At 35.8% G+C, this 72,089-nt stretch overlaps 3 protein-coding genes and 1 long non-coding RNA gene across 4 annotated transcripts in view; 3 read left to right on the forward strand and 1 right to left on the reverse strand.

The window, feature by feature from the left end:
* The first annotated feature begins 15,839 nt into the window (after positions 1 to 15,839).
* Positions 15,840 to 17,840, forward strand: LOC136812637 (uncharacterized). Its single transcript, XR_010847374.1, has 2 exons — positions 15,840 to 15,982; positions 17,424 to 17,840. It is a non-coding gene; the product is annotated as an uncharacterized lncRNA (long non-coding RNA).
* A 1,914-nt stretch (positions 17,841 to 19,754) lies between these two features.
* Positions 19,755 to 24,893, reverse strand: LOC136812836 (uncharacterized). Its single transcript, XM_067069364.1, has 6 exons — positions 24,827 to 24,893; positions 23,686 to 23,743; positions 22,710 to 22,913; positions 21,984 to 22,121; positions 20,942 to 21,417; positions 19,755 to 20,046 (listed from the first exon to the last, which is right to left on the reverse strand). Exons 1-6 carry the CDS (start codon positions 24,827 to 24,829, stop codon positions 19,816 to 19,818), a joined length of 1,110 nt encoding a protein of 369 aa, XP_066925465.1. The 5' UTR covers positions 24,830 to 24,893; the 3' UTR covers positions 19,755 to 19,815.
* An 8,937-nt stretch (positions 24,894 to 33,830) lies between these two features.
* On the forward strand, positions 33,831 to 36,864 carry LOC136813051 (uncharacterized). Its single transcript, XM_067069570.1, has 4 exons — positions 33,831 to 33,837; positions 33,976 to 34,336; positions 34,537 to 34,670; positions 36,823 to 36,864. The coding sequence occupies exons 2-4, from the start codon at positions 34,051 to 34,053 to the stop codon at positions 36,862 to 36,864; spliced, it is 462 nt and encodes a 153-aa protein (XP_066925671.1). The 5' UTR covers positions 33,831 to 33,837; positions 33,976 to 34,050.
* A 32,862-nt stretch (positions 36,865 to 69,726) lies between these two features.
* The window catches only part of LOC136812845 (bcl-2-like protein 1), a 4,546-nt gene continuing 2,183 nt past the window's right edge, over positions 69,727 to 72,089 (forward strand). The window contains exon 1 of the mRNA XM_067069374.1: positions 69,727 to 70,297. Within this exon, the coding sequence (XP_066925475.1) occupies positions 69,851 to 70,297 (447 nt within the window). The 5' untranslated portion in view covers positions 69,727 to 69,850. The remainder of the gene's footprint in view (positions 70,298 to 72,089) is intronic.

A 72,089-nucleotide genomic window follows, 5' to 3' on the forward strand; every position in this document is an offset into this window, starting at 1 on the left:
GCAAAAACAAAATAAATTAGGCTTGATTAGATTTCCCCTAATAAACTATAATTTCAATCCTATATTTTTTGATTTCTTATTTTGCGCCATAGTTTACTACTTTTTAGACCTGACCTCCTAAAACGCTGTGATTTTTTGTAAATAAAAAGAAAATCTCATATTGACGAAGATAAATTTGTTGGATGATGAGAAAGAATAATTGCACTGTTCAGTTCTGAAACTTTGCATTCACGTCTTTTTTATAAGAACAAACTGTGTAAGAACATAAGGCTTTAATTGGCAAAATATTAAGAACATGTTAAGAACATAAAGGTTTAATGGACCCAATTTCTTAAGGAAGTTGTACAAAAACGCTGACAAAAAGTTGAAATTAGGAACATTTTAAGAATATTTTTAGGCTTAAAACTCAAAAATATAAATTGCATGTATTAGAGCCGACTATACCTTGAAAAATTGAGAAAGTTGATTTTTTATATTTTCCTGTATAACTTTTGAACTTGAAGAGATTTTTAAATGAAATTTTCTACAGAGGTAACTTAACAATAGATGATTTCAAAAATGTAAAAAAAAATCCAAAAATAGCCAAGACGGGGGTAAAATCAGCCAGGGGGTAATGTACTGTGAAAATATTGTGTCAACGTTTTAGAAAAATCTACAAAACCTATCACAAAAATGGATAAGGAGTGTTATGAGTGGAATTTTTTTTTGAAATTTCATTCCAGGGGGTCTGGAAACTAAAAAATGCATTTTTTGAATTTAGAAATCAAAAAAGTATTTTTTCAAAAATGTAATCCATTCATAACACTCTATACCATAAATTGAATTTCTCCTGAAAATTTCAAGTTCATAGCACTTGTCAATCCTGAGAAAACGTTGCCAAGGTGTGCGAAAACCCCCTGAAACCTATTTTGAGAAAACGGACCGCAAAGTCAGAAGTAGATATATATCTCTATTTCTCTGTAATAAATCGACCGTTTTACAAAATTCTTTCGCTGTTTGACTAAAATGGACTATAGTTCTACTTTGTATACTTTAAAAAAGGCTTTGAAATATCAAAATAGTCCAGAAATTCCAAATTATCACTTTCACGTGATGTGCGCCAATCCTTAAAATTTTGCGCCAAATTCCACGTCAACATTGATTTAAGTCAATTTAAATGTGTTTTCACAACAAAAACCATATTTTCAATGTAATAGATCATCCTAGTATATTTTCCTCACTGATTCTGCCAGTTATAGGTTAATCTAAAGTTGATCTGTTGTGATAAAAGAATCCACTTGGACATCTAGCCGTGCACGATTTCTTCGTCGTGAATGTAAATAATCCAGCCAGAGGGCGGAGGGAGCGCCCCAGACCTTCAATAATTCATCACACACAATTGTTAAACCAGCCTCCAGGTTTTCAATTCCTTTAACACTTGGATCTTTAAATAGATACATCATTGAATATGCCTTTGGTCTTCGTCCTTCAATAAGTTTTTTTCGGTGTCGTCAAACTAAGTTCATATCGAAAACGTTGAGTTTGAGAATCAAGTCTTTGGTTTCACCTAGCTCAAGCTTTCTTAGTTGAGAAGAATGACATTAAAGAGCTAAAAATGTCATCAGTCAATCCAACATTTCCAAATTAAAGCAGTTTTCATAGTCAAAATCACTGCTGACTGGCTGACAGCCTCCAAAATTTGTATGTTTTTAAAAATATCATTTCTTTGGTTACCATCTTTGATTACGTCATATTAGGAAATCCCGCGAAAAAAAGGCGGTATTGATTTAGACGCCCGAAAAGGGCGTAAAAAGATCTTTCGTTTGGTATGTCATGATCCTATGTTTAGATCAGCCATAAAGAAATCGGGCCCTAGCAACGGGTATGATTTTTTGTTGCTAAGGAAAATACTTTAGATCAGAGTCTAGAAAAAACCTTATATCTCAGGAAATATAAATGCTACGAACTTAAAATTTTCAGAGTGTGTTCAGAAAGGGTATAGGGTCATAAAACGCGCAAAATCTCGAAATCGATAATTTTTTCACCAAATCTCAAAACTTCATGTGACTCCCACCTTAAAGCATGTCTGAGAGGAACATAAAATTTTGATATCAAAATATATTTGAAAATTTGAAGTTCAAGAGGGATGGTATTTTATGGGTTAAATAAATATTCAATTCTACTTTAATTCAAAATATACATACCCTAACACAAGACATCAATTTGGGTGATTCATTTTTTATTTCAACCTAGAAACGCACCTCTTTTGCGCTGACAAATGTAAAATTAATAATGAAATTTCTCAAAATTTGTAATCGCGTGGTTAGGGATTTGTACTTTCTTTTATTATAAAAAATAGCAAATAGTGGCACGTTAAATGATGTCTTTCATGCTAGACATTTTCAATCGAAGTAATCAAAGCAAATTGAACGCGACCGAAACTCAATCAATTTGCTCCGTTCATTTTAGATCACGCCGCGTCAAAAAAAGCTCTCTGAATATTTTCTAGTATGCCTGAGTCACCATAGTGACCAGCCTGCCTCATCACCCAATGATTTTTAAATACTTGCCCTACCTTGAACAATCCTAGTCTGTAAATTAAGCATGTCAGAGGGTAGAAATTATAGGGCGTTGGGCGTTTGCTGAAATAGGAGCTGCTTAGAGCGAGGAAAAGTTGCCGGCAGGGTACTGGTTAACAACTCAACCTTTCCCGCTGACCATTTTTTCCCCAGAGCTTACCTAACCTAACTGGCGTGCCAAAACAACTCCTTATGAAAATTTTGAGTAGGTTCTTAAACAGAAATATACCCTATTTCGTCATTTTTTTCTATCTGAAGTAACGGATCTTCTTTATCACACTAAGCTAAGTATATCATATTATTAGAACGTTATCTTGAAAGTTTAGATTAGAGTTCCCCTTCCCAAAAACTTTTCGAAATGTTCTTGAATTTTCCATTTTTCATAATGTCTTCTGCATTACATCACAAACTCAACATCTGACTGGTTACAAGTGACGTAAAATCAACCCGGAGGGGGGGGGGCAGCTGGGCAAAAGGACCGACGGGTATGTGCGGGTCCTAAGGGTATCTTATCGGGGAAAAAGTCGTCGGGGAAAATTTTCGTCAGTGAAAATTTTCGTCGGGGAAAAATTCGTCACTTCCTGGTAGTTGGTAAACACATTAAGGCCGGGGAAAATTTTCGTCGGGGAAAATATTCGTCACTTGTCCGAAAATTCGTCACTTTTCCCCGACGAAGTTTTCCCCGATAAGGTACCTTTTGCAATATGTTTAAAATGCACTGTAAGGTTCGGAAAAACTAGAGATGCACTGTAAGGGTCGGAAAAACTAGAGATGCACTGTAAGGGTAGAAATTTCAGAAAATTCTTTAAAAATCTAGATATTTTGACCAAAAATGCTATAATTTGACCATTTTTTGCACAAAAGGGATCGAAAATTTAGGGGAAAATGCACTCTAAGGGTATGATTTTCACTGATTTTTGCTGCACTGTAAGGGTGCAAATTTTAAAAGCCAATTTTTGGCCCGCACATACCGTCATCCGCAAACCCAGTGCCCCCCCCCGAAAAAATCACATGCAACCAATCAGCTGTTGGGTCCGTGATGTAATGTTAGAACGCATTGCAATGGCGCATCATATCATCATGAATCATTTAGTTTTGCTGAATCAGCTATTTGTATAAATTAAGTTACACTTTTCTTTCGCGAAATAGAATACCCAAATCAGTAATTGACGATATTCGCAGATGTAAAGAGATCTGGCTATCGCTTTGAAAATCTTACCAAGGTCACACGATTAGAATCATCAACCGTGTTACAATGCAGCCTGCAAACTTAAGGCCTCTAAGAAATGAGATGGTATCATTGCAAGTTTTGGTAAGATAATGACACATATTTTTCAATCGTTATTTATGGCATGGATTCGCAATGCAACGTTGCCAAATTTAGTAGCTTTACTATTCCTAAACTTTCCGAGCATTTCTTTTCTGCCAAAACCCGCAGAACAACAAAAAGGGTATTAAGACCCTTTGCTTTTTGTATAATAAAATAATGGTAGATTTACGAGTTTTACGAGTTTTACGAGTTTTACGAGATTTACGAGCTTTTTTGTTAACCGCGAGATTTTGGGTGATTCTAAAGTCTGTTCACGATAAGTGTACACTCTTTTTTCATTTACCTATAACTTTTGAAGGAATTCTTCAATCTTTATAAATTTGGTATCGTTGGAGAGATATTTGTGAGTGAAACAATTTGAAATAAAAAAGTCTTTAAAAAAATTCTAACAACGAAGATGAAATTGAAGAAGAAAAAATGATAGTTAGAGCACTTTTCTACAAGATCTTCATTTTTTTTCTTCATTTTTATCTTCATTTTTAGAATTTTTTTAAAGATTTTTTTATTTCAAATTTTTCCACTCACTAATATCTTTCCAATGATACCAAATTTATAAAGATTGAAGAATTCCTTCAAAAGTTATAGGTAAATGAAAAAAGAGTGCACACTTATCGTGAATAGACTTTACGTATATTTTCGAGAAAGAAAATTGGTTTAGCGTTGATTACCGCACACCACACACTACATTTGCAGACTGTTCTCCTCAAAGCGTTCCGAAAACTTGTGGCTTAACCCATAACTCGAAACTCTATAACTCTAATGTCTCTTTAACTCGAACAAGTTTTCTGGTCCCTTCAGTTAACAATGCCTTACTCCATATCTCGAAATCTCTTTATGTCGAACAAATTTGTGTTCCCTTTGCCTGTTCGAGTTATGGAGACTCCACTGCACTATTATGAAGAGTTTTCCAAACTGAAATAACATTTTGCTCTGGATTTAAAATGTAATCTCCAAAGCTACAACAACTTTATGTATGTCATTATTGTAACCAGCAAGCATGAAAATTAAAACTAACTTTCAAGTCTTCCTCTAAAAACATTTTATACATATCATCTATCCAGCATACATTTTTTCTGCAAACCAACCAACCATTTTTATTGACTATTTTTCTCTGTCAAATTCAAGATTTTTTTGTCGTTTTTTTTGTTTACTCATTGAGAAAGAATCCTCTCTTTCTTTCGTCCATACAAGCCGAACTAAATTTCCCCTAAAAAACACTCTTCCTCTTATGCATTGAAGGAAAAATGGTTATTCTGTATCACCACTGTAGCTTTCATTATTTAGAAGTTCATCGCTCTGGGGTGGAGGGATAAATTTTTAAAGCAAACAGTCTATAGAGGGTTTCCTTCAACAAAACCACATCGGTCGAAAAGTTACAATCAATTATTAAAATCGTCTTCATTTTGTTCTCTTTTCGTGGCTTTCTTTCTTTCTTTCTTTTTCGATCTTCCACATTTTTTTATTCCATACTTTCCACGACTTGAAAAACGCGATTTTTTTTAATACAGTATCTAAATTTCTTGAGAATGTCATATAAATTCATATGATTTCTAAGGTCTGTTACACAAGGTACTCCATTTTCTTGACGGATGATATTTTTTTGAGTTATAATACACCAGTTCGACCGTAGCCACCAATTGCCGCGCGGACGTTTTTTTATCCGCTTTATCCCACTAAAACCGTCCCAGTTCTTTTTTCGCACCAATAGACAATAGAAAAATGCGTCAAAAAATGATTGGGATGGTTTTAGGGGGGGGGGGTAGTACTTTTACGGTGTGACGGGATTGGCTCTTTTTTAGTACGGTATTACGGGATTTGACGAAAAGAAAGACGGGAAAACAGTATTTAAAAATTAGACGGTGACGGTATTTGGTCTTATTTTTTGTCATTATGCCGGTATTTGAACCTGTACAAACCGGTGTGACGGTGTTATTATTTTTTTCAATTTTCGGGATTCCGGGATTCAGCAAAAATTTTGACGGGAAAACGGTATTTCGAACCCCTACAAACCCCCACCCCTTTTAGTGGGATAAAGCGGACAAAAGAAAATGCCCGCGCGACTACGGTCGAAAAGGTGTATTCCTTAGGTTTGCCTTTCTTGAGTGAAAATTGATTCTCTCTGGTTTATTGTAACCTTCACTGCCCACTCTGCACTTAAATATTCTTCTTTTTTATTATGCCCACTATTTTCACGTTGTTTTGATCACTAAGTTAAAAACATTAACTCACATGTGTGTAAAAAGAGTATTCAAAAGTAACAGTTCGTCAAAATGCTGGAGAAAATTCACGTTATTTATTTATAAGAACATCCAACAAACTTTTGAAGCCTTTGGATGTTCTTAACTTTTTGAGTTATAAGCCTTAAAACGTTCTTAACATGTTCTTATTTTTCACCATTTTGTAAGTAAGGCCATTTGCCTAAAAACCGGGTGTTTTAAAGTCAGTAAAGTCTTAAATGATTCTAAACTTATTCTTGATATGTTTGACATCGAAGTCTTATGTTCTTACGTAGTTCTTACAAACAAAACGTGTATTGTTATTGAGCACTATTTCAATTTTTAGTGATTTGAATTCTTTATCTGGAAATGGTAAAAGGCGAACAACACAGCACAATGACGTCACAAAATCTTAGACACCCATGTCTTGATTCGCTCAATCATTAATTCTCTCACCAGTGCGCAGTGGGAAATAATCAAAAACTCAATGGGGGAAAATATTTTTACATCAATAAATAACCATCATAGGGACTTTTGATTGACATATCTAAAGTTGGAAAACATTTCTTCTGGTACCTTGGAATTTTACTTGCAATTCTTAAGTTTCATCAAAGTCCGATCGCTTTAAAGGTTTTGTTTTTAAATAAGAGTGATATCGTTTGCTTACTCATCAATTTTAATTCACAAGCTTTTCACATTGGATTGACACGGATGTGGAGCAAGAAAAATATTTTTTTGTTATATCAGCATAATGTAACAATAGGCAGACACTGTCCTGATATGAAATATGTGTCTGATATGAAACGGGAACACTTATGTAAAAATAAAACCTTTAAGTACATTCATTATGAGTCTGCTAAATTGTGTGGGTTGCGTGGGTGCGTGGGTGCGTGGGTCGATATTTTTGCGTGGGTCATTTTTTTGCGTGGGTGCATGGGTCAAAATATTTTTTGCGTGGGTCAAAAATTTTGCGTGGGTCAAATTTTTTGCGTGGGTCAAAATTTTTGCGTGGGTCATTATTTTTTTGCGTGGGTCATATTTTGTGCGTGGGTCATATTTTTTGCGTGGGTCAAAATTTTTGCGTGGGTCAAAATTCTCTCTGTAATTCGAAAAAATGCCTTCCCTTGAAATTCGAACTGGTCACATCCAAAATGTTGGATGTGTTTTACATAACACGTTTTGGTTTATTTTGTTTATTTTGCATAGCTGTAGCTGTCTTTTTATAAGAGGAAGCTTTATAGAATATTTTTAGAAGCTTTAAAGCTTCTTATAGCACGCTTTAATCTTTTGGGTTTCCTTTGAGTGTTAAAGAACAAAGCAAATGGCGACAAAATCTGAAAATTTTTCTACAAAAGTTGTATTCATTAGGCGACCGATTACTAAACAATTTAATCGTTGTCAATTATTTCGTCCACCCCACTTGTAATTTCTTTGATTTAAGTACATTAAAGGCCAATTTAAAAAATTGGACGAAATTAAGACGCTGTACTTTTTTTCAAAGCAATAGAAAAGGGAGGAAAAAATTAAAGTTATAGTGTTTATTTCCATGACACTGGAATCCTGAAATATAGCATGCTAAAATTCAAAAGTGTGATCCTGAAGTGTGTCTACAAAAATTAGACGGGTGTGTGTTGATTCTGTATAATGTTATAGTAAATAAGTGCAGCTATGTAAAAGGTGTTACTACATAAAAACTGTGTGCTTTTGTTTAGTTTTCGTAGATATATACACAACACATTTTTGTATAAGATAACTTGAAAATTTTAATTTGACAAAAAAAACGTCTTAGCTAACTCGAAAGTTTTAATTTGGTAAAAAAATCGAGTTAGCTAAAAAATCACCAAAAAAATAGTGACCCACTCAAAAACTTTGACCCACGCAAAAAATAATGACCCACGCAAAAAATATGACCCACGCACAAAATATGACCCACGCAAAAAATAATGACCCACGCAAAAATTTTGACCCACGCAAAAAATTTGACCCACGCAAAAAAAATTGACCCACGCAAAAAAATAATGACCCACGCAAAAAATTTGACCCACGCAAAAAATTTGACCCACGCAAAAAATATTTTGACCCACGCACCCACGCAAAAAAATGACCCACGCAAAAATATTAACCCACGCAAAAATATTGACCCACGCACCCACGCAACCCACGCAATTTAGCAGACTCATTCATTATATACCGTTGAAAAGATCACTTTAATTTCTGAAAAAGTAATTAAAAAAAATAAAAATGGAGATAAAAAAAGGAAGAAGTAAAAAATGAACTTTTACCTTAAGTCCAAGAACTTCATTTTTGGTAAAAAGGTACTTTGAAGCTTCCTTTGGTTAAATTCTCGATTTTTATGGTCCCTATACGGGTTGTACCAATTACAAATTGAATTTGAGCCTTGACCTAATATTACCTAAATTCAAGCCTCTTTTTGGGTCTTGTGAGGATCAAAGTAACCGCTACCACCGGATCTGACAAAACTTTTTTTATAAAAATATCCAAAATCTTTGAAGCCTTCTATTGAGTTTGAAGCCTAAAAATGTTCTTAACATGTTCTTATTTTCGCCATTTTTAGAGATTTTTGTCCATTTTTCCAAGAAATCAGATGTTTTAGATTCCACGAAGCCTTAAAATGTTCTTAACTTGTTCTTAACATTTTGGCCATCGAAGCCTTATGTTCTTATATAGTTTCTTCTTATAAAAAACGTGTAGATTTGAAATTCCTGCTGCATGTGCCTAACTGGATTGAGGAAATGGCGGCGGTAATCTTCAAATTGATTCACTATAACTGAACGGATGTGTTGTTAAAAGATGTAAATATGGCGGAGAAAATTCAGGAAAATCTACGAAAACAACCGAATTCAGCATCAATTTACGACCTTTGCAGCACATCTGAATGTGTTACAAGTGAAGAAGGAAGATCCAAAGACACACTTGAATGTAAGCAGTGCAATCGAATCGTACACTATATTTGTTCAAAGCTTCCCGTCTATCAAATCCAGTTATGTCCAACATACAAATCGAGAGCTTTTATTTGTCAAAATTGTGTCGTGATCACTCCTGTTCTATTGGAACGGGTCAATTCATATGAAACATCAACAGTTTCAGGATTCCAAAAGGAGATAAAAGCTTGTGAGAACATAAAGCCCAGGATGTAGAAATCACTCAATTAAAGTCCAAAGACGTTAATACAATGATCAGTGAAATAAAGGATAGCTTTGAGACCAGAATGGCAACAATAGAAAAGAAGATGGAAGACATCATTGAGAAGAAAGGAGAAAATAGATCACAAAGCTACGCAGAAGTCACGTCGAGGCAAATCGAGAAGAACATAGAAAACGTACTTCGAAGGGAAAAACAGGAGGAACGACAGATTCAATCCACGGCATGCAATCTAATTCTTCATGGTGTTGACGAATCCACTGAAGATTCAGAGGAGTCAACCAAAATCTACGACAAAGAATATCTTCATGAAAAAGTCTTACCTATGATGCTACGCTTAAGAAATATAAAAATCGAAGAAACTCAAAGAATCAGAAAATTTTCGAAGAAAAGAGAAGATGAGAAACGCTATCGACCAATAAAAGTCCAATTTGCAAACGAAGAAGACAAAAATACAGTGTTAAAGGCAATCACCAAAGGAGGATTACCCTTAAGATTACCCTTCCGGGTGACAGAAGATCTAACGAAAAGTGAAAGGAAAGGCAATCAAAGAGTGGTGTATCAAAGCCCAAGAAATGAATACTTCAATAAAGGACGCAAACTTCAAATTCAAAGTCAGGGGGAGCCCTAGGAAAAAACTCTATCTTAAGAAAATTGTAAACCGAACAAAGAGCGGTTCATAGAGGCCCATGTGCTCGCAAGGTTGCCCGCGAACTTGTATAACATTATTATTATAAGGAGAATCTAGTAAAACAGAACCAAATTTTGAGGATTTAGACTGACCAATTGAATTTTTATCTATTTTTCTATTTTTTTCTAATTTTGACTCATAACTTCACTCACAAAAGAAAATTTCAAACTTTTTTCTGCCAAACAAAAATCACGAAATATCATTCTTCGAATTTGACCAAAAAAGGAAGTCATTGATTCGAAATTTTCGCGTTATTATAGGGCTTCGCCTACCTTAACGCCCCTTGTTGGATATATCCGCCATCGGTCTTTAAATGGTTAACCAGGTTTTAGTGACTGACACTCTTCTAATCAAATATCTTCCAGTAGTTCAAATGGATATACTGCATCCAAAACTTTCTTTTGCGTGAGAAAGACAGGATTTGGGGAGGTGAATGGTGAATTAGACAAATGTTCCTCCCTTTTTCATTCAAAAGTTCTTTAGAAGAAACCACTTATTTTAAAACATTTGTTTTTTTGTTTCAATAATACTTATATGTTTTACAAATTTAAAATTTTATTAGGTATTAAAAATTTACTCTTGAGTAGACAATTCAGTCTGCGTGAAAAATATTTCCTTTTTTCTTACTTGAAAACTCAAAATAAAACGAAAATTCTCAAATTTTAGTGAGTAAAACTTGGATTTTTCATTTTCGTTGTTTAAAGTCATTAAATCGAAAACCCGTGCTCCAAACATTCAAAAAAGTCGCAAAGTAGAATAGACGTATAAAAAAAGCCTTGACATAAAGTATAGGCTAGTTGTGAACTTATTCAATAAATTTTTTTTGGCTTTTTTAGCATTACTTTCAGGAATAAAGGAAGAATCTACTAAAAATTTTTAGAAAATTCCATCAACAAACTGAATCGAGAGCAAGCTAAGACATAGTCCAGGAGCTGAAAAACGTTTTGTTTTTCCAATTTTTCTTTGTCTTTTGATTTTGTAGAACTTTAGCTTTGGGAATTCTGCTTTCCACATATCATAGTAATTTCACAAGTAATTATCCAAGTCTTGAAATGTAAACCATAAGGTCTAAGAAAATATTAAGAAAATGTTGAAATTCAGCCTGATTTGAGGTTTTTTGGTAAAGAAAACAAGGGCACGAACTTTTATCGCGCATTTGACAATATTTGAGCACCTGAAGATCCAAGAAAAGTAAAAATGAGCTCTTCCAGAAAATGTTCGTACATGGGGGCAGAGGATATAGTGTCCTGGGGGTTGTGAAAAATTTACCTTGTCCGTGGGCAAAACTTGCTCTGTTAGGGGGTAGTTTTGCTCTGTTTGAACGTAATTTTGATTGTCCATGGGGCTAACTAATGCTTGTCCGGGGGGGTTAAACCTGCTGTCTGGGGGGTCAAAAGTCGCAATGTTCGGGGGTAAATTGCCAAAAAATGTTATATCCTCCACCCCCCCATTTGAATTTTTTTTTCTGGAAAAGCCCAATGATCGAGAAACTGCGATTAAAAGGAGGGGGTCCGGTATTGAAAAGTGAACTTCAACCCCCTCAATAATGCTAAAAACAGGTTATTTAGAGTAATTCAGCTTGTGATAGCTGAAAGTATTTTCAAAAATAAATAAACGGGATGGGGCTCTCATAAGAAGGGGGGGGTCCGAAAATTTTTTGAAAATTAATAACCGGGTGGAGATGTTTATTTGGGACCTTACAGTAGGTACTATTTTGTATGTCTCCTCATCAGTGTTGCATTTACCAAGAAACGTGCCAAGTTCATCCAAGCTCTCTCAATCGATCAACATAGTAAAACTAGCAAAAAATTCAAAGTACCCCTTTTTCCCTCCTCAAGACGTCTTTTCTTATCTTTTTCCCCATATCTATAATATTCTTAATCTTTCAAAAACTTTTTTCATGTATTTATCTTTTCTTCTTTATTTTTTTCACCTTTTTATCTAGTTTTTATCTTTCACTCCATTTTTCGTGAAAGCTTTTCGTCGGATGGCTTATCTTTTGGTGTCTTAATCGTGTTCTGTCCATTGCTTCTCACCTTGAGGGCGTCTCACCTGGAGGGCGTCAGCGCCCGTAGTGCAAAAGTAGATCATTCGGTTGTGGTGCGCAAGGTTGTGGGTTCAATCCCCCGCCTGGTCATACCAAAGATTTCGTACTTTGTGTACTTGGTACAAAAACTCGTTTACCAAGCAAATTATCGGCCACTCTAACTGATAAGTTAGTGCAAAGGTAGAGTGCGCAAGGTTGTTGGTTCAATCATTAATTGGGTTGTACTAGAAATTCTCAAAATAGTACTTAATATTGCTCTGCTTGATGTTCAGCAATGAAAGAAAATGATCAATGGAAAATGGATTTATCCAAAGAGAAAGAGAAGAGCCCTCTCCTACCTTCGGGTGGATAGTAATATAGAAAGCAGAGCTTTAGGTTCGCCCCCGCCTGCGGTCACTGACTAACTTACTCACTTACTTCTAGACAAATGAAGGTTCGTGTATGTGCCGCGAACAAGACTAGCTCTGCCTTTAACAGTGCCTTGCTTACTCCTTAAAAAGTATGCAGAGGGTCATAAAAACCACTACATTTAATATCGGTCCTCTCTACTACCTGAGTTTCACAAAAATGGGAAAATCACCGAAAAATTTGAAACCTAAAAGGCTTATCTTGTCATGTTTTGCTCCAATCCCTCTCAAGGAGGGCGTCGTCAAGATAAAGGGAGGGTGGGGGCATGTGCCGCTCATTATGGATTGTTAAAACCAAAAGAAACGTAATTTCAGTCTCCCCATGAGCGTTACAACAGTCTCCCCGTTAAAAAACGTTACAAAATGTTAAAAAAGTCCCCCTCCCTTAAAAATGTTGCAAATAAAACCTCGCCAAAATGGAATGAAGATTTATGGCTAAATTTTGGACCCGATAAGGATTCAGAAAATTCTTAAACTGCTGTATTTTCCTTCGATTTTTGACAAAAACCGTCATCCGATGAATAATAGCAAGTTTATGTATTTGCACTTTTGAGGACGGTAGAGTGACTTCAGTAATTCGGAACAACCCACAGATCTAACCTGCAAAACCGAGGAAGGTAAAAGGGCTGATTTGCCGTCGTCCTCAGTTGATCAGGATCTAGTTTAATTAGAACCGTCCGTCTCCGTCGCAGAAAAAAACACACATACATAAACTATTATACCTACTGGCTCTCGTCTCGGTCCGCGTCTCCGTACGATTCTCCATGCTCTTCTGAACTTCAGTGCAGTTATTGTTTCAGGGTTGCCCGCTCAAAAAAGGTGGCAGCTTTTTTTTTAACATCATTTGCCTGCATATAGTCTGAATCGCAGACCTCTACAAAACTACAGGTAGTATAGAAGAAGCATTCTATAAGAAGCACGAATTCGCTAGAGGATACAAGCAGCCTAACCTGCATCTTCTTCATCGGGAGGGTTTCACGGATGAAAAGAATCGGCTCTCCTGTCGAACAGAGTGGTGAAATTTGACGAAGGTTTTGACATATTTTCAGAAATTGGGTATATATTTGGGGACATGGCGAAAGTTGGGTTACTTTGGTACGGAGAAACGGAATTTAACGAAAAATCGACCGAAATTTTGGCACGATAGTTATTCATTCCCGTTTTTACGCTGATGGGATGGGAATCGAGGATAGAAGTGAAATGCTTCTGTTATTCAGAGCCCCGAAATTCAGCTACTCTACATCTGCCTCTCTCGAATTCCATTTTCAAGGGATCTATACATTCCTTCGAATCGGAGAAAATTCGAATTATAGACAGCATTAAAACCACTTTCCAGCTGGTTTGACTAATTTTTTAGTTCGAATTACAGAAATATTCGAATTAGAGAGTATTTACTGGATATGCAACATTGCTTGATTAAGTTTTGTTGCCATGCACTAGCATCACACATCCATCTTCAAAATGTTGATAATATTATTGTATCTCACGTTAAACTAAAAGTGTTAACTCCTCACAACTTCCCCCTACTGCTTTTTTCCTAATGAACCTTTTTTTCACTTGACTCGTGATGCTATGCAAGTTTGTATTGTGCCACCAACAAGAGAGATTCGATAAATGTTTCTCAGCTCTTTTCATAATATGCTAAGTAGATATACCAGATAAACCAGATGATAATTTGTGAACCTAATAAAAACCTGAACAGCTCACCTACTGAAAATGCAATACAAAACCATTCCATATATTAGAAAATAGACTAAATTTTTCTATGATTTTTATCTTAAAAAATACCGGACTGTATTACATTTGTTATCCTTGCTCTAATCTGTTAAATTATTATCTTGGCAGTCCTCAGGCAAATATACCCTACCCTATAACAGGCCCGGTGGAAGCGGGGAGACTGGAGAGACTTCAGCCTCCCCACATTTGAGCAAAGTAGATTTTGAAAAACTCAAACTCCTAGCGAATTTAATCTCATTTTGAGCCTTCAGCCTCCCCACTTTTAGCGTTGTTCCATCGGGGCCGTATAAGCGAGCGACAAGGATATTTTTTCAGACCTTGAAGATCTTTTTAACCTTTTCGCTCCTAAGGACGTACATATACGTCTTTGATACGTTCCTAAGGACGTATATATACGTTTTTAAGGTGACCTTAATATTTGATCGGATTACGCCCCAACCGTCAGAGGTACGGTAAAACCGATTAAAAAATCGGAATCAGCGTGAAATTTCCGATAAGAAACAATCGGGGTTTGTTTTGGTATGACGCAACATTTTTCAAAAATAGAAATGGTAGACCAAGCTGTGTTGCGTGATTTTGTGAAACTGGAGGAGGCAGAAAGTTAGCTATGAAAGTAAGGGTTTATAAAAGTGTTTTAGAGTTTTATTTGGCTTTTCAAAAAAGTATGGAATTGTATTACCTAACTATAAAGAAACCTTCTAAAGAAAAAAGTAAGTGTTTTTATCAATTTTTCAGTTCTCTATAATTTTTTGAAGTTTTGCACCAAAAAATGACTTTTTCGCGACATTGTTTTTTCATATACCTTTTGTCTGGCTTCATAATTTCTGTCCAAAATTTTTTGAAGTACTCAGTTAAACATATTTAGAAAGGGGAAAGGCAGGGCTTTCCAAAAATATAAGGGTTTTTTTCTGAAGTTAATTTTTCAAAAAGTTATAACGGTTATCGTGAAAATTGCATTTTCATCAAAAAATGTTGCGCGCAGACCGCGTAAAAATATAAAAAACAGCGGAGGGGAAAGGTTAAGGGATACTAAGGGATAGAGAAAACTATCCTTATAAAAATCCAATTTTTTCTAGGATTTGCGTTGAAATAAAATCTACAATACAATACATTGCCTGGACTTACGCCCACCTGAAAATCCGTGTAGCAATTATAAGTTAGTTCTTTATATATATCTTGATATTACGCACAGAACTTCGGTTCTTTGAGCAATCTATAGACTCTGTGGAGGAGCAAGCTCTGCTTCACCACAAGTGATTATGCGAAGCTCAACACTTAGTGTTTTGAGCACTCTGGTGACAACAGCAGTCTATGCTCGCTTATCCGAGCCGCACTGATGAGCCCTGGGAAGGACGAAACACGTGTCTGCGGATAGATGTATCTTGATATATGATAATAAATTTTTTTTCCAAATTGGGTCAAGCTTTAGAAGACTGTTTGTTGACCTTGGTTGCTGCACAGGCGACTGAGGCTCGATTCCCACTCGCAGCGGTTCACTTGGCAAGTGAATGAACCGTCGCCTGGGTCAACCCATGTGAGGGGAATTGGGTAGTCAGTCCAAGGTGCTGACGGGGCGCTCATTGAAAGCGTTTATACTTGCGAAAATAGGCCTCAAAGCCTCTTGCAACTCAACCAACTAGAAAGTATAGAAAAATTATATTGAGATAGTTCACACTTTCCTATTGAAGAAAGAATAAGCAATGAAAATGTGTGAAGTTCGAAACAAAAGAGCATGGTAGAAGAACTGGTGTTGTGTATTTTTGACGATTGTAGTTTTAATGCTTGTTGACAAGTGCCAGGAAGAAGAAGGGTGAAAGAATCAGTGGATATTTCGGTAAGGTCATGAAAATTTTTATTGCAAGTAATATTAGATGGGGGGGGGGTTTGTACTTTTACGGTGGGACGGGATTGGCCCTTTTTAGTACAGGGAAAAAAAGACGGAAAAATGGTATTTTAGAATCAGAGGTGACGGTATTTGGCCTTATTTTTTGTGATTATGCCGGTATTTGAACCTGTACAAACCGGTGTGACGGTGTTATTATTTTTTTCAATTTTCGGGATTCCGGGATTCAGTAAAAATTTTGACGGGAAAACTGTATTTCGAACCCCTACAAACCCCTCCCCATATTACAGTGGAGTCTACGTTATTCGAATACGCGGTCCCAGCTGACCCACGACATTGTTTCAACGTTCATCTAACGTTATATGGACGTTGTGAGTGTTAGATAAACGTTGAAACAACGTCGTGTGCCAGTCGGGCGGGGAACGTAAACTTAACCAGTTAGGAAGTGAGGTTTATAACATATTGTTAACTGGAGGCACAAGAAAACTTGTTCGAGTTAAGGAGGAGACATTCGAGTTATAGAAGTTCGACTTGAAAAGACCTCACTGTATTCGGAAGATGCCTTGTAGTTTTTATAAGATACTTCACTAATTGGTCATTTAAAGTGATAGAGATGACGTGTTCTTTAGAAAAAGTAATAAGATTCTTTTATTACATCTTAACGACCAACCAAATCAAATAAGAGCTTGTAAAAACTCCAGCTTGTCCCGTATTCGGACTATTATTTTTAGCTTTAAATCTTAAAAGGTTAATTAAATTAGTATTTTATATCCATTATACAATTTACTATATGGCATGACATATTTTTGAAGCCCATCTCCTAGCAGCTAAAGGTCATGCATACCATTCAGGGATGAAATGAATGTACCGCACAAAGGCATTATAGAAAAATATTTTTTCAAAAATTCTTTTGCGAAATCGATATAGATTGATAAGGAAAGGTCACAAAGGTACTTTTTCTAGAGTCGTTATTTCAAATCTTGCACGGATCGAAATTTGTATAATTGGTAGAAATTCAAAATTGAAATTACCTTAAGTGAAGACATTTTCGCGGGGAAAAGAATTTGGCCGGTTCGGCGAATTTTACTAAAATTCTCCAAATTGGGTTTCCTTCGAAAGTATTTTTTTTCTGTCATCAACAAAACAAAATTCCCACTAAATTTATTTTATTTTTATGCGTAGCCCGAAATTCATACTATTTCAAGCTTTAGACAGGTTTTTTTTTCGCTTAGAAACCGCCAAAATTGTTTCCCGCCAAATTTATTCTCTTCCAGCTATCCGCCAAATTTAATTTCCTCCAAAATTTCTTCCTTTGAGGTAGTTGAACTTAGAAAGTTAGTTAGTTAACAAGAAATGTGTATTTCTCAACAAGAAAAATGTATCTTATTTCCAAAAAATGAAATTCAACTTTTGACATCTCTTTACATTTTAGCAAGCAAACGAGATATAAAATCCACTAAAGTGATCAACATGAAATACTATCAAGTTCTCACAATATGTGCCGTGTTGGTTTGTTTATTGTCGATATCAGAATCGCGAAGTATCGCCAAGCGTACGAACAACTATATCACTTACGAGACGTGCATCAAACATGCGGATGACAATAACGAAACGTGTTACGCTGATATTCCTTGGTTTTCGAACGAATTTACCAATGATGACAAACTTGCCATGAATGACGCATGCGTGAAAAAACACCAAGACGAACATCATTTATGTCTGATGGAACGCCAAGAAGCTCAAAAACATGAACATGCATCATCATCATGAATATTTTCCAACTTTTATGTATTAGTATAATGTCTTTTACACAGTAGACAAAAAAATATGAACACACATCATGAACTTATTTTAACACTTTTCTATTGGTGATGTCTTTTTCGCATTAGGGGCCGTCCACATAGTACTTACGCACTAAGGGGGAAGGGGGGTCTTCTCAAAAGCGGGGAGGGGAGGGGTCAAAAGAAAATATACGTACGCAGAAAAAAAAATTTCATAGCCCTTTTTTGCTTGTTTTCCTGTCGACTTTTACGCTTTTTATACGCATCAAGGAAAAGAAATAAATTCTTAATAAACATTGAGTTTCATGTATGAAATAAAGGTCCAAACCAAACGATTTGAATTCGAAATTTTCTTCAACCAAGGAGGGGGGGGGGGTTTAAATGAAAAAGTACGTACTTACCAGGGGGTATGGCCATTTGCGTACGCTTGCGTACAGGGGGGAGGGGGTACTCGATTTTCGACATTTTAGTGCGTACGTACTATGTGGACAGCCTAGATAAAATTTGAATTTAGAAATATTGTCAGGTTTAATAGCAAACCTGGAAGGGTTATTGTATGTTTGAGTGATGTTAGGATGTGGTCGTGTATTCAATAGGCTTCGAATTGAGCAATTATCAGTACACCCCTGTCTCAGTGCCCCGGTAGAACTTTTTCCCTCAGTGGGGATGAAAATTTCTATCAAAATACCAATGGGGATAGAAAATCTATTGTTTCCAGCTCGAAAATTCCAGTGGGGATGGTTTTGGAGTGCAATTTTTTACATTCAGTTTTCAATGGGGATAAAATCATAGTGCAATTTCGCAGTGGGGTTGAAATTGTAGGATATTTTTTCCACCGGGGACGATTTTTGTCCTATTTTTCCACCGGGGTGGGGGGTCCACCGGGTCTGTGACACAGGGGTGTATCAGTTCTCGTTTTGGACAACTTATTGTTTCCCAACTAAAAGCCCTAGTGTTTCGTAAGTTAGTTAATGTATGGTTTTTTTGTACCGTAGTGGTGTAGACAATCACTTTGCCTGCCATTTTAAACCAGTCGATTTTGCGGACCAACATTGCAAATAGTTTCAAATTGTTTCAGCTTTTCTTCTCTCTTCAAAAGCTTTTAACAAACTCGCTATTTTTCTACATGTGCGAAATATTCTATTTTAAAGATTTTTCGGTGAAGATATGTTTTAGCTAGATTAATGCATCAGAAGCCCATTACATGTTTTTTTTATAAGCATATAAGAATCCAAAAACAGGCTCAGAGATACTTAGGTCGAAAGATTAATAAGGCTGAAAGAATGCTTGAGGGATCTTATATCCGAAGCAAAAATTTAAGGAAATACTGAAAAGCCTTAAAATTCCAGCCAAAAAAAGCCAAAATCAGGAAAAAACATTTTTCGTAGGCTCAAGTAATGCTTGCCATATACTTAATTTTTCCCCATATCTGAGCCTAGATATGCTTATAAGTGCAATGCTTATAAAAAAACATGTAGCGACTTTTTAGACAGAACTAGAACTAAATTACATAAATTCTTCTGGTATAAGGTGATATAATTTACGAAAAAAATTATCTTAGTTAAGTTATTAAAACATAACATTAATATAATACGGATTATAGCTTACAAATATGAAAATATTACACTTAAAATCATATGTTCTGCTTTTTGGCTATATATTTCTTGCGTGTTTTTTAATACTTTCATTTTTTCGAATAATTTTGCTCAAACTTTGTCTATCAACGCTGAAGTTTTTTCCCGTAATTTGCCAACCAATCAATTTATTTTAAATTCTCATGCATTTTTGCATAGGGCACCAAATCAAATAATATATGCTTTTCTTCTTTTGTTTTGGAAACTGTTATGTATCCCTCTTCCAATAAACCAATCAACGATCCTATTTCATATCACGTGGTAATGATCCTTGTCTTCTGATTGGCTATCACCATTAACCTTCCAATAAACCAATCAGCGATCCTCTTTCATATCACGTGGTAATGATCCTTTTCTTCTGATTGGCTATCACCATTAACCTTCCAATAAACCAATCAAAGATCCTCTTTCATATCACGTGGTAATGATCCTTGTCTTCTGATTGGCTATCACCATTAACCAATCCATTATCTTTGTTTGAAATGGACAATAGATTTTCGTTCGATTTGTATTTCTTGATAATTGCTTTCGCTTTGTCAAAATCTGTATCAAGATTTTTGAGAGCGGCCGACCTTTTCGATTGGCGTTCTTTGGCTTCTGCTAAACGACGTTCTAAATATGGACTTGATGTTCGCAATGTCTAGAATTGTAAAAACAATAAAGATAATTTAACCCTTTTTATAGCTGAAGGTGCCTTAGCCCGGGGTCCACTTAAAGCTTTTTTATAAACTGGATGGGGCGATTAAGTGGCCCGGCAGTATGGCAACCTCGTCAAATGCTCCTAGTCTAGTTCACTGGACTCAGCGTCATTAAAAATTCAGCCAGAAGTAGACTCTAGTCTAAAGGTAACTTTACAGTACTTTGTAGGAAGAATAAGTAAATGTGAGAAAATTATAATCATTTCGAGATTTGGATTAAAACAATTTTATGTGGTGGGTTTCAGATGATGGAAGATGAGGCTAAGTACTAGCTCGAATTACCTTAAGTGGATAAATTTTGGCGAGGACTTAATTTAGCGATTGGCCAAAATACAATTTTGGGCGGGGATTTAATTTGGCGATAGATCAATTTCGTAAAATTTGGCAAATTGGAAATTTTGTCACATTGAAATGGGTGAAAATTACTCAAAATTATACTAAAAAGTTGTGATTTTTTACATAATTCTCTCTTTGTTAAATTTGGTCTGGAGATTTAATTTGGCGAATTGGCTAATTTGGAAATTTTGGCCAGGATTTAATTTGGCAAAATTAGCCAAATTCGCCAAATTTAATCCCCGCCAAAATTTATCCACTTAAGGTATGCAAAGATCATATTTTTACCAATATTTTTGTTTTGGTATAGGGAATGTGCATCGTGTAAAATTCCCGCCCGAGAGTTATGGATACATCAAAACTTATCAGAGGGGATGCGTGCAGCCTTAGGCAAATACGCAAATAGCAGCTAATTATTCATTGGCAATGTAACAAATATGCAGTAAACTAAACTATTTATTTGAATCATTTTATGATATTTTTTTCACAAATTAAAAATATTACCTTTGTTGGTTCAGCAAATGCAGGGTTTTCTCTCACATTCCGGTCCGCTAAATTACGGTATGATGACGTCATCAAATTATTTCTCATCGTCATCAAGTTAGCACTGGGCGTGTTCGTTTTGGTAGATGCCCTTCTCGGTCCTGACCCCAAATGGCCGAGCCTTGTTGACGAGCTCAGTGTAGTTAAGTTTGAAGTACTTTTAGACGATAAAAGTTCATCAAAACTTTTCATTTTGATCATTTGAGCTCTCTTGGTTGACTGGATTCGTTTAGCTGACCTCCGTTGCATTGTGGATCCAAAAAGATATTCATTACCACGTGACTCATGCTCATAAGTGCGACTGGAAAAGATGTTATCCATGCTTTGGGCGTGTTTTATAGGTGGTGCACCTCCGCCTCTTTGACTGAAGTTACCGGAACGGATAATTCTTTTTTGCATTTGTGGTGAGCCTGAGAAACTCCCTGATAAACTGGTTCCTAGAAGAGAAAAAAAGAAATTAAAGGTTTTGTTTTTAGATAAAAGTGATATCGTTTGCTTATTCATCAATTTTAATTTACAAGCCTTTTGATATTGAGTTGACACGGATGTGTAGCAAAATTGGTCCGAAAGAAGAAAAAATGCTTATATCAGCATGATATAACAATAGACGATATCGCGTTTAGATAAATGCAATGCATTCTGGTTTCTCGGGGACTCTCAAAGGAATTATAATGTCGATTATATAATGATCTGGAATAGATTATAATTCCCTTGAGGGTCCCCGAGAAACCAGAATGCATTGCATTTATCTAAACGCGATATCGTCTATTGGAAGACACTTTCCTGATATGAAATATGTGTAAACAGAAGTAAAAGAATTTACTGAGCTGAGCTGGCCGAAAGTGTTTACTTTTTAAGAATCTCAAAAGTTCAATGTGTAGTGGAGCGTAACTGTTTCGATCCGTTTTTGGTGTCCATGTACTATGTTTCGTAACCGTTTCGTTTCGAAGCGTAATGTCTGAATATAATCTAAGAAGGACTAGAGAAATATGAAGTAGTATACCTGAGTAACTAGCGCTGGATGTCGTTGAATGATCACTGATGTTTCCCTCATCTTCATCCAGTTCTGGTTTAATTGAAAGTCTCTTCAATGCACGGCTGTTATAAAGCATGGTACTATCTGGTGGTGGACGGCAATAATCTGGAAACATAGAAATGACAGTATTGATCACAGATATCTGTAAAGCCAGAAGGGCTAGATAGGCAACTTTAAGCTTTCTTCAGGAAAAAAAGTGAATATCGGAAAAAATATCGTTGCTATTGTTTTCCAAAACCCGCGAAGCTTCTGATTGGTCCATCACTATAATTATATTGTAATGTCACGTGACTCTGGTAGGAAATCCTTCCAAAGATGAGCTTCACTTTTTGACCAAGGCCGCTTATCTAGCCCTTCGGGCTATACTATATCATTGGTATTGATTCATTAAAAGAAACAGTTATTTTCCTTGACAAATACCACTAAAGAAAAGTCTTTCTCTCGTTATAATCTGCAGCGGAGACAAAATAAAATAGGATTTAACTTTTGATAGAATCGGAATACTCATTTAAAAGATGTTCCAGAGAGGGATTTTATAACAAAGAAGAAAAATATTATTTGATACACCAATTAATTAATTAATTAATTAATTAATACACCAATCCGAGAGCCAGTCAATGCGAAATAGTTCGCTCGTTTTGAGCATGGGAATATATAAGATTCCTATGAAAGGAAAGAACAAGTTGTTCTTACCCGAAGTCGATCTTAAGTCCATGACGGAGGACGACTTGCGATCTAGCAACTGATGTTGTTGATGGTGATGACGTTGTTGGTTGTGATGGTGCTGATCGTACCGTGGCTGCATCCCTGATCGGAAACTTGAATGGTTTTGTGAACGACCCAATGGTCGATAGAAACAAGATTCATCCTCTGTGTGATATTCTGGCTCTGAAAAATCTAAAAGATACGAAGAGAAATGTTTAAAAAATTGATATTTTCAGATTTAAAACAACTAACGCATTCAGGCCAATCAATCAATTAGCCGTTTCTGTAACTGAGAAGCAGCAAGTCTTACTTCACTTGTGGTTAAGCAACAAGAAATACCCAGTAATGCAGAAGTGCTTAGTGGTACTCATTTACCGACTGATATTAACCCAATGACACCAAACTAATGAATGCTTTCTGAAGCTCTGTAGCTTAATTTTAGAGGCTAGATAACTGGTTTCGGGCTGACCTGTCCATTTTAGAAAAGTAAGTAGCTCTAGGATTGAAAAAGTTCACCATATTTTTCACCCAATCTTTTGAAAAACACCCCTGTCTCACCGCCCCGGTAAATCCTTTTCCCTCAGTGGGGATGAAAATTTCTATCAAAATGCCAATGGGGATAGAAAATCTATTGTTTCCAGTTCGAAAATTCAAGTGGGGATGGTTTTGGAGTGAAATTCTTTACAATCAGTTTTTAATAGGGATAAAATCATAGAGTAATTTGACAGTGGGGTTGTAATTGTAGGATATTTTTTCCACCGGGATGATTTTTTGGCCTATTTTTCCACCGGGGTGGGGGGGGGTCCACCGGGTCTGTGACACAGGGGTGTTGAAAACGAGATAAAAGTTGCTCGTGATGTAATTTATTCCTTATCTTACATTTCTAATGTTCACTTTCCAAATTAGAAATGTAAGATAAGGAATAAATTACATCACGAGCAACTTTTAAATGGTAGACACCTACCATCATGTTTGTCCAAGCCATCACCAATAGTTGAACTTCGTTGCCGACGACGACCGCTCTGTAAACAAAACAAATCGTACTGTATATGTTTCTTTATAAAAACAAAAAATTGTGAAAATAAGAATATTTTAAGAACATATATATACGAACGTAAGACTTTGATTGCCAAAATATTTTGAACATTTGAAGGCTTTGTGGACTCTAAAATGCCCAGATTCTTAAGAAATTGCACAAAAATACTCATAAAACTGTGAAAATAATAATAACATTTTAGAAACATTTTTTAAAGCTTAAAACTCAAAAAGTTGAAAACATCACGAGAAATACTTTGGAGGGGGGGGGGGGGGGTTCAGGGGTCTTTTTAAATACCGTCATACCGACAAAAATTTGGGTCAAATACCGAAATACCGTCTATAAAGGAAGCCTAATTACCTAATTACCAATACCGGTAGAAAATTAAATAATCCCGTCGTTTTTTTCTGGTAATACCGATTTATCGGGGGAAAAAAGGCCCAATACCGTCGTCTGTAAAAGTGAAGCCCCCCCCCTTTAGAGATTCTTATAAAATAAAAACGTGTTTAAAAGAGGCGTCTTCAAAATCGTCTTGTTAAAAGCCATATAATTTAACTTGGCCAAAAAGGTGGTCTACTTTTATAACTAATTTACTGTAATGGTCAACCTTATATCTAAGTATTGGTTCGTTGTCAATTGTCAATTATACAGTTAAGTGATCGGTGACCTGTTTGACAACGCGAGTCTTAAACAAAGTTCTTTTTTTAAGGTAAAAGGCTGGGGGTACACGTTTTTTATAAGAACATCCAAAATGTTTGAAGCCTTCAGATGTTCTTAACTTTTTGAGTTTTTAGCCTAATGTAATTAAAATGCTCACAATTTCACCATTTGGAGAGTATTTTTTTTGCAATTTTTTGAGTAATTGAGAGTTTTATAGTTCTTAAATATTTTGGTTATCGAAACCTTATGTTCAATATATGCTATTACAAAAATTTCTGTATTCTGGGTTGCATAATTTGTTACTGACGTCAATAAGCTCCCCTTCTTTCTGTTTGATTCCATATTTTTAGGTTTAGTTAAGTTTTTTTGTGGTGGTTAATTCGCTTAACGAACAAAAAATATGCCTTACCATACGCCGGAGTAGTTCTTTTTCCTAAAAGAATGAAAAAGTGTCGAAATTATGTTCTATATTATAAACTTTCATCCGATAGGGACACACCTTAATGACGCACTTAGACGATGCTATCGTCCGTTTAAAAGTCAGTAAACGCGGGAAAAAGTTCGGGCGTCAGGGCAGTTTACGGGAAAAAAGTGGCGGTAGAGTTTTGGACAGTAAACATCTCCTCCACTGCTTACTCCACCCGAATTTATCACGCCTCTCCTAAACTATTCCCTTTTTTAGTGATCTTGTGTAGACGATAGGATCGTCTATGACGCACTTCTCCATTGCAAGTTTTGAACGCATTAATTCCAACTTTTGATTCCGGCCGTTGGTTTCCCCTTAGGCTTCTGCTCATCCTCTAGCAGTTCTAGTGAAAAAGTTTCCTTTATGGGAAGTATATCTATAAGAAGTCTGCAATTCAGACTAGTTTTCCCTATAATTAGTACCGTGTTGAATTTGGAAACTTAAATGAATAATCAGAGGGTTGGAATAAAGATTTTTAGACCGTAGATTGCTTCAAATTAGTTTTTTGTCTTTGCGCAAAACTGCTTGAAAAGATTCATCACCAAACCAGAAGTTTGTATAACCCTGAACAATCCTAAAAGTAGTGAATACTATATAGAGTACACGTGTTCTTACACTAGTTAAAGAAAATCTAAAAGGTTTGAGTCCTTCATTTTCAGCAATGGAAACACGTTTTGAAGGTAAATGTAAAGAATATCGCTTGTCTTTGTCCATATCAAATTTGACCATGATTGCTTGTTAGTATTACTTCAGTAGTTTGTATTTGTTAGTATTTACAACTATATCTTTCCTAGAATTGAAAGTAATACATTAGTCAATCTCATACAAAAACTTCAAGAGCCCGAGTGGGGACGCGTTATTACGCATTGTACGCTCTTACGCAATCTCCCAAACGTTAATGTAAACGTAGAACTGTGCGTTAGTCATATATTCAAAAATCCAAAGGCTATGTCATATCTTCCTTCGTTTCGAGTGTGAAACTCTTACTTACAGTAAGGCCTAACAGCCTGGAGATGTCTATTGTGTAGATGAAAAATTAATACAGATTAAAATCATTTTTCAAATAAACAATCAAGTTGAAACCTCTCAGGAAAGAAGGTCCTTCAAACTAAGATTCAAAACTTTCTCAATTGGGCTTTCCAACTTTCCTCTGAAGTTTGCCACAAATTGACAGAGTGTCAATAATCCGGTCATGTTTAATACGGATAATGGGCTCTTCCAAAAAATATTCGTACATGGGGGTGGAGGATATAGTGTCCAGGGGGTAGTGAAAAATCTACAAAATTTGCCTTGTCGGGGGTAAACTTGCTCTGTTTGGGGGTAATTTTGAGTGTCCAGGGATTCAACTAATGCTTTCCGGGGGTTTAGACCTGCTGTCCGGGGGGTTAGACCTGCTGTCCGGGGGGTAAATTTCCAAAAAGAGTTATATCCTCCACCCCCCATATTCAAGTTTTTTCGGGAAAAATCCAATGTAACGATGCATCCACAAAGTCATACGCCATTTTCTGTTATTCAAATTCTATCAAAAGTTGCAAACTTTTTTATCTCTGTTGCAGATTATATTGAGACAGGTTTTACTCTAAACTTATTTAAAAAACAAACGCAGCTTTCATTAAAACAAAAGATCAATCTGGCGACACCGTCCTCATCAACATTATCACGAAACATATATGATATATTCTCAATAGAGAGATGGAAATTTCATTTAAATGAGTCTGTCTCGTCTTCTGCGTCTGTCTCTATGTCTGCCTTGTAAAGATTCATTCATGATATTCATGACGTAATGTTTTATACGGAATCAGCCAATAGCCAGTGCGTTTTCCACTAGTTTTATTGTTTAATAAATGGAAAACACCGGTCTTTTTCGGGTGCTTCCGTATAAAATATTACATCATCATCGTCACGAAACATGTATGTGTATGACACATTCTAATTCGAGATTTCCTCTTCGTGTCTACTTTTTACAGATTTATAGCTACTATTTCCTTTAGAGTACAACAATCAATAATTTTCTATGTAGACTGACACGCCAATCGGGCTGGAACAATATAAGTGAGCGTAGGGGTTAGGTAAGCGTAGGAAGAAAATTTGTCGGCGGGAGAGGCTTGAGGTTAATGTTAATCGGCACCCTCTCGCTAACTTTTCCTCGTTCTCTTACACAGCTCCTATTTTAGTGTACGCCCGCCGCCTTTATGTTCCTTCCCTCTGTAATGATTAATACACCGTTTAGGAGTCTCACTATCTCCACCGTAAAAACGGTAGGTAAAAATGTTTACTTTAGTACTGTGGACGGTTAGAGGAATGTAAACATTGTCAATTTTTTTTCTTTCCTTTAACGAGAATGATATAAATATCTGAACATCAATCATAATTTCATGGATCTCTCCTGAAAATTTCACAAAAATTCATCAAGAGGAAAAGACGTTATGATTAAAAGGAGTTCTTTACCTGCCATTTCCCTGCTAGGTTTCCTTACGAGAACTAAATTTTTACCTACCGGTCAAGCTAAGAGCGACCTAGAACGGTCGCTAAAATCAAAACAATGGAAAATTGTTTGGACGCGTGCGCAGTCGACACTATTAAACGGTGTATTAGCAGACTAGTCTACTTTCGATGCTATATTTTTGTCGTTCTTTCTACACCATCAACATCAATTCTGTAAAATAAATCCAAAACTGTATTCATTCAAGGTACTAATAAACTCAGATAAACATCAAATCAATAGAAACTATACTGCGGTCAGCTTGGCTTACGTAATTCCATTCTTTAATTGCATTTTCAGCAGTGCGGTTGTGGATAGTCACTTATGGGTTATGGAATGTTATCTCATAATATTGTAAACAAACCAAACCAATTCAAAGGATTAACAGTTATTTCTGTCGCATTTTGTGACTTCCTCTTCTGTTTATCAAGGCATCTTTTTAGTTAAGAGTTTTAATCGTAGACTTTAAGCTCCGCGATAGCTCAGTTGGGAGTGCGTCAGACTAAAGTTCCAAAAGTCCCTGATTCAATCCCTAATTCAATCTCAATTCACGTTTGTCATTCTTAACGGCTTTGTTTATTCATGCTTCACCGGATCTGTTGGAAATACTGTAAAATAGACTTCATCTTTCACCACTTTCTCCTGGAAGTCTGTAATACTGGAATTTAGGTTTGACATTTTCATTATGGAAATTTTATTTGATTGCCTGTATTCTATCTTAAATCTATCTGATTAACACAGCAAGCCCTTAAAAGGAGTGACTTGCAGGGTCCTACAGTCCTTCCCTTGCAAGATAAACATGGCAAACGTGTACAACACACTTTACATTTGTAATTCAACAACAGGCACGAAGGAGCAGTTATGGCAGGTACGGCGTACCAGATTTTCACAAAAAAAAACCCGAAATTCTCCTCTTCGTCGGTAAAATCGCTATAAAATCGCTTAAATTTCCTCATTCGCCGTACCAGATATAAAAAGCTTCCATCGTGCCTGAACACCCTTACAAACCAACCGAAGCAAAGCTCTTATAATGATTCTGATCATGAACATGTTCTGATTGAACAGGATAGAAATCATCAATAACTAATATTCAAAGAGACACAAGGGAAGACGAAAATCTCTTTTAATATCCTCATACAGGATGGTGTTATTTATCAAGTACAGCGACTAATTAATATATTTTCATTATTTTTCCTGTTTACATTACAGAACAACATGATGGATGTTCAATTTCCTTTAACGGATGGAAGACATTAAAAATGACCAATAATTTGATTGTAACCATCACCACTTCATCCATCCATAAACTGAGAGCCACAGAAAACAGAAACCCCAATCGCAAACATCCAAGTCATACAAGAGGCTTACAAGGTAGCAGTACTTTTTATGTTCTTCTATGAACTTTCTGTGAGCCTTATCATAGCTGCTTGTCGATTTAGCCCCAATTACCTCTCTATATACATAAAGAACTTTATACACATGATTTATAGTCCTTTCAATGACGGCTGAACTCAACTGTCAAATTTATCACAACCTGTTTTAAAGCTTACTACATAGAAAAAAAATTGGCGTCGAGTCAAATTAATGACCCTTTTCACGTGGCACCAACACTAAAATATTAGTCGAGCTTTGTATCCTGAGCTGCAGACCCGGGGGGGGGGGGGGTACTTAGGCAAAAATAGGTGCTGGGTATGTGCGGACGGTAAGGGTAGAGTTTTTCACCTTTCAAAGTCTCTCTAAGGGTTACAAAAATCAGGAAATTTCAAAGTAGTCTCTCTAAGGGTGGGAAAAATCACGATTTTTAGAAAAAAATTTTGATTTTGAGAGAAAAAATTACAAAAAAGTCTCACTAAGGGTAGGAAATTTTTGAAAATCAGAGAAAATTTTTCGAAAAAGTCTCTCTAAGGGTCACTTTTTCACTAAAATTTGGTCTCTCTAAGGGTCGGTTTTCGGAGGTCCCGTCCGCACATACCCCCTCATTCGCCAACCCTAGTACCCCCCCCCGGGGCTGCAGACGGTTGACGGTGCTTTAAAAACTCATACCAACGGAAACTTCGTGCACCCACTTCTCACAGACCCACTGGGAACCCTTCCCACTGGAAAAACTGGCCAAAATATCGTCCCCGGTGGAAAATTATCCTCTAATTTTTAACCCCACTGAAAATAATCAAATAAACTGCAAATTATTATACTATTTTCCCATCCCCACTGACTTGAAAGCAAAATAAACCAGCTGCGCTGGAAGCTCCGGCTTAAGAGATTAAAAGATGTGAAAGATGAGCTTGTTGAGTTAGTTGTGTTAGAATGTTGCCCACAAACTACTAATCAGAATAGATCAGAAAGCAAAGTAATAATTCTATTGCAGAGCGAGTATGAGAAATAACCTTAACAAATAAATAAATAAACCAGCTAGAAGTTTAGCTCTTCTAAGTGATTACACATGCACTTTCTTGCCTAAAGAACTAACCCCACCCCCGCCCACTCATCCTCGACTAAAAAGTTCAAAATTGGAGCTAAAGGAGATGAACATTTAGAAGTGAATATTTCCAAGTTCTTATACCATGGCGTCCTCCAGCTTTTTGGTTCCCCCTAATAACAGCTAAAATCCCCCATCTGGCCTTTTCACCCCACTTTTCTTTAAAATTCGTTGCCCCCCCCCCCCACCATGCGAAATCACCCTAGCCGTATTGTATAAGGGTTGCGAAGTGATGATCCAGACTTGCCTCAATTCGCAAGCTACAGTACTATAGCAAAAAAAGACTCTCAAAATCCCTAGAAAGACAGGCTTATAAGCCTGAATGCCCAAACACACCAGGAAGGTCTGTATTTATTCTGTTACTCCCCCCACTAGGTAGAGGACTGAATATACCCCCTATTCGCCTTTCTCCCCCCATCAAGCTTGAAAATTTCACTTCCCCCTGGCACCAAAATCTGATTCCCCCCCCATCTTTCTGGGGGGGGGATGATCCCATGTATACTTAGCTTGGGAATCCATGCTATGATTTCTTCTTTGATAAACTAAATCCTTGGATAAACTGATGGCGAAATGTATAGCATGGTATGGGCTGAGAGTTTGAATTTCTCAGATCCTAATAACGGTTGAAAACATAGATAAATCAAATTCAGTCAAAATTTGGTTTTTATTTTAGTAAGTAAGGACAGCGCTAAATTTGAATTTCCCACTGTAAAAAATGTGAGCCCAATATTGGACTCACAGCTCGAACCCGTCTTGTGTACATCAAATTATAAAAAACACATGACGGGTCTTCTGTCTAATGTATACTGTAAATTAATTTTTTTCTAAACTTGCCAATAGTGAAGCCATGATGCGCCATTAATTTGATTGTCCGGATAAAATTTTGGGGAGAAAAATAGCCTAATTAGAGGCCACGGCTTTTAGCTAAGCATTATTTGTTCTGTTGGGATAATTTATGGAGGAGAGTAGGATAAACCAAATAAAATGGTGCAATAGTGTGTATGTGATAAATAGTGGTATATTTGGAAAAAACCTGTTTCGGGTTTGAAAAATCTTCAAAAAATTTCTCCGATCTTGTTCAAATTTACACAGGAATTGTGTCTTAGTATCCTTTACTGAATTCCCATAGTGATATGTTTGTAAAAAATCTGTGTCGGGTTTGAAAAATCAAAAGGAACGGTCGCAAGCCGCGATGAAATTACGACAAAGTCCAAAAACGACCATTTCAGCCATAACACTGCGACAATTTCTCCAATCTTGTTCAAATTTAAAAAAGAATTGTGTTTTAGTATCCTTTATTGAATTCTCATCATAGTGATATGTTTGTAAAAAATCTGTGTCGGGTTTGAAAAATCAAAAGGAACGGTCGCCAGTCATGATGAAATTACGACAAAGTCCAAAAAATATCATTTCAGCCATAACACTGTGAAAATTTCTCCAATCTTGTTCAAATTTAAATAGGAATTGTGTTTTCGTATCCTTTACTGAATTCTCATAGCGATATGTTTGTAAAAAATCTGTGTCGGGTTTGAAAAATCAAAAGGAACGGTCGCAAGCCGCTAAAAACGATCATTTTCAGCCATAACACTGCGAAAATTTCTCCAATCTTGTCCTAATTTTCAAAGGAATTGTGTTTTAGTATCCTTTACTGAATTCTCATAGCGATATGTTTGTAAAAAATCTGTGTCGGGTTTGAAATAAAAATCAAAAGAACGGTCGCCAGCCACGATGAAATTACGACAAAAAGTCCAAAAACGATCATTTTCAGCCATAAAACTGTGAAAATTTCTCCATTCTTGTTCAAGTTTACACAGGAATTGTGTTTTTGTATTCTTTATTGAATTCTCATAGTGATATGTTTGTAAAAAATATGTGTTGGGTTTGAAGAATCAAAAGGAACGGTTGCCAGTCAACAATAATAATGATGAATACAAAACAGGATCATTTTCAGCCATAAACATAACACCACAAAAACTACTCAGATCGTTTTCAAATTTTCACTGTAATGTAGTAATTTTAGTATTCTCTTTTAAATTCCAATGGATGTGTGTTTGAAAGTTTCATTGTCAAGTTACCAACAGAATTTTATGGTTAGCCATATGCAAGATTTTTTAAGCACTCGATCAGCTGACGATTCATGGCCAAAATTTCTCCAAAGTCTTTCCACATTGTTAGAGAGCCAGTATGCATCAAACTTCTCATAAATCATGTCCAAAACATCATGAATAATGATGAAAATGATCAATTTATTACTACTGAGATTTGCCAGTATTTGCTACACAGTCAACTAGTCGACTTTCGGCAGCCATCTTTTTCTTAAATACTTTCGGCCAATCAAATCACAGTATTATTTGAATCAGGTAATTCGTTTTTATTAAATCGGAATAGATTATCGGATTAGATAAACAAACAAAAAATGTCTTGAGCGTCGTCGTCGGACGAGAGAGAATTTAAGGCTCCTAGGCCGGAGCAATAATTGAAATCCCCATTCATAAAAAATATGAGAATATCAATCCCCATCGAGTTTCAGTCCGTTATTTTTATCCCATCTGGCTGAAAAAATCCTACCGGGTCTGTGAAATGGGGTTCTCTTCGTGCAAAGCACGTCTGACTATCGAAATTGCTATCTGCTGCTTCGGTGGAGGTTCACCGTTGATTTAACTCAGAAGGCTTCCAGATCGGTTTTTTATACAGAATAACGTCAAGAAGACTGAACTGAATATCGAATTTCTAAACAAAAAGAAGCAAGGATACACGCTTTTTTTTTATAAGAATACACTTTATAAGAATGTCCATGATGAAAATAGCCAAAAAATTAAGAATATGCTAAGAATATCACCATCATAGAATTTTGCTCCTCAAACTAAGAATACCATTTTTAGAGCATTTTCAATTATAAATTGTCAATTACCCCCAAATGAGGCTCACCCCTTTCACAAAAATGCAATCTTATGCTTGAGACGTATGTACTAAATGTTAAATCGAATCTGAATTAGGACCCTAACCTAAGAATATGCTGTAAGAATATTTTAGGATGATTTTCCCAAAAAAGTTAAGAATATCCATGATGAAATGGATTTACACCATTCTTATAAAAAAAAGAAGCGTGTACAATCCTCTCGAGCTCAGGCCCTGACAAAAGGATCATTCATGTTTTCGTGTATCGGAACAAAATTACAGTGTTACAACCAAAATTTCCATTACTCAAACACACTATAACGGTAGCAATTTTTTGTGTTCCGCAAGAGATACACAATTTGTATTAAACAGTGTAGAATACAGATTGGATTTTTATGTGCAGAAGAATTTTTTGCAATTTTCAAGATGTCATCACACCCGTCAAGACAGCTGAATTCTAGGGCAATTATTGATTCCTTACAGAGCAACATCATGCCTTTGGTAAGAAATGAATATTTTATATTTCAATTAAAATTCCGAGAAATGTAACTTATGGAAAAACTTTTTGTCTTAAATGGTAGACTTCCAAGTGATTTCTGTGCAAGAAATTGGGTTGACGTGAAGGAATGTTTCAAAATTTAAAACAAATTATGCTGCGCTTTTTATGCTAAGTTCTCTTCTACAAATTTAAACTTAACTTTGCAATAACTTCTTACTTTTTTTAATTTAGATAAAAAAAACCGATGGTGTTCTAGCACGTCGTGCCATTTTCGCAGACGAGGATAAACTATCAATTTGTAATGTCCGTTTCATTCTTGATGAACTGCTAGCAAATATGAAAATAAAATTCTTCATTTCGTGCGTCTCTGGAACTCAATCCAACCCGAAAAAGCGTGGAGAAACAAAGACCACAAGATCCCTTCCGTGCTTGTATCAATTTTTTCATCTGTTATGAAAAATCTATCATCCAGGAACATGAAATTTTTCAGGGATTTCATAACGCTACCGACACCAAATTTGAAAATAAGCCGATGGTGACCAAATCTTCTACCAATGATAGAGAGTCAATATTCAGAATGCTGCAAACAAACTGTTAAAGTGAGAAAAAATTTCATCTATTATTTCCGTTAACTCAAATTTACAAATTTTATATTTCAGCGGCAGACCTAAAACTTTTAGCAAGGAATTAGAACCGAATTTTTGATATTTTTAATCATTTTTTTGCCTTTGTTTTAGGATCACAATAGCAAATGCATCCAAACACTCATACATGACAGCCTGTTCCACTGCTTTGAAAAAGCTAATCCTACAATGCCTTGTGATATGGTTGACGAGACTGTTCGTGCCCAACGTCAGGAAGTGTGTCGTCTTCACTGCTGTGATATTCGGATTGCAGAATCATTTTCCAACGCCAGCAAAAATCTGACAAAATCTAAACTTGTCCATATTTATGACGGTATGGGGACATTAGACGAGGATCTTCCTGAGGCACCGCCATCATCAAACCTATCGAAGGCGGCAGACAAAATATCTGAATTGATGAAGAAGCTTAACTATCGATTGTACCGTGGCATGGTTTATTTCAAACCTGAAGAAGGTAACTTAATTATTAGGCACTTTGAAATTGTTTCATGGCTGTGAATTTCGTAAATTTTTAGGAGTAATTGGATAATTTCAACATAACGTTTTTCTTGATATTAAACTGTTTGAGTTTCCTATTGATTTAAAAAAAATTGAACTTTGTAAAGTGGAAAAATCTACATTTCTACAGCTTTTCCTTTTTTTCTTCACCGACAGCAAAATTCACATTCAAACTTCTTTGCGATCCTGAAGAATTTCTATGCAAAGTACAAACGAACGCAGGACTGAAGGAATTAGTATTGGCAAACAATGCAAATCTTTTGAAGCATATGTCTAGCATTCATACTGAAGTAAGTACTTTAATTTTGGTAAAATGGTTAGTCTCCTAAAAATTTAAGGCTTGAATTCGTTAACTCGTAATCTTTTACAACATGACCATCAGATTTTTTCTTTCATTTTTAAGTTTATAAATTGAAAAGTTCAACTGTGGTAGTCCATTTCATAGACCGTTAGACCGCCAGTAGGCCGTCTCATTTATGAGCATTTGTACTGGAAGACCGTAGGCCGTCAATTTTAGACTTTCAAAAGGTGTTCTTTTCGTTATTTTCATCTATGACTGCTTTTAGAATTCTTTGAAAAGTAGCTCAACTGTGGTAGTCCATTTCATAGACCGTTAGACCGCCAGTAGGCCGTCTCATTTATGAGCATTTGTACTGGAAGACCGTAGGCCGTCAATTTTAGACTCTTAAAAGGTGTTCTTTTCGTTATTTTCATCTATGACTGTTTTTAGAATTCTTTGAAAAGTAGCTCAACTGTGGTAGTCCATTTCATAGACCGTTAGACCACCAGTAGGCCGTCTCATTTATGAGCATTTGTACTGGCAGATCGTAGGCCGTCAATTTTAGACTTTCAAAAGGTGTTCTTTTTGTTATTTTCATCTATGACTGTTTTTAGAATTCTTTGAAAAGTAGCTCAACTGTGGTAGTCCATTTCATAGACCGTTAGACCACCAGTAGGCCGTCTCATTTATGAGCATTTGTACTGGCAGACCGTAGGCCGTCAATTTTAGACTTTCAAAAGGTGTTCTTTTGGTTATTTTCATCTATGACTGTTTTTAGAATTCTTTGAAAAGTAGCTCAACTGTTAGTAGTCCATTTCATAGACCGTTAGACCGCCAGTAGGCCGTCTCATTTATGAGCATTTGTACTGGCAGACCGTAGGCCGTCAATTTTAGACTTTCAAAAGGTGTTCTTTTCGTTATTTTCATCTATGACTGTTTTTAGAATTCTTTGAAAAGTAGCTCAACTGTGGTAGTCCATTTCATAGACCGTTAGACCGCCAGTAGGCCGTCTCATTTATGAGCATTTGTACTGGAAGACCGTAGGCCGTCAATTTTAGACTTTCAAAAGGTGTTCTTTTTGTTATTTTCATCTATGACTGTTTTTAGAATTCTTTGAAAAGTAGCTAAACTGTGGTAGTCCATTTCATAGACCGTTAGACCACCAGTAGGCCGTCTCATTTATGAGCATTTGTACTGGCAGACCGTAGGCCGTCAATTTTAGACTTTCAAAAGGTGTTCTTTTGGTTATTTTCATCTATGACTGTTTTTAGAATTCTTTGAAAAGTAGCTCAACTGTTAGTAGTCCATTTCATAGACCGTTAGACCGCCAGTAGGCCGTCTCATTTATGAGCATTTGTACTGGCAGACCGTAGGCCGTCAATTTTAGACTTTCAAAAGGTGTTCTTTTCGTTATTTTCATCTATGACTGTTTTTAGAATTCTTTGAAAAGTAGCTCAACTGTGGTAGTCCATTTCATAGACCGTTAGACCGCCAGTAGGCCGTCTCATTTATGAGCATTTGTACTGGAAGACCGTAGGCCGTCAATTTTAGACTTTCAAAAGGTGTTCTTTTCGTTATTTTCATCTATGACTGTTTTTAGAATTCTTTGAAAAGTAGCTCAACTGTGGTAGTCCATTTCATAGACCGTTAGACCGCTAGTAGGCCGTCTCATTTATGAGCATTTGTACTGAAAGACCGTAGGCCGTCAATTTTAGACTTTCAAAAGGTGTTCTTTTGGTTATTTTCATCTATGACTGCTTTTAGAATTCTTTGAAAAGTAGTTCAACTGTGGTAGTCCATTTCATAGACCGTTAGACCGCCAGTAGGCCGTCTCATTTATGAGCATTTGTACTGAAAGACCGTAGGCCGTCAATTTTAGACTTTCAAAAGGTGTTCTTTTCGTTATTTTCATCTATGACTGTTTTTAGAACTCTTGAAATGACTTTCAAAAGGTGTTCTTTTGTTTATTTTCATCTAGACTGTTTTAGAATCTTTGAAAAGTAGCTCAACTGTAGTAGTCCATTTCATAGACCGTTAGACCGCCAGTAGGCCGTCTCATTTATGAGCATTTGTACTGGAAGACCGTAGGCCGTCAATTCTAGACTTTTTATGGACTTGAGACGGATTGAAAACATACTAATTTTTCCAATTTTCTTTTTCAGCTCTTTCCTAAAATCAAGATCGACTACGATTTCATCGAGTGAAACAATACGTATCTAAAAACTTTCAAGTCGAGCATACGTCAGTTGCCCCTTTACCGATGACGAGTTTGGCGTCATAAGTCCACGCAGCTTTCACGATTTTGATCCCTATCGGACGAATTGCCACGGAGGTTTCATGGCTTCAGCAATCGAGCATTGGTTTCCAAGGTTAGAAGACCAAGTCAAATTGGCCCACAGAATTTACCAATGCCTACTTTGCTTCCAGCTACCAGACAAGACAAGAAAGCTAACACTAATTGGAAAAATCGACTCAGGCAAAACGTCAATTATGAACTTCTTTTCCGCATTAATACCCGAAGAAAAGATCTCCATTTTGACAAAGGAAACCACGTTTGGTCTGTCCATGATAACCGATGATACAGAGCTGCTTTATGTTGATGAATGGACGCGTGAGATGACACCCCCAGACATTGCAAAAATGCTGTTCCAAAATGGCCGGTTTCCTCAAGCCATCAAGTTCAAGTCACCAAAGATGAGAAAGATGGAAGCTGGTGTCTTCTTGACATGTAATGCGATGCCAAAATTTGGTAAAGAACAAGAGGCTGTGGAAAGGAGATTGGCAATGTTTCATACCCGACCACTTGAAAATATAGACCCCTCTGCACCATCTTGGATTAAGTCTAATGCGATGAACTGCCTAACATACTTAGTAAACCTAATCAATTCAAACCTCGACGTCTTGGACGAAGATGATCTTTCTTACACTTTACCTAAAGACGTAAGATGTGCAAACACCATGCTGATGGACAAGATAGACGAAAAGAAACTTGATGCTATTCAAAAGTGCGTTGTCGACAAAGATAAGTCCGTTGAACTTGCCCAACCATTGACTGGATATGACATTTTTCGAATTGAACAACCATGCGATGACGGTAATTACATTTTCTACCTTTCTTTTTATTTTGTATTGGTATTTTGACAAACTTTCAATACACATCCTGGGAGAAGATTCTATTCGCAAAGGGAACTACTAAAGCTATAAGATGAAACTTAAAGTACTTTTTTTCTTCTTCAGATCAATCAAAACAACCTGACGTGGATAATGAAAGTGATGTGGACATGTCAAATTCTATCACTTTGAAAACGAATGGTAAGGATTGGCTCCCTTTTATTTATAAGTATCTAATTGACCATTGATCCGCGAATGGTTTTGCATACTTTAGCCTTGCCAAATTTAATAGCGTCTATTCTTTCCTCTTCTTAGATAAAGTTGACAGTGACGCACTCATTGGTTTCATTTCGTCATCTACCGAACAAGACTCCGATATAGAACCTCCTCGGAAACGAGCCCGTCACAGATGGATCGGAAGTCCAGTTCCAACAGAAGAACCAGAGACGGCTACAATCAAAGATCTTCTGAACAGCCTTGTTGAACGTGTTTCAGATCTTCAAAATGGTGAGCACATTAATTTTTCTTGTACGGTCATTAATACCAACATTTTTACCCTTAACTACCAGGTTTATGGTGATTTTGTTTATTTGGCTAAAGAATCAACTCATTTTTATTGTGCATGAGTTTTGATTTAAAGGTTCTCTTCTTCTTCATTTGATCAGGTGGACGTCATGGCATCACCAAGTACGTCTGAAAAGCAACAATATGGGTACTACATTGAATGGTAAGAGAATACTTGTTCTATTTTTTTTGCATTTTCTTTACCAGTTGCCTGAGCCAGCGAAAGATCTTTTATCAGCCTAAATCAAAGCATAACAACTTGTGGTTTAAATAAGTGACAAAAGGTTTTTCCCTTTTTCAGTGGTAGAAAGCCCCATCAAGCGTAAAGATTTCATCAAATCGTGTAAACGCTTCAAGATCGAGGACGTCAACCAGCTCGAATACTGGCAATGCGTAAAGCACTATCTGTTCAACAATCTTGGGTTCAAACGTTTGCATGATCCTGTCGCACATTCTTTGTTCCGTACAAATGAAAAGTACGTTGCATCCTTAAAATCACCAAGACCACCAACCATAGCAAATCCATTTGAAGATGCAGCCTTTCTGGTTCTAAGTAAGCCGAGAATGAGTTTTGATTTCCCGGGGTTTTTCCGGAGATATCCATCGTGTATGAGAAAAATAAAGGAGATTAGAGATGAACTCAACATTCGGATCACCACACCAAATGCTCAAAAGTTTTGAAATTTAAGTAATTTTTACTGAAATAGTGCTAGAAAAAAAAAGCTTTTCTTGTCTTTTGATGCTTTTTTACCTTCCCTTCGACTCTGGAATCTTAAATTTGACGGTCTTACGGTCTTCCAATAGAAACTCTCATAAAATCACCGGGCTACCCCTGGTCTACTGGTCTACAGAATGGTCTTCATTTTCAAAAGAGTATAAATGGAATTTGAGTTAGGACTTTGAAACTTTTGATGATTTTTTATCTTCCCTTTGACTCTGTAATCTCAAATTTGACGGTCTTACGGTCTTCCAATAGAAACTCTCATAAAATCACCGGGCTACCCCTGGTCTACTGGTCTACAGAATGGTCTTCATTTTCAAAAGAGTATAAATGGAATTTGAGATAGGACTTTGAGACTTTTGATGATTTTTTATCTTCCCTTTGACTCTGTAATCTCAAATTTGACGGTCTTACGGTCTTTCAATAGAAACTCTCATAAAATCACCGGGCTACCCCTGGTCTACTGGTCTACAGAATGGTCTTCATTTTCAAAAGAGTATAAATGGAATTTGAGTTAGGACTTTGAAACTTTGATGATTTTTATATTCCCTTTGACTCTGTAATCTCAAATTTGACGGTCTTACGGTCTTTCAATAGAAACTCTCATAAAATCACCGGGCTACCACTGGTCTACTGGTCTACAGAATGGTCTTCATTTTCAAAAGAGTATAAATGGAATTGAGATAGGACTTGAAACTTTTGATGATTTTTTATCTTCCCTTTGACGCTGTAATCTCAAATTTGACGGTCTTACGGTCTTTCAATAGAAAACTCTCATAAAATCACCGGGCTACCACTGGTACTGGTCTACAGAATGGTCTTCATTTTCAAAAGAGTATAAATGGAATTTGAGTTAGGACTTTGAAACTTTTGATGATTTTTTATCTTCCCTTTGACTCTGTAATCTCAAATTTGACGGTCTTACGGTCTTTCAATAGAAACTCTCATAAAATCACCGGGGCTACCCCTGGTCTACTGGTCTACAGAATGGTCTTCATTTTCAAAAGAGTATAAATGGAATTTGAGTTAGGACTTTGAAACTTTTGATGATTTTTTATCTTCCCTTTGACTCTGTAATCTCAAATTTGACGGTCTTACGGTCTTTCAATAGAAACTCTCATAAAATCACCGGGCTACCACTGGTCTACTGGTCTACAGAATGGTCTTCATTTTCAAAAGAGTATAAATGGAATTTGAGTTAGGACTTTGAAACTTTTGATGATTTTTTATCTTCCCTTTGACTCTGTAATCTCAAATTTGACGGTCTTACGGTCTTTCAATAGAAACTCTCATAAAATCACCGGGCTACCACTGGTCTACTGGTCTACAGAATGGTCTTCATTTTCAAAAGAGTATTAATGGAATTTGAGTTAGGACTTTGAAACTTTTGATGATTTTTTATCTTCCCTTTGACTCTGTAATCTCAAATTTGACGGTCTTACGGTCTTTCAATAGGAAAAACTCTATAAAATCACCGGGCTACCCGGTCTACTGGTCTACAGGAATGGTCTTCATTTTCAAAAGAGTATTAATGGAATTTGAGTTAGGACTTTGAAAACTTTTGATGATTTTTTATCTTCCCTTTGACTCTGTAATCTCAAATTTGACGGTCTTACGGTCTTTCAATAGAAACTCTCATAAAATCACCGGGCTACCATTGGTCTACTGGTCTACAGAATGGTCTTCATTTTAATAAAAATATAAATTGAATTTGAGTTAGGACAGTGAAATTTTGATGCTTTTTTACTTTCTCTTTGACTTTGAAATCTTAAATTTGACGGTATTACGGTCTTCCGATAGAAACTCTTATAAAATCACCGGGCTACTCGTGGTGCTGGACTACAGAATGGTCTTCGGTTTTTGAAACATTTTGGATTGGGTTTAAATAATCAAGAAACATTCTTTTTATTTTGACTTTTTCTTTTTCTTTTTCCTTACTATAAAATCTTCCACCTCCACTGTCACACTAGTCCTTTTGGTTTTCCTTTTCAATATTTTCTCCTCTTCTCCAATTTTTCGTTCTTCATCCGAAGATATCACAATGACGTCGGGCTCTGAAAATAAAAAAATAAAACACGAGAGTCATGTTATGTCCAAAACTTAACCTTTAAGACATAAAAAAGGACGAAATTGAAAACGAGCTGAGCTTGTAAGAAAAAAAAAAAAATCAAAAGGGTCACCTTTTGGCTTTGGTCCATACAGCCTGACCATAGTTGATTGGCTAAAACAGGTACAATTTTGCTTTAGCATTTCCTCCTCTTTCCTCTTTTGTGCATCTGCCATTTTCTCGGAAAGGACAAGTAAAGTGTGTAATATTTCCATCTTCAGTGGTCCTTTTAACAGGTCCAGAAATATAACCCGAATTGGAAAACTACCGGTACACAAGAAATCGGGGAAAGTTATGGTACTCTTACCTTATAGAGAGAGGAAGTAAAATGGTGTAGTGGTCTATAGAACGGTCTTCACTTTAAAAAATAAAAGTATTGACCTCTATTGGAAATACTTAAATCAGTTTGAAATTTTTTTACAGCTCTAGTTTTGCAATTTTAACGGTCTTTGAATAAGAGATGTTAAATTTTTTCAACTAAACATATCAAAATATTTAATAAACTGGCATAGAAGGGAAGATTTAAAATTGAAACATTCAAAATTATTTCAAGCATTATCAGTGAAATTTTCAAAATGAAAAACACGATTTAAAAAATACATTTTTAAGTAAATTTACAAGTCTGTGCCCTACGACATAATGTTGCACCCTGTCTTGACGAATGAAATGAGAATTCAGGATCAGCCAGAATCTTTGACCATGCACACCCATATTTCTGAATTCCTAATTTCAAAAATTTATCTTCTGTCGAAGAAAATGCTACTTTTTTCTGGCGTTGACCTTTTGTTTTGATTCGATTGCTTTGTGTTACAGAGTCTGATTGTGTGATATTAAAGTGCAGGGCTTGAAGAGTCGATGTATCCAGAATTTCTGTAATTTTTGATAGAGCATTTCTTGATGGAGTCTCATCGGTTAATTTTTCCATTACTTGTTTCCCTTTCGATGCAACATCTCTAGATTGAAGTTTTTGGTAGTGGACTCGCGCAACAAACGAGGTATGTTTTTGGTCTTGAGAGAGAACATGCTGCTCTTCGACTGTCAATTTCGCTGCGCTTTCCGTTTCAATAATCTGTCGATATCTAGTTGGATTTATGTACTTTCCAATAGCTTGAAAAACTAACCTTCCAAAGACGTCACTTAGACGTGAAAGTTGTGTTCCGTTCCTAGTAATTAGAAGATAGTCACATGTCGGATTCATTCTTGATCTAATACATTTGATGTATCCATTGACAATATCTAAGACTTGTTTTGTAAAAATTAAGGTGTCGAATCCGTATTTTTCCATAGTTTTGAACACTGTTTGGTCGATCATTCCATTTTGGTCAACATTTTCAATCATTTCTACAGTCAGATATTGAAAAGTCATAGGTCTAGTAGCTTTTACCATAAGGAACAGAACTGCAGTGAGAAACCCAGTACAAAATGACAAATCGTGTGACGATGGACGAAAGTCCTTAGTTGAGGTACTAAGTAAAATTTGAGTAAATCTTTCGGCATGATGAGGAATAACTGATTGCATATCTTCTAGGCTTGCCCAGCAATCTATCTTAGACAAGTAATCAACACTGAGCAAAATGTTCCACTCACATCGCATTTTTCGAGCAAGCGTTTTTTTAACACGGTCAATATAAATCTCTGATACCACATATGTTTCGTTAAGTGCTGTGCTGTTCATTCTCCTAAAATCTAGAACATGCGACAAGGAGTTCATATATCCTATTAAACCAGCATATCCAACACACCAATCCTTTTTTAAGTATTCAATAAAGTCTGAGATAGAAGAAATTGAACCGACACAATAATCTACGATGGTTAGTGGTATGTCCCACTCAGGGTAGCAATCTTGACAGCAAAATTTTAAAAACTTTAAAACTCTGCAACTAACTTGGCTTGACTGTTTGTAGCTTTTAGAGCCACCGACGGCACTACACAGCCAGGATTTAAAAGAAATGTCAAATGAACAGTCTCGATTGAAAGATGGTATATCCTTAGTCCTACTCCGCTTCGTTCTTTTTAGGGTTGTAGATGTCACAACCTGCTTCGGTAAAACATCCTCTACATTTGGCTTTTCGTCAAAAAAATAATACCACCCATGCCTCTGATAAACATGCTTCCTGCAACCTCGTTTTGTTTGGTACGATTCACTGTCACAACTCTTTACAGGACAATTAAATAACCCATCTCTATCTGGAACCAAACTCAAGCGTTTTGGTTTAGAAGCAGCTCCAACAGCGTCTTTCCAAATTTTCTTTGATAAAAGTTTCTTTGGCATTCCTTTTCCACACACAATATACAAATAAAACCAATCTCGACCGAATTCACTCATTCGAAAAAAAAAATTGCATAAACTTGTAAAAAGTAGCAAAAGCACCCCGATTTGTATTCAAAACAAAGAAAATCCGGGGACATCCTATCATATATAAATTCTGAATATGAATTAGCATAATTTAACAAAATTTACATATTAACCAATCTCTATCCAGTAAACGGGTCAGTCGTTTGTACCCCCAGTCTTTCTTCAAAATGAAATCATAAGAACGAAAAGACTCTCTCAATATAGACACCCCCTTGAAACTTCAAAAAATGCAGCTGAAATTACTAATCTCAGCTCTTTAAAACGGAGGTACTCGATGGGAAATTTCTTATAAATAAATGGGAACTACAAAGCCCACTAAAACCCCCTAATTTTCTCAAGCAATCAAGCTTTTAAAATGAGACTCTGACAATATCCAGGGTGTGAAGAGATGTAATACAGTTTTGTTGAAGAACATATTTCAAAACAGTCCTAATTCGTCCTCTTTTTGGTCAGTAAAATGCTCATCCAAAATAAACGGAGTAACGTTAGGTAAAATACGCTTATTCAAAGATTTTCTTATAAATGACAATAATTTCGACAGGAACGAAAACGACCTCATTAGATGCTCTCAAAGGACCGTTTATTTTCTTTCGATTTCTAGTGAAAAAGGAATAAAAAAGTCCTTAATTGAAACACAGAAAGGAACGTTTGTAACAATTTAATTGAATACCTAAGCAAATATACTACATCTCCTTTGAGACGCCTTGTATCGTTAAATGTGTTCCCATCCTTAAAAATGGCAGATATACATTTGGGAAATTAAAAAATACAGTTGATTTCGACTTGAACAAAGGGAACAGAATTATTATGAAACGTATAAAACCGTAGCTAATCTCATAATAGATCATATCAATTTTGTGCATTGCTCTAAAGAGACATGGTGAATTTGACGATCTGACCTGGTTGTTCAGCCAAAAAAAAACCGCGTTGCTTTTTGCTTAAATTAAAAACAAAAGTGAATCTGCTCGGAGTAAGCTGCAGGGAAATACAACGACATGGTAATACCAGTATTGTGTGCGTCCACAAGGGTATTTGTCCTGTACTTACAACCACCATGTCTGCCATAAGTAAAGAAAAATCAAAGGCGGCCAAAGAAGACCAAACTCTGACCAGAAGTCAAAGTTTTATCTACGACACATTATAATAAGGTCTTGTCAAACAGTAACATGTGGTTGATCGACCATAGGATTTTTGGGGTAAAAATCACGCAAGCGAAGGGAGGACAATGGGTATTTTTTTCTTTTTTGGCTAAAAATTGCTAATTTTAAGGTGTGAAAAAGAAAAGGTTCACCAAAAGCAGTAATCAGAGGCGCCTTTTTGCACCCCTTTGTTTTTCGACAACCCCTAAAAAATCGGTCGCTTGAGTGAAGGGGGGGGGGGACAGTTGCCCCCTACGCTACAGCATCTAACTAACAAAAATTTATCAAGCTGTCAATTTAGAGATTAGAGAAGAAGACTTTATAGACATAGGGTCAATCACAGTACCCGCAATGGCTGATACGGTAGGTTGTCATTCCCACGAAATCTTATAGCTACAAAGAATTGTAAGCGCTCTAACTTAGGTTGGAAGGGTAGAGTTTAACTCTGAATTTACAGACTTAAGGACCTTTGAATCTGAAAATTGAAGTATTCGATTACATTTAACAAATAACCCAAAAGTGACAATTTCGCTGAATTTTAAATTCCTAAAAATAAGGAAATAACCAAAATTCTCAATATATTTTACCCAGATTGTAATTTGTTGAACAATTTGGTAGCCTTGGTATGACGAAAAATGACCTCCAGTCAAGATGTTCCCTGCACGCAACACGGTACCAAGTTCCAGGATTATTTATTAGACTATCGCAAATCAAGTTAATTTAACACTTGTGCTTGTGAGAATTTATCTCTTTTTCTTCTCATCAAACATTGATAGGCTTGTTATTGAGCTCGAGAAAAAATCAAATTTTCAAAAGTAGATGCAATCATTTCTTCAACCGTAACCTGATATACAATCAAGGACAAAAATAGTGAGACAGACGAATTAGAAGCTGTTTCCCCCCTTCCCCCCCCCCAATGGCAATGTTCAATGAACGATGAGACAGCTGTACAAAATGAACATTGCCATTGGGGGGAGGGGGGACCTTTATCCAACTGTTTTATCAGTAATTTTAAGTGGTTTTCTCAAACGTATATGTCCTTGATTGTAGCTTAAGTTGGAATCTGTGAGAGATGTTTACACCCGATATTTTTAGTATCTGCAATATTATTATTGCACTCAAAAGAAAACCTAAACCTAAGTTCACTGTTTCTTTACCTGTTTAAAAAAAGAGCCGATATTCTCCTCCTCGCCAACCAAGGAGTTGGTTAATGATATCCCATGCTGAAGCCTCAGTATTTTGGTCGAGGATAACCAATGACATCAAAGATCTAATTTCACATCCTCATCTTTGTAACATAATCACGCCGTCACAACCTTTCATTTCCCCAACACCACCAATCCTCCTAGAATGCACGTTACAACTCATGTGTTCTGATTTCTTCCATCACAAGGGACACATCTATTCATCTCTGTCGACCGCAACAGGCCAATAGTACCGAGTTTATGTATCGGAGGATATCTAGGGTGACGGTAAGTGAGATCGATACAAAACAAAGTCGATAGTTGATGTACGGCTCTATATCGCCTTTGCTCACCTAAACAGACGACGGTATCTTGGTGTTTTTACCGTCGTCAAGCAAAGTGGACGGCGATTTCGGCCCCATGTAAGCTTTACTTTATGTCGTCCCCCTCGATTTATCTGAATACATAAACTCGCTAGTTAAAAGAGCACACGAAGGGGTACTCTGTATGTACTAGAGTGCATCTCCGTTTATCCTTTCGTAGTACACTCTGTGCCCATTTCCTGCTTGATAAAAAAAGTCCCGTACGGAAACCTCTGCAATGAAGTAAGTTTTTAAATAGCAATACTTCTCTCTCCACCTCCCCTAACTCTCACCTGCACTCAATCGCAGTGGTCGGTTTGAAAAATCTCAAAAGAGAAAGGACACTGTCAGCGGAACCTCTACGGCAATGAATTTTGAAATTAACCGTAGATATCGGGCTTGTGTACAGATTAACAAAGGGGGCAAAGGACTCCTCTCCTTCCATCGTTTATTACGTACGGCATTCCAGATGAATGATCTGTGCGTGACGTCACTTTTAAGCCAAAACCATTGCCGACAACATACTACATAGTGTCACTGATCAGGGTCCCGTGCAGGTTCTCTCCTTTTTGAGCTCTCCTTATGAATCTGGAAATATCAGAAAAAGTTGTAATTCACTGAGTTCAACACGTATACCTATTATTTCTATAACTTATCAAATTTATAACTCACAGGCTCCAAACTCTGTCCATTACGTTCTAAATTTTGTGGACAATACACAATGTTTATAATAAGCTTGTGATTAACAGTGTTGTGCGCCAACTTCTTTCGAGGTCAAAAATTGATGAGTCCTTTATAGACGTTGCCACCAATTTGCACTTAATTTTTCGTCGCAGGAAAGAATCAGGAGTGTTTGTATAACGTTCTATACACCTTTTCGACCGTAGCCGCTAATTGCCGCACGGGCATTTTTTTCCCGCTTTATCCCACGCGCCTGACCGTGCGCGGTCGAAAAGGTGTATTTCGAACACGTACACACTTGCAATGTTTTTAACGTGTGAGCCATTAAAAGGGAATCAAGACTCGATAAAGACCAGTAATGGTCATTAAGACTGTAAACATCAACCAAAAATGAGCTATAACGAATCACTTAGTGAGCGGAAATCTCCTCCCCTTTTATAAGTAAGAAAGTAAGTATGTTTATCTGGTGGCTGTCAGCGGAGCCGGGAATGAGGGAGACTATCCCATTTTCTAATTGCGCTATACCTGAGAGATCGAATGCTGAGGTGGAGCGCCACACTTACTTTTAGCTCTCACTAACTTACCGCCTAGATCAGATTACCCAATCTAAGCTAATCATCCGCTGAGTTGGGGGTGACCGGGGATCGAACTCATAATCCTTAGATTATAAAGCGAATGCTCTACCGACTGAGCTATCCGGCCACTACTCCCCTTTTATAGCTGGCCTCTAAAGAAATAAGATATCGTAGATTACCTTAAGGGAAGAAAGTTTTTGCAGGATAAGAAATTTTAGCAGAGTTTAATTTCACGTTTGAGAGAATTTTTTGTCCACAATATGGCATATTTTGCTTAAAATACCAATTTTACATAATGGTAATTTTTAAAATCTTGAAAATATTCGTGTTTTGCGAAACCAAATCATGTGGATTTGCCAATAAGCCGCGAAATTAGATTCCGCGAAAATTTGTTCCGCGAAAATTTGTTCCCTTAAGATATACTTTTTAGCTGGTTTACAAATTTTAACCTTTGTTTTAACTCGATAAATGCGACTTGCACAAAAGGATATTGACTGAATTTCAGGGTAATTCTATGGACCAACCTTGCGTTGTTTTTTGACTAGTCGAAAAGCATAAATATTTCTGAGTTGAATACCAGATGCACTAGAACTTTTCTATCAAAAGTAGCAAATTTTCTTCTTCACATTCTTGGAAGAAAACTAAGTAGTTGAAAAAATGAGTGCATTTGAATATTTTTCCAACGATACCAAACTTTTTATCATACATATAAAATTACGACAGACTTATTAATATCCATTTTGTCATTGTTCTCTGTACCATAAGAATCTCGTCCATCGCTTGTTACGTACGGCATCCCAGATGAACTTACCTCACATGGTGGCCTAGAATATGTCGCGAAGAACGCTGAAGACTCTCTCAAATCTTAGGGAGTTTGACATTGCATTTCCCCGTCGCTCTTTCACATAGCAACTGTCATGATCGTGAAACGAATGATCAACGATGACACTAGTCCAAATAAATAGCTAAACACTGACGCTTTCCAAAGCGCAATGCTGACATATCGTAACACACCTGATTTTGAAACGTGTATTACACCCGTATGTGTATCCATCGACGTTTTTACCAACAGGGACGATATTTTGGTAAAATTTTCTAGATGGGAATTGTTGACATTGCGGTGACATAGAGGTGTTTTGGATCAACTCCATCCCAGACGGCACACAACGTCAAAACAACGTCCATGTGACATTCATAACGTCCATAACGTCCAAATAACGTTATTTGAACGTTAAAACAACGTTGTGTGCCAGCTGGGGTAGTATTTAAGATCCTAAAAAAATTTGGGATCTGAAATAAAATTCTTTAAATTTTCCGAAATTTATGCATTGAAACGAGGCAATACGAATACTTTATACTTCATGCTTCAAAACTTCGAACAATCTGAATTATTTGAAATATTGCAAATATTTTGACAAGTATGACTATTAGTTAAAAATATTATCACCAATTACGACGCATTTGAAAGATCGAGATGTTTCCTACGTCATTACTAATCAGCCACTTTTCATTAGTCTGCATTTCTTAATGATGTAATCTAAATAGATCAAATTTTATTAGAAATTATTTTCAACATCAGCTCATACTAATGAAGTAATGAAGCATGGCAACGGAACAAAATAATATATTTGCATTGTCATTTTTCCCCTTGTGTTCTAACTTATGGAAACGCGTGGGATAACTAACGTTACTATTTTCCAAATTGATTGATCATCGATTTCATTTTTTTCCACAATACCAACGCTTCCTAACACCTCCTTTTAATGAAAATGCTTTGCTAGGCTAATCAGGGAAAGATCTGGTACCACATTCGTTTATATTTTAGTCTTCAAGCCCGTAAAAAGGTGCAATAAAAGTCATAAAATTTGAGAAAAAAGATAAATTCCTACAAAATCTTATAACCACAGACGATTTGGAAGCACTCTGAATTAAGTTGGAAGGAGAGAGTTTTAACTCTGAGTTTTAACGCTAAGACTTGGGAGCTTAGGATCTCAGGTTGAAAAAGTTCAAGAATAGTCAAAAAGAGCTCAGAATATAGCCTGGAAGTCTATAAACCCCTCCCGAATTGAAATACTCGAATAAATTTATCAATTAGCCCAAAAGCGACTTTCTCGCTGGGAATTTAAATTGCTAAAATAACGAGGAATTAACCAAAATTCTCGATATATTTTGACCGAGGTTGTGGAAGCCGATTTAATTCAATAACACAAATGTAGACACCTTCGTTTCACAGCCCCGGTGGAACTTTTTCTCATTGGGATTAAAATTTCTATCGAAGTCCCAATGGGGATTTTGTCTATTGTTGCCAGGTCAAAAAAATTGAAATAAACCAGTGGGGTTGGTTTCAGAGTGCAATTTTTCCATTGAACATTTCATGAAAAAAAGTAAATTTTTCAGTAAGACTGAATTTGCAGGCTATTTTCCCACAGGATATGAAATTTCAGCCAAATTTTCTTGTGTTCTAGTGAGTAGGTGGTCCCACTGGGTAATGTGAAACAGGGGTTATGTAGGTTTCCACCTGGGTAAAAAAAACAGTGATCTAACGCACTGTGTTTATTTTAGCCTTAAAAAGATTTTCTTGGTCAAAAAGTGCCTCACGTTACTTTTCGTGGCAATGGTAAATGCAAATTAGACTATGATACATGTTGCAAACAAACCGCAAACACAGGAACATGATTTCATGCATGACAAGCGATTTCTACTTTCAGAGTGTCATGCTGAAACATATTGCTGACAAAAACTATGAAACATGATTTACCCGCACGGTATTTGAAATGCACTCTTATCGCTCTCGCCACCTTTAAATAATACCTCAGAAAAGTTATTTATAAAAGCCAATCATCCTAAATGTCCTTTTCAAATCAATATGTTTGATAAATTCTCTTTTCATAGACATGAGCAAGTTTGTATTTGCACTTTTAAGGACGGTAAAGTGACTGAAGTGATTTGGAAAAACCCACACTTCTGACCCGCAAAGTTGTCCGTACACACACCCAGTATCTACGGCTAATTTCAAAATTCGTTGCCGTAGAGGGTCTGTTGTCATTGTCTTTTCTCATTTGAGATTTTTCAAACCGACCACTGCGATGGAATGTTGGTGAGAGAGGGGAGACGATGAGAGAAGAATATGTTGCCATTTATAAATCAATCATACTTCATCGCAGAGATCTCCGTACGGGATTTTTTTATCAAATGGACAATGTACACAGAGTGTACTAGGAAGCACTCGCAAAGTCGAGGACGGTAATAGTGCTGATATGCTGATTTACCGTTGTCCTCAGTCAGTCAGGATTAGAACCTTACCGTCTGTGTCGTCTCGGTATATATTAATTTTCTTTCTTTCATTTTAGGTCGATAGCCTCCGGAACGGTTACGTTCAAAGTGTTGGATGCACAAGGAGCCGCAGCACAGATAGCCCTAGGTTGGATTTTCCCAAAAATGAGTTTTTAATCTAGGGACTAGCTGATAAGGGATGTGCCACGAAAATACCTTTGTTCCCCGACTACCTAATCAATCTAAAATCAACGTCAAAATAAGTAAATGATAATTTTGGGGTGTTTAAAAGTTTTTCAAAATTATAAAGTTTGCGCTAGAATTGCGATTATTTCATTGAATACATGTTTATTTTATAAGCAAGTGTATGCCCCTTGGTCTGACTCGTGTATGCTTAAGTTCTTAAAGCATCCAGAAAATACCTTATGCTTATTATATGCTTATGAATCATGCTTATGTATTTTGCTTATGATTCACCCCGAGCCGAGTTTTTAGTGAAATTTCAGAAATTTTGTAAAAACTTGTTCAGATTTTGGCGGGAGCAGTGGAATGTAGCTAGCCGTGGAATGTCTTTTTTGTATGAATGCTTATGTTATGCGCAGGAATTCTGCAAATCTGAGCCTTCATATGCTTATAAGCGTTATCAAGAAAAAACATGTATTTATATTTTGGAGAGACTTCTAGGTCATATTTTTAGCCATATTGGAACATTACTGGACTTTTAGATAATGAGAAGCCAAGGTCTTTATCTTATATCTTAAGGCTTACTTACATTAAAACCAAAGTTAAAACTCTACGTCCCAGAAGTTAATTAGAGAACTTTTTCAACTGAAATTTTTTATTGAGATCCCGATTGAGATAAAAATTCCATAATTCCCAGGTCAAGATATCCAGTGCGGATGGTTTTAGAGTTTTCCCCTTGAATTTCAATTGGGATTATTAAACAAAGTTGATTTTCCCAGTGGGGTTTGAATTTCGGGGTATTCTCCCTACTGTGTACAAAATGGTACAGGGGTGATACATTGGTGCCCTAAAAAGCTCATAATTTTCTAATATGTAAGTACCAAAACTTTAAAAGAAGTCGATGACAAAGGTGAAATCCTCTCAACCTGACCAAAAAAAATTAAGAGCACGTATATTTTCATTGTTTTTGAAAGTGCAAAGGAAAGGTACATTTTTCCTCTTACCTGACCTTATATTTTTTTTACATTTTTTATCTATCCAAAAAATGGAACTAGACATATGTGACATTGGAACTGAAATGTAAGAAGGTTACCAGACGGTCCCTTTCAAAATGTGTTTGTCATTTTATATCTTGAAAATATTTTGCATTCGAAGAAGAAACTCTATACCTATTGAAAACCTAAAAAGAAAATTTTGCAAAGTAGGCACGTAGTAGAAATTCTGTGAATTCAGTTCGATCACGCATTACACGTTTTTTTATAAGAATGGTGTTTTTCCATTTCATATTTTAAACTTTATTGAAAAAATCACCCTGCAATATTCTTACAGCATTCTTAGGTTAGGATCCAAACCAAGCCTAAATCTATCATGTAATATATATCTAGATTTTGGCTTTTTTTTTACTTCTTAGCATTGCTGGGGAATGCTGGAGAATAATTGGCATTCTTAGCTTCAGTTCCCAAAATCCACGATGGTGGTATTCTTAGCATATTCTTAACTCTTTGGCCAATTTCATCATGAATATTCTTGTAAGGTTTATTCTTATAAAAAGAGCGTGTAGTTAACCCTATTCATGTTAGGCTTTTAGAGGCGGTTAAAAACTAGGGGAGGGCTGTTCCTGTACCACACCTTAACTTCTTATGTTAATTTTGGATAAAAATTTTTGTCAAATGTTACCTTATATGACAGGGATTCTAACTCCTTCTAGATCCGGAGATATAAGCCTTTAAAGTTTGAACTAGCGCACTTTCTTAAAAAACTTAAAAAGGACTGTGGCACTTAAAGGGTTAAGCGTAAACGATATATTTGACGTAAAAAATAAATTTGTATTGGAAATGTGTCATTTTTTGTGACACCTTACTCTCAGAAATGTCAAGGTGTGAAAAATTTAGTCGTCAAATTTTATTTTATTCTGAAGCTAAATAAAAGTTAGTTGACAGAAAGAAAAAATTAAGAAAATTTACAGAAAATTTCATTCCAAAAGCTCCATTATTTCAGGAGCTATTTAGATTTTTTTAGAGCCTAAAGCTTCTTCCGCAGAATGCCAAACGAAGTCTACACGTCAACAAACTATGTACCCTAAAATGGGCTAAAATTTCAGAAAAAAGAGTCAGAAAAATCAAAAAAAATATGAAAATTTTAACTTTTTGCCCCTTGAAAATGAAAATTAGAAATTTGGTCGAATTAGCCCCAAAAAGATTTCTAAAATTTCTTTTCTCATTCTTTTTTGTCCCTCTAAAGGGTCCAAAGGTCGAAACTCGGAGACCACAAGAGACTAGTGTTAAAAAAATGCAGGAGGAAAAAGGAGCTAAATCTCAATGAGGAAGAAAGTGTCATCTTTGTAATAATACGAGGAAAATTAACTATTTTTTAAAGCTAAAAGAAATCTTTATAGCTTCTTAGTTTTAGTTTATTTTTTCCCATCAGGCAAGATTTTGTAGCCATTTTTTCCAGTGGGTAAGACCCTACAGGCCTGTGATGTAGGGGTTTGTGTTAGAGAGGGTCTGCTAACTTGATGATATCAGGCAGGACACAGGCTAAAAAAATAAATAAAAACAATCTCAGCATCTTTTCTTCTAATTTCAATAAATGCTGACGTATGTCAATCACCCACGCCCCTTTTTCGAAAATTTGTCCTTCAGACAAGATGAAAAAGATTTCACGCCATCTTGTTTATTTTTCGAAGAGGAAGAAGAACGAATATTTTCTGAATATTTAGAAAGTGTGTGGGCGATCGAAGAAGAGAAAAAATTCAAATAAATTTGTACATACGTCCTTCTTGCTTTGTACCCCACGTGTGTGCAAAATGTATAGGGTGCATCCGCCTCGTACTGTGTCAGAGCCCACGCCATGAAATTGAAATTTGGGGGCCAATGAATATAGAGTCTAATGAGGCGCAACCAAAAATTTTTACTTTGTAAAATTATATAAGTGTATCTTACCAAGTGCATATAATTAAAGTTTTTTCAAATTTAGCTATTTTTAAATAACGTAATTTTACAGCCAATCAAAGCCAACAGGGGGAGAATTCGAATTCGAAAACGGCTGTCCGTGTGAACAAAAAAATGGGTCTGAAAATAGGACCCTTACATTGCATGCATGGAAAATTTAGCTAAATTTGAGCAAAGAACATCCAAAAATTTTGTTTCCTTCGGATTTTCTTAAATAACTTTTTGGCTTTTAAGTCTTAAAATATTCTTAACATGATCTTATTCTCAACATTTTTGTGACCATTTTTACCTATTGTCCTAAGAAATCGGGTGTTTTAAAGTCCACAAAGTATTGTATAAAATGTTCTTAAACCGTTCTTAATATTTTTGCCATTGAAGCCTTCTGTTCTTACATAGTTTGTTTTTGAACTTTTCATTTTTTTGAAGGTGTACAATTACAAACTTAACAGGCTTCATATGTATGTTTTAGTTACGTCTTTTCTCAACTCTCTTAAGTTCCAAGTTAATTCTGGGTTATCCCAAATCATGGGCCCCGTCAACAGGGGGGCCGGGGGGTCCATGGCCCCCCCACTTTTTGGTAGACCATGTCATAATTTTTTAAGAGTTACTATTTTAAGCTGGTTTGAGACCAAATCAAACCACAAAAATTATTATTCTCCCCAAATGGATATCGTTTTAAGGTGTTTTGATGTGTAAAAAGTGAAAAATTTTCCAACCATGGTGGGCGATATTTTTTTCCAAAATGTTGGCCCCCTCACTCAAAATGGCTTGCCGGGGCGCATGCAAATAGGCTTCTTTTTTGAGTTAATTGCGCGGGGGAGGGCACTCGATTAAAAAACGACCATATACGTTCGGTCCGTAATTAGGCCTTTGAAATCGGACCCTTTCAGTGTACAGAGAAAATTTAGCAGAATTTGAGCAAATTTGAGCGAAAAATTGACCCTTGCGGTGCATTTCCGTGAAAATATTTGACCATTTCCAGCCAAAATATGGTCAGATTTTCGAAATGAAGAGTGCCATTTGTCTTATCTTTGCTGATTTCACTTTTGGAAGCTTGGAAAATATGTCCTTAAAGACCGCATGTATGGTAGGTCATTTACCTTGAGTGCCCCCCCCCGTTGGTTGATTGAATAAAAAAGGTTAAGTCAGTGGGCGAAATTAGGGGAAGAGACTAAAAAATATAGGGAAATGAAAATATATTTAGCACTAACTAGACAATCCTCGATTATATTATCAATTGAAGAAAATCGTGGAATAGGGGCATGAATAAACACAATTTCATCAAAATTAAAATTTTATCAATATTAAATTCTAGACTTGTTTATTCCTAAGCTGTATAGAGGATATCAGGCTTTGACGTCTTTTAGGTGTAAAATTTCGCAATTTGCGATTTTTTTTTCCTCCTTGCTATTCAAAATATTGAGATTTTTTCTCTTTTTCATTTATTCTTCGTTATTTTTCTTATGTTTTGGAAGTAGTTATAATTTATTCTATTTTTCATAAATTATCATAAATTACTTTTTGCATACATTAGCATATATTATGTTGCGGGCAATGATATGAAAAGGACGAAAACAATGAAAAAGTCTAGGTATATGTTATTCAACGTTTGAGGAAAATTTTTATAGAGCTTATCGATAGTTTGATCGAGCTTATACAAGTTTTTCACCGTTTGAGAAAATTTTCAGTTCTTATTTAGTTTAAACCCTCATAAAATAGCTTCTAAAATCTCTCTGTAATTAGAACAATCTAGATCTCCAATTCGAGCTCAAATTATTGATACATAAATTCCATTTTCATCTTTGTACCAGCCTAGCATCTTTTGGATGTTTGGTTCATTGCAGGGACGTAGTTTAAAGGTTTTTCAAAAGCTGATGGATATGCCTGAAAGCTATCAAAGGTTTTATCATACACGTTTTTTATAAGAACAAACTAAATAAGAACATAAGGCTTCGATGACCAAAATATTAAGGACAAGCTTTGCGGACTCTATAAAACCGGGCCAATTTCTTAAGAAAATGGACAAAGACACTCACAAAATATTGAAAATAAGAATATTTTTAAGAACATTGTTATAGGCTTATCTTATAACCCAAAAAGTTAAGAACATCCTGAGGCTTCCAAAATTGTGGATGTTCTTATAACAAAAACGTATAGTACGTTGAGGCTGATATATAAATTCCTTCAGGATTTGTTATCAATAATATCAAAATCTCCGGACTGATAATCTCTCTTGTCTTACTGCGAAATGTAGACGGGCGTGGTGTTTTCGATTCCCCAAAAAACTAAAAAACAAGGGAATGATAGTTTTTAAACTATAAATATCCTCAACGCCTGGAAAAAGAGGGGAAGATTTCATGTAGCTTTGAGCAGACAGTATGTTATTATGAAAGGAAAGATACACGTAGACTGGGAATAATTTCAAAGTATTTTTTTGTTATCTGCAACTATTTTCAAAAATAACCACAACATTGTATTATTTATTTATGAAAATGTAGACTGCTATTCTTCTTTTTTATCTTCTCTGTCTTCACTTTAGGACCACACCCAGTTTCGAATCTGTAGCAGGGAGCATAATAGTCTTTCCTCATAAAATTTCATGTATTTTATCTGTTATTTTCCTGTTTTTCCTATCGTTTCTAATGTCAGTTTAAGTAATATTGTACTTAATTAAAACTGATGGAGATGGTCGATTATGTGCGGACTGGACCTCCGGAATCAACAATTTTAAAAGAAGTACTAAGTTTTAGTCAAAGATTTGACCTTAAAGAAGTTAACAAGGTGTCATAAATATGATCCCAGCTGACACACAGCGTTGTTTCAACGTTCATCTAACGTTATATGGATGTTGTGAGCGTTAGATAAACGTCGAAATAACGTTGTGTGTCAGCTGGGATAGAACATAAGGTTGTGATGTGTAAAATATTGAGATCAAGTGAAGATTATTTTAAAGCTTTATGTACGGTGGCCCTACGGTGGCCGACAAGGGCAAAAATCTTACTTTCTTTTTTTGGGGGGAATCTTTCTTTTTTTGAGGGAATCTTTCTTTTTTTGAGGGAATCTTTCTTTTTTGGGGGAATCTTTCTTTTTTGGGGGGAATCTTTTCTTTTGGGGAATCTTTCTTTTTCGGGGGAAGCTTTCTTTTTTGGGGAATTTTCGGGAAGCTTCTTTTTTTTCGGGAAGCTTTCTTTTTGGGGGGAATCTTTCTTTTTTGGGGAATCTTTTTTTCGGGAATCTTTTTTTTGGGGGAATCTTTCTTTTTTGGGGGGAATCTTTCTTTTTTTCGGGAATCTTTAATTTTGTTCGAATCTTTAACTTTGGAGGAATCTTTTTTTTTGCAGCGGGGGAATGTTTTTTTAGTCATGACTTTAAGATTTTCCTTTCATTCGGTACCGTAATAATTGAGTCTATCAAAATGGTAACAATAAGTTATAAAAATCAAGTGCGGAGGAGATGGAAAGATGTTCAGTTGGCTAGTTGGGTTGGCTGGCTGGCACTCACTTGAAAGAAAATTAGAGCCCCGTGAATTATTCGACTCTGTTTTTCGCATTGGAAAATTTTGCGGAAACTCAATTTTGCGGTTTGGCCCAAATCCACAAAAACCACAAAATTTAGTCTCGCAAAAACTAGTTCCATTAAGATATTATTTGCTTCTCTGTTTTCCCATTCCTGTCTTCCAATTATTTGTGGATGAGAATTTTACTTTTCCTCTCTGAAGATGTCATGTCAATCCCCACTTTCTTCATTTTCCACAATTTAAACTGCCTTAAGTAGACTCTTTGCTGGTTGAAGTGGTGCATCTGCGTTGTATCAATGTACTTTCTTACACAGGTTCAACACAGCAATTTAACAAAATTTAATCCAATGAGTCCAGCTAAACAGCTAAAGTAGAGTCCACTTGTCCACTTCGACTCGCTAAATGCAGGAGACCATTTCGTTTCGTTCCAGTCTCTCCAAACATTCAAAAAGAGCTTAAAAATCCAATTCCTTGGCATTCAAAATCCAATAAGAATAACAAAATTAGTGAAAATTCGGGTTTATTTTCTAGATTTCTGTCCTTTGAAGAATTCCAGATTTCACAAGACTCTGCTAATAGGAAATTCGGGTGTCCGCAAAGCCTATCACCTCCCCGGGCAAGAAAAAAAGAATCCCCCCCAAAAAAAGATTCCCCCAAAAAGAAAGATTCCCCAAAAAAACAAAGATTCCCCCCAAAAAGAAAGATTCCCAAAAAAAACAAAGATTCCCCCCAAAAAAGAAAGATTCCCCAAAAAAACAAAGATTCCCCCAAAAAAACAAAGATTCCCCCCAAAAAAGTAAGATTCCCCAAAAAAAGAAAGATTCCCCCAAAAAATAAAAAGTAAGATTTTTGCCCTTGTCGGCCACCGTATTTATGGACTCTAAACACCAAATTTCCTTGGAAATTGCAGAAAACTTTCACAATATGGTGGAATTTACTCTGTACCAGAGTGTATTTCAGGTTTATCGCTTTGTAGTATACACTCTGTGTGCATTATCTATTTGATAAAAACAATTCCCGTACGGAGACCTCTGCGATGAAGTATGATTTATAAATAGCAACACTTCTCTCATCGTCTCCCCCTCTCTCACTAACACTCCATCGCAGCGATCAGTTTGGAAAATCTCAAATGAGAAAAGAAAATGACAAGATACCCTCTACCTCTACGGCAATGCGGATTTTGAAATAAGCCGTACTAGTAGATACTGGGTTTGTTTACAGACAAGGTGAAATTAAAAACATTTTAAGAACATTGTTAAGCTTAAAAGTCAAATGTCATAGTCAAAAATGAACATTTTTTGTTGCATGTTCTTATGAAAAAATATACGGAAATTACCTCTACGTTATAATTTAGGCGCGATCGGGTACAAAGTGATAATCTTTTTCACCTTTAAAACTTACTACCAAGATCCTTTAATCAGTGACTGTCAGTATAAATAGTACCTACATTTTTTGTTTAAAAACAATTCAATTATTCCAACTTCTCTTAAATAATTGATAAGGATTCTTTTTATGAATGAACTTTGGTATTTGATTGATGATGTCCATATAGAAATAACCTGGTCCAAGTTTCTCAAGGTACAGTACTATCATGGGGTCACTACCCTTTATATTTCGAATCTTACTTGAGTCTTTATGTCAGATTTTCCCCAACAAACCTTTTTCTAATTGAAGTGATTTAAAATAATTTTCAGTTTCGTTGCAATCCGAAAATCCCCAAAGTTAACAATGTTCTGTTTAAATGAGTTTTTCTTAGATTTTTTAAAAACAGTTGATATTCGAGTTTTGAAAAAGGAAGTACTGAGAAGAGATATTGAGAAATAAACATAATCTTTTGAAATATAAATTTGTTGAAATCGATATTGAAATTTCGGTGAAAATCAATTCGAACAAGAAAACCCAAATTCAAGGTAAGCGTTGATTAAAATTGTTTAGTTCCAGTTTTTCATTTTTATATCCTCATTCAGGCGATAGATAGTTACTATCTATCGCCTGAAAGAGGATATGTGTGCCTAGAAAGCCGATGATACGCTATGAACAGCCATAAGCCTTACTTAATGTTTCAATAAATCTTTCTGCGGGGGGGGGTGTACAGTAGTAAGAATGTCGGGTATATGCAGACTAAGGGAGTATGAACGATCGCTCCTTTGGGTCACATCACCTATTTTTACATACACGTTTTTTTAATAAGAACATCTAACTTAACTTTTTGAGTTTCAAGCCTAAGTATGTTCTTAACATGTTCTTATTTTTCTCATTTCTTATGTATTTTTGCCCATTTTTATATGAAATTGGCTGTTCTTGAGTCCGCAAAGCCTTTAAATGTTCTTAACCTGTTCTTAACATTTTTTTCTATGCAAGCCTTATGTTCTTATGTAGTTTGTTCTTATGTATAAAAAAAACGTGTTCTATAGGTTTACGTTTACTGTTAGGTAAACTACACGTTTTTTTTTATAAGGAACACGTTTATAAGGAACTCGAGGCTGAAAATGGTCCAAAAAATAAGGAATTGTTAAGGAACTGCTCAGGCTGAGAATAAGAAAACAAGTTTTAAGGAAGAGTAAGAGATTGTTATCCAAACTTAGCAGCTATGTAAATAAGGAACTCAATAAGGAACTTTGAGGCTGAAATTCTCTGTAAAAATAAGGAACTCAAGGCTCAGAGCAAAGTTAAGGTTCCTTATAAAGAAAAACGTGTTTAATGTGTTCTTAGAAAAGTAAGCCCCCTGGAACGAATGTTATCATTTCCCAATCATGCGTGTCCCCATTATGTCACATATTTCGACGTCAAAAATGTCGCTCTAAACACGTCGGAGGTATCAAAACTTAGAAAACATACTATTGTTCGTTGTGTATGTTTATTCCTTTTGGATGTAAACAGTTTGATAATGTTTGTAGCTTGAAACTTTACAATGCAGTTCATGTGATCTTGAATCTACAATATGCCATACCTTCTCAACTTTGTCATTGTTTCATAAGGAGATTACGTGATTTTTTCAAGATTTTTGATTTAGCTAAAAAATTATAAGAAAGGTTCAAAAATCCTCAATTGTAAAAATGCAACCTGTGCATTACTGAAGGCTGCCACATCGCACCCCTGTCTCAAAACCCTGGTGGTGGAACTTCTTCCCACGGTGGGGTTGAAAATTTCTATTTTATCGAAATCTCAATGAGGATATGGACGAGGATATGAATTCTATTTTTCTTCTCGGGCCAAAAAGTCCAGTGTGGATGGTTTTAGAGTGCCATTTTTCCATTAAATTTCAAATGGGGATTAAAAAAGTTCAATTTTTCAGTTGTAGACGGGGAAGAAACTGAGTTTAATCAAAATTTTCCAGCGGGGCGGAGGTCCCACCAGGTCCGTGACACAAGGGTGTACTATCATCACAAGAGGGTTCTAGCAGGAAAGGGTGTAAACATAGTAAACTTAATAATATCTTTTCATCACATTGAGGTAAGGATCTAATTCGGCTATAAAAGGAAGATATCTCGATGCGAACGACAAATACCCTATCTTTGGGGGGGGGAGCTACCTGTTCTAGATTAAAAAAATAAATCTAATTATCAGTGACCGTTAGCCCATGGCTTTAGAAACACTTTCCAAATATGATGAAATAATATTCGAATATTTGGGCTATATAATATTTTGAGTTTTTATCTGTTTAAGGGGTTTTTGAATAAGTTGAATCTTAACAAAGAAGTTTTCATTACAGCTTAAAATAATCAGATTTAGTCACAAGACGAGACCTTAATTTTTTTCGAAAACAATAATAACAACTTTGCATACAATAAACATTTCAAAACAAGGGTGAAAAATGACGAGCGATAAATAGTCTACACAAAAGAGAAAGTACTCATGAATAGAATCACATGAAATTATGCGATTGGACATGAAACTGGCGGTCAAAGATGCGGTGAGTAGATGGCGCACAACCCAGCTGGCACACAACGTTGTTTTAACGTTCAATTAACGTAATTTGGACGTTATGGACATTACATGGACGTTGTTTTGACGTTGTGTGCCGTCTGGGAAGGAGTTTTTCAAACAAGAAATATTATTATGAACGTTAAAGGGACGTTAAGTTGACTACTTGCAAAACCATAATTCTTGGATTTTCATATTTTATCATTACTGGTGGCCGAAAAAGACTAGAAGGATCCTAAAGGGACCCAAAAAGGCGCCTCTGATTATCAATTTAATTAATGGCGCCCCTTTGCTTTTTTCCACCCCATAAATATTAGTTTTCAGCCAAAAAAAATAAGAAAAAATACCCGAAATTGTTTGTGCTGATTACATTTATCATGGGGTGCCGGAATCCCAACTTTCGAAAAATTTTCTCCTCCTACATTTATATTGCTGGTGGCTATGATGCAAATCAAAGTAGAACTTAATAAATCCCCAACACAAGATGAAAGACAAAGTTTGCAGCGATATGTAGGCTGTTGAATCATTAGACCATTTTATGTATAAGTACAACCCTGTCTCACAGCCCCGGTGGAATTCTTCCAACAGTGAATTGAAAATTTCTATCGAAATCCCAATGGGGATAGAAATTCTATTGTTCTCAGGTCGGAAATACCAGTGGGTACGGTTTCGAATTTTGTCCATCGAATGTTAATGGTATAGATTAAGTGAGTTGTTAATTCAAGACGGGCTAAACGGATAAACTCAATCGAAGAAATTAATAATAGAAGTCTTGCTAAATTTTTCAAATGAATGGATTTTCTCTGTATTCTTCTTGATACTCATGACGTAATGTTTTCTACGGAAATACCCCGGTTTTAGCCAGTAGTGGCAAATTTAAACCAGACAAAAGTTGTATAAAATTTTCCACTACTGGTAAAAACCGGGGTCTTTCCGTAGAAAACATTACGTCATGAATATCATGAATTGTACCTTAGGTAAATTCTCAATTTGATTCCGAGTGGAAGCAAAAAAAGATACTTTACTTTCATAATACCAAGAAAACGAAAGTGATAGTTGTTTTGTTCAAAAATGGAAATCTTACATATTTTGTTGAAATTGGTTTATGACGTGCTGAGACATCTCTTTTCCTCTACTCCTTGACCTCATTTCAATTACCTAAAAACTCCTTTTTAAGTGTGCAGTTATGTCATCATGTATCATTTTTGTTTTCCGTTCAACAAAAATTAATATGAAATTGTATCGAGCTTGCCTTTAGGTTGACCAATGAAAACCTATGATATTTTTTCCAAAATATATGAATAATATGGGTAGGTTTTGCATTTTTCAACTAGTATCAACTATTTTCTCGAGGTATAGAAATCCCAGACACCACATGCTTCTAAATAAAGCTCACAAACGCAAAAGAAAAGTCCCATGATATACATATCTCAATGACTTGATATTCTTTTCCTAGACAGCAGAGGCTTTGCTTAAATTAAATCCAAAAGCAAACTTTAGCAACACTGAAATTTGAATCAACACAGAACCTCATATGATTATCTCAGGATCGTCAGGCTAGGAAGGCAAGAAAATCTTTTTCGTATCTGATGTTTACATATTTACAGAAAAATGACTGATATGCACACAATAATAGTCGTATGAAGCATTCCTTAGTTTAGTTTCATCCATTTGGCATTAAGAGAAACTAAACGTCAATCTTTGGGTGGTTTAGAATATCACGTTCTTTTTAGAAAATTCCTATTAGCTTATCCGCCAAAATTTTGTTATGAGTCATCAAGTTATAAATAAATAAACTTATACATGTGGATATATATCCTTATAAGGGAAATAAGAAATGGGTGATTTCCCATTTGACAGGGTGCAGAAAGCATAGGTCACGATATGATTTTTATAAGATAAACTTGTTTTATAAGAACCGGCAAATTTTCCAGTTGGCGAAGGAGCGGAATCAGTCTTTGTTTCTTCTGCAACCGTGTGGAATTCGACGAAACAAACTTCTAGAATTTAGTTTTCCTCTTCCGAAATATTTAGCTGTTTTTGTTCAATCTATGGAACCTACAATCTTCACTTTGTTAGAGTAATTTGGGATCTTTTTTAGACGTTGAGTTGAATTGAGACTCAATTTTAGGAAGAATACCGAATCGCATAATCCTGGCCATTCTCCTTTCTTATTACGGAGGCCCGAGGGGATGCACCTAAGCAAAATTGAGTACGGGGACGTGCCCCGGGGGGGGGGTACTAGGTTTGCGAGGTGACGGGTATGTCCGAGCCGAAAATCGAAAATCGACCCTTTGAGAGACAAAATTTTGGTGATTTTGGGACCCTTTGAGAGACTTTTTCCTAAATTTTGGTCCATTTTTTCCAAATTTTGGTTTGATTTTCACCAAATTTTGGTCAAAATTCTTGGAAATCGTGACCCTTTGAGAGAGAAATTTTTGATTTTTGTGATTTTGGGACCCTTTCAGAGACTAACTTTAGAATTTGTACCACTTTGAGAGACTTTTGAGGAATGAAAAAAGGTACCCTTATGGCTCGCACATACCCGGCACTCATTTTGCCTAAGTACCCCCCCCCCCCCGGGGGACGTGCCACTGGTCAGGTTCCTTTTTCAGGCTCTGAAGATATCTGAAAGGGTTCTAAATTTACTAATTTTCAAGATGTGTATCTGACGGGGCCTACTTTTGGTTATTTCCAGTTATTTCGGACAATTTTCGGGGTGGAAATTAGAAAAAATCTTTCAATTTTACTTCTACTTTCAGTCATTTTTCAGTACCACTTTTCATGGTGAAAATATAAGAACAATTTCGATTTTTCGTTCTGACAGGGTCCAAATGTTCCGAAAATTCTTACCTGACAGGGTCCACTTTAAAAAAGATAGATCGAAACAACGTTCATCTAACGTCAAAACATTCATAGTGTACATTTTCATACACCTCTCGCAATGCCCCGGTGGAACTTTCTCCTCAAAAAGGCCAGTGGGGATGGTTTGGAGTGTAATTTTTCCTATTCAATTTCCAATGAGATTAAATTATTGGGCGCTTTACCGGTAGGGTTGAAATTTTAGGTTTTTTTTCAACCGGGGACGTTTTTTGGATATTTTTTCGAGGGCTCCAGCTGATCTGTTCCACGGGAGTGTATTTTCGAATTGTTTAAATAAATGAACATAGAAGTGATCACATGACTTATTTCTAAGGGAAAGCTGAAAGAAAGTTTTATTATCCTTAAATTACAATGACAATTCCCAATTGAGTCTAACTTGATTGAAAAATTTGAAGGAAACGAAAAATCACGACCATTGTTGTTATGACACATATGGTCATAGAAAATATAACTACTGTAGATAGAGCTCAAAACTCTGAAGACTTAATTTTGATTTACTTACTTTTTTTACTTATTTTGCTCGAGGTTCGCAGAGCTTTCTTGTGATGATTTGAAGTATTTGCAATTCAAGTGCTTTTAACTTAACCAGGTACTGTATTGCGCATTTACTTGCGTTTAATACGAAAATGTTGTTTGCAGGAGCCTAAGCAACCTTTTATAAAGTGAAGACGTTTTAGAAATTGCAAATATATTACTGGTCGATGCTTTGAGTACATATTTTCTTTGTATGTTTACACGCAATTAAAATCTTTGGTTATGAGAATTTCTTTCAACAAATTTCTTTATTTTGCTTCTTCGTTTTGCGTTTTTGCACTTTCAGTTCGTTTGCGTTTCAACTTTTCTTAATCTTTTGATTTCTAGTATGTTTGAGAAATGTTTTGAGCTAAAGGTATTTTGTACTAGCTGAATAATTTGATGGTTTAATGTTTTTTGTAAGATGCGATTAAGGCAGTTTGTATTTTCGCTATTAAAGCTTTGGACAACAGTTTTCCCTTCACTAGCTAGAATATCTCCAGATTTTAAAATGAAAGCCTCTTAGATATAGATCCACGATTTTAGAAATCGCCAGAGTGAATTTCCGTTATATTTGTTTGATCCTTTTTCGCCGTCACAAGACAGAATATTTCAACACTTCGTTCCTGAATCGGAGATTATTTGGGAGATTTTCCAAACTATTTTCCATGGAGAAATCGACCTCGCATGTGCGATGATATGGTTACTCCAAAGCAGATAGCCTGTACCAGACGACCACGGCTTTTTCCTCGACACCGTATCGTCTGTAACTTTTTACATTTATTCCCCCAGAGATTCGTGGGGGAATAAAAATCCTCGGCTTCAAGCCAAAGGACCGTAGCTTTTGACTGCAGCAAAAACTCTACCAATAAAATTTGTCACCGCGAAGGAGTGTTTTTGTAAACAAAGCTCAAAAACAGAAGCGGGAAGAGTAGGAACTGATGTTTTGCTACATTTCGAACGAAAACATTCGAAAATATGTGACTTTAGAAACATTCTAAAACGTACCAAGAGAGTTCGAAATGTTGCAGAATGTTGTGTTTATATTTATTTTGTGCTTTGAACTTTGAAATTTGAAGAGTCACTCTTCAAAAAGTTTTTGGAATGGCTAGTCACTAGTTGTCTAGAATTATCCAGAAATTAATAGATACGAATTTATAAAGGGAAAGAGCAGAAAGATGACTACAAGAAACTTTCTCTGGAGCACTGCTTATGTTGGATTATTTTTGTTACATAAAGACTTTAATTTTGGTAAAATGGGCAAAGATTGACGAATGGTTTTATGAATTTGTCGAAGAATGGACAGTGGTGTGGTGAGACACACAAATTAATCAAACATATCTGTATGTTGGAATGATAGTGGTTGGATTTTTGTTAAAGATTGCTCCATGGATCATCCCTGCTTCCAACAAACTTGGAAGTACATGAGTATATACTTAGGCTCCTTGTTTTTGTTACCAAAATAAAGCACTATTTTTTCATTTCGAAAGATTTGAGTAACATTGTTTTTAAGTCAGATCGTTTCTATCGTGGACATTTCTATTTCTATTCAGACAGTGGACATACAGAATGCATGGTAGTGTATTTCATAATGAGAAATGTTAACAAAGAGAATATATGTTACTTACGTGGGTGGTGTGGTGGCAAGCACAATTCGAGAGGCCCACCAAATACTTTTGATGATATCATGAGGAAATGTGGCTGATGGTCTACAGCTGGATTATTTTATTTAGAATTTTTAACAGAATAATCCTCGAGATAGGAGACCTTTAAAAGATACCTTTTCTTTCCTTTTGTGGATTCTACCGGAAACCACTATGAGTATAGAAATAATTATTTGAAAGTTTCGAAATAATCAAAACATGTTTCAGCTTGATATATGCGAAGTACAAATCCAGAAATCAAAGTAAATCTTATTTATATATTTTATACTTTTTTTACTCTTTTCAAGGGAATTTTGCATATTTTTTTACAAAGTGGTAGGAATCTTTTGTCGTTTTAGGTGCATAATTTTTTTTTTTTTAATTCTTGTATTCCTCTGTTTTTATGTATGGTGGTAAGCTTTATATTTTCTATTTCAAAAAATTTGAGCAATTTATTTTCAATGCTTTTATTGATAGAGTAGGGTTGTTACTTCATCTGCTTTTTACTTTTTAGGCAGTGAAATTTTATAAACAACACTCAATACATTTTTTGTTGTGTTTAATTTTTGTAACATTTTGTACAATCAACACAGCGACACACCTCACAATACTTAAAAAAAGTTCTGCAATAAGTCTCAACATTCAATTTTTTCTTTTCCTTTCCACCCGCCCTTCTTTGTTTATGTTTTCGGCCGCCATCTTTTTTCGTCGCTAGTGACGTCGAATTTTATAAAAAAAACACGGCGTCGATAAATTCGGTCAAGTTCTCCATCGTAGACGCGAAAGTGGTAACAAGTGATAGACCAACAGAGTGATCAAAAAATCGCGTGTTGGGATAGAGATAGGCTACAAAGCAGAATGCTTTTAGGAAAAGTGTTTTGGTGTTATTTAGTGCTCTCGATTTTATCTTTCGCATGGAAGTCAGAGCTATGAAACAGGGGTAAATTTGGCCTAGACTTGGTATTTGGATTACTGTCTTTTTTGTCAGTTGTGTTTTAAAGAACCTACTGTATGGTATGATCTTTCTCTAAATTGATTAAATCATTTGATGAAATCTCAAAGTAATTTGATAACAGGTATCTGGGTTGACCTGAAGTATCACCTTTCGTACTTAAACTCAGAGAAAAACCCTTAAAATGCAAAAATGATGTCGATATTTGTATGTGGCATATTCAGTTTCAAATTAATCTTATCGTATTTCAAGGGAGTTATCGAGGCAAATGTGTTGTCAATTTTTCAAGCTCGGTAATGATAGTGTAAATGATACACGATTTTTATGAGAACATCCAAAAAAAATTTAATTTTGGGATGTTCTGAGCTTTTTGAGTTTTAAAGCCTAGAAAAATGTTTTTAAAATATATTTGATTTCACCATTTCGTGAGAATTTTGGAGTAATTTCCCAAGAAATTGGGTCGATTAAGCCTATAAATCTGCTTAACTTGTTCTTGATATTTTGACCATCGAAGGCATATGCTCTTAGTTTGTTCTTACAAAAAAACTTGGTGGTGGAAGACATATTGCTCAGGACTATTGAAATTTTTTGAAAATATTGTCTCTGTTTGTGGGGTAAATTTGCAACGTTCAGGGCTGAAACAGATGCTAATATCAATGGGTAGATTACTGATCACTATCCTCAAGCCCTATGAATCGATTCTTTGGTAAGAGCCAAATGCTCAAAAAGGTTATAGCCGAAATTTGAACAGCAATTATACACTTGTGGGTACTGGTGGATGGGGGGGGGGGGTTCAGGGGTCTTAAATACCGTCATGCCGAGGGTCAAATACCTTAATATCGTACTTTTTCACATAATACCGATTTATGGGGGAAAAAGGCCAAATACCGTCATACCGTAAAAGTGAGCCCCCCCCCTCTAGTGGCAAGCATTGCCACTTTGAGGTAACTTCCCGCTCGTGGGGATGTTTATAATATACGATGACTCTGACGATAGCGTGGATTTCTTACCTAAGTGTTCATATTCAAAAATGAAAGTTGTTTTTACCCAAAACTCGAGCTCGTTGTTTTTTTTCTCAAATATTTGCTACAAGGCTTATAGGAACTGTCAAACATTACGTAAACATTACGTACCAAAACTGGTACTAAACAACAAGAGGATTCATACCGTTCTATATGTTATTGTACGTTAGATGAACGTTAGATGAACCTTGTAACAATGTTGTATATCAAAAATACCTCTGTATCATTGAACCAGTCATATCCACCCCAGTGTATCTGGTCAGATCCACCCCAGTGTATCTCCCGGTGGAAGAAATTTCCAAAAGTCTCTTAATTTTAAGCCCCGGCGTAACGACACGGACAAAATCAATTGAAATTCTCTACCCCGATCAAAACTGGAAATATTTTTGGTCTTACCTCAACTAATAATCTTCAGTGGTAGTTCAACGAGTTCAACCCGGTCCAAATGAATAGATTCTCGGAATAATAACGTTTGAAAAGTTACTTTTTGTTCCCTATCCCGGTCAAAATCGAGTTAAAAGTACTCACCTCGGTGAGTTTGAGATCTAATATTTAAATCCGATGAAGTTTAATATCTTCATAGCCGTCTTGAGTGGATTTCAAAACTACACCGGATTACTGAGACAGGGGTATTCAAAAGCTTCATTCATTGACTATTAATGTATGACATTCTCTGGCATTTTTACACTAGAGATATTGTTTTTTTTTTCAAAACTAAAACTCCACGTTACGTCTAAAGTACATTATTACCAGTATTTATAATAACTAGTAATCCTTTTTTAGTGAAGGAAGCATGCTGTCCCAAAAATAGTATTTTAAACAGACAATTGCACCTGCGCTTCCCTGTTCACTTTTTGTACCAAGGGAAAAACAAAATGCCCTGGCTGACTGGGAATAAGACTTTGTTGCTTCAATGCTGCATATCCACAGAATCCCATTGTCCTAATGATTATGCCCTATAACAGTTCAAAGTGCAATTGAAACTTTTGGCTGAAAGTGCGTGGAGCTGTAAAATTTTTTTTAGTCCTACCGACTTTCAGCCCTATTAAAATGCTATTAGATAGAGGGCTGAATCTGTTCTACTGCCTACTGCTAACAGTTGAAAGTAGGGGATGGAGTATAAACAAAAAGTAAACATTGCATAATTTATTCGACGCCATTCCTCCTCTTGTTCCTTAGGTTACTAGTAAAAATTAGCATAAATTAACATAAATTTACGTCACTTTTTGTTTCAATACAAAAAGCCTTTCTCAATAGGTCTGTGATGAAAGGGAACTTTTTTAAATAATTAAAAAATTTTCAACGAATGAGTGACGTCTGAGAACAATAGCTCTATTGTTATGCTACCCCCGTGATTGAGTAAGAAATGAAGGAATAGTATATAGGTTCGCAGCTTCTGTTTCTCAGCAGCTTATATATATCTTTCTCTTTCTCTATACTCTAGAAAACTCAAAACAAGACGAGTGTAGGACAGAAACCTATCGTATAGTAAGACAGAGATTGTTTGTTTCGAGAAAAATTATCTAAAAATGGCTGACGTTGTAAATATGAATGAATTTAATGAACAATTTGCAGTGAACTTTAATACTGAAGAAGCAAAAATTGCGAAAGAAGTCGCACAACAATTTGTTGTCAAACTGTCTGGTGGATTATTAAAAACGACTCGAAGAGAGACAGAAGTTATGTTAAAATTAGTTGCAGACGCGAATCCTCAACAAGTTGAACAATTATCAAATTTAGTGAGTGGTATCAAATTTACAGAGGAAAATGGATATCGTACTCTAATGCGCATGTGCGAATCTTTATTTGGTACTGGGATTAATTGGGGACGAATTATTACTTTGTTTTTATATGTATCGCTACTGATAGACGATTTACACAAAGCTGGTAAAGACACTTTTAATGATAGAATTGGACATTGGTTAGGTTGTTGTATTGCTAAGCAAGCTCCATGGATTAAAGAGAATGGCGGATGGGTAAGTCATCAAAAGTTTTCTATAGGAAACCTTCTTATTTTGATTTGGATAATCGAGGAATGGTTATGAAAGATGTCCCATAGAAAACACTGTTTTTTTGTGTCTGGTGTCATCAAGTTTTGAATGATGCCTTGATTATTCATACCATATTAAGCGGCCAAAATCTGAAGGAAGAGGAAGAGGAAAATATCTGATTTTGAAAGAAAACATTAAAAACAAAAAAATGATTTTAAGCACATATTCTTATAAGATTCGGACATGAATTTTATTAATCAGTCTGTTTTTAGCACCAGGGTAGCACCCAAAGACCTAAATGAGGCGCTTTTTTGCACGTAAACGTGATACGACATGAAAACTCCAAATGTTTACTACTGGTCTTATAGTAAGAAAAAAAACTTGATATGAAAAAATGATATTTACTCAAAATACAGTTGATGTGTAGTAAATGTATTCTTGAATCAATACCTAAAATAAACAGTTGCCTTTTATTTTCCCTGTGTCTCATATTTTTTCTCATATTTTCATCTAAGTTTTTCAAGGACATATAATACAGACGAGGAAGAGTGAAAAGAACTCCGCAATGGAGAGCATACCTTCGAAAGAGGAGAAAAAAACATCCTCTACAATTTGAAACCGCAACCGGAGCTATCGAATTTTGTTATAGACGGCACCCCGTTGTAAAATGACGACGTAGTTTTTCGGTTCCGTACAGATTTCTTTTCTATTGTATTAATGGGGTGCGGAAATATGTTGTTGCTAGGCAACATTGTAATTGCGTTGTGTGGTACTTAGCGTATCACCGTCATCGATAGAAAGTATTTTTTCTACTGCCTATATTACAAATCTTACATAATTACCAAGTGATTGGGTGAAATATTGACATAATTTAACATTCTTTCAAAGTTATGGTATTTTTCATAATAAAAAATTGTACAAAATCAAAACAAGAGATTCTTATGAAGTTACTTTTACATCATAACGTCGCCAGATTAAGCATAAAGTAATACGGCTTAGCTATGATGATCTGTATATGGGTTCATTGTACAAAAACTCTTTTAAGAAAATGCAGTACAAAGTTTTGACCTTTATTTATAACGTCTTTTGAATGTAAAATTGATAACCTCAAAACTACGTTTATTAAAAAAAAATGAAGATTCCCGAAAAAAGCTATTTTTCACTTGCTGGTGAGAACTAAAACAGTTCATTTCCAGATTTTCTTGTTATAACTTTTGTTACAGAAAACACCAAATATTTTTCATTTACAAGGCAAAATAGAAAATTATTTTTTCAAACGATATAAGGTGTAAAGTTTTTCGACTATTTTCGTATTTCTAATACATAATATTTTTCAAAATTGGTGTTTTTTAGCTGGCACTAGATGATTAGACTAAAAAAATATTATGTTGATCTCATTAAAACAAAGTTCACTTCAAAATCATATGAGCAAAAAAAATACAAAAAAAAACAGGCAATAAATTTACTAGTCCAAAAATGACGCAAAAAATGTCATTTGTCAACCTTTCTGGGAAAAGAAAAATTCTTTGTCGTTTTCTCAAATAGCACTGGAAACCAAATCAAATTGTCAATATCAAATTTTGATCAAATTTCTCTGGCATTAAAATGAGAAAAAAATGTACAAGTAATCAGAGATCATTATCTCAAATTCCAAACATTTTTGACCAACCAGATTTGAATATGAGCATCATGTGACTTTTATCTCCAATTTCTATTGGTTCAGTAAAAAAGGTGTGTGTTTAAAGTTATATTACTGGTTATAATTTATCAAAAAAGT

This window comes from Clytia hemisphaerica, unplaced genomic scaffold, assembly GCF_902728285.1.
Source record: "Clytia hemisphaerica strain Z4C2 unplaced genomic scaffold, Clytia hemisphaerica genome assembly, whole genome shotgun sequence".
Classification (NCBI taxonomy): domain Eukaryota; kingdom Metazoa; phylum Cnidaria; class Hydrozoa; order Leptothecata; family Clytiidae; genus Clytia; species Clytia hemisphaerica.

What these genes read in the sequence shown, in the direction of transcription:
- LOC136812836 (XM_067069364.1), bottom strand. An exon ending in TGGCTTGGACAAACATGATG is followed by an intron (nt 22,914 to 23,685) that starts GTAGGTGTCTAC and finishes CGTATCTTTTAG; the next exon opens with ATTTTTCAGAGCCAGAATAT. An exon ending in ATCCAGCGCTAGTTACTCAG is followed by an intron (nt 21,418 to 21,983) that starts GTATACTACTTC and finishes TTTCTCTTCTAG; the next exon opens with GAACCAGTTTATCAGGGAGT.
- LOC136813051 (XM_067069570.1), top strand. Translation starts at nt 34,051, where the DNA reads ATGCCTTGTGATATGGTTGACGAGACTGTTCGTGCCCAACGTCAGGAA. An exon ending in TTATTTCAAACCTGAAGAAG is followed by an intron (nt 34,337 to 34,536) that starts GTAACTTAATTA and finishes CTTCACCGACAG; the next exon opens with CAAAATTCACATTCAAACTT. An exon ending in TGTCTAGCATTCATACTGAA is followed by an intron (nt 34,671 to 36,822) that starts GTAAGTACTTTA and finishes TTTCTTTTTCAG; the next exon opens with CTCTTTCCTAAAATCAAGAT.